Raw genomic sequence first — 58,391 nt, forward strand, 5'->3', positions numbered from 1 at the left:
GTGGGGGGAAGGTGTTTCTGACATCTGGCTTTGTTTCTTGTTATCCTCCCTGAATGAGTCGTTAATGAATTCAATTGATTTGTCCCCAAACTGGGTCTGTTTCGCCCGTGGCCGTGGTTGGTGGGCGATCTCTCCCTGTTTTTATCTCGACCCTCAGGCCTTTTGTTACATTTTTCTCCTCTCCACCACGCCTGCTGAGTGGTGGCTGAGCTGTCGGCTGGGCTGAACCACAGCAGTAAGGCAACAGGGAGAGACAGGATGGAGATTAACTGAGACTTATTTTGAGTTTACCCATGACAATTTTCCTTTTATTCCACCAGGCAGCCTAATGTTCAGTCTTTCCACGTTGCAGTGCTCAGTTACCTACCCAGATTTTCTACACTGGCTTATTAGTGGGTGCACCTCATTGTGTAGATGGTCTTCTTGACAGCCTGGGAAGTGATCTGTGGAACTCTGGGCTCATAGCTGGCCAAGGCTGCGCATGAAATGTTCTCATTTGCTGAAACCAAATCAAGTAACTCCAAATGAGACATTCAAAAGTAGTTAGTACCTCTTTGACTGGTGTAATCTCCCTGAGTGCTGGATTGCAATGTAGCCTGCTGATCTCACAGAGGTCTTATGAAGGGTAAGTATTTAATGTGTCTGAAGCTCACAGAGTCCATAATTGTCTTTCATCCAAAAGAAAGTGAAGAAGTCAATAATGCTGGGTTCAAGGAGTAATTTGCAACACAAATGGTCCAGTATCCCACATTAACCATAGGAGGTGAGACAAAATACTAAAGACTGGCCACTGTTTGCTTTGTGCCCTGAGAGAGGCAGGAGAAAATTACAAATGTTTGACACCATGATGACGTTGCTTCTGGGATGCAACCGATTGTGCTGGGGAGTGGCCTATTGTTTGTATTGTAACCAATCATAGATTGCCAAGTCTCGTTTAGAAAGCTATAAAGCACGCTGAGTGTAAGCAAATAAAGGTTCACTTGTTTGATCACATTGATCGTGTCAGGTGTCCTCACTCATCTCCCGCATTCCCCCAGTTCAGTTCCGGGGACTTCACTCTTGGCATTTGTATCTCTAGAGGTGACAGATGAGTCACAGTGTTCAGAGGTGCTCCCCATTCATCCAGTGTGATTAAAATTCCTGGACTTTTGAGACTCACAGGGGACATTTCCCAGGGCTCAAGGGAGAATCTACACAGAAAAAAGAATTGCCAATGGTGTACATGATCAGCCCTCTGCAATCTTCACTGGGTCCTGGGATGAGGAAAAGCAATTAGGGACATATTGATCACAGGGTCAATTTCAAAGTCTACCCTCAGGGACCTGACCTACTTTGGACTAAGCTTGTTCATTGGCAGTTCCCTGCCGGCTCCCAAAAGTAGCTGCATCCCCAAGGACACTGCTGCTCTCCTCCGGTGGAAGCAGAGTGATGTCTCTAGGTGTCCCCCAGGTTGGATGGAGTCCACAGCTGGTATCACCGAAGGGGATGCATCAGTGCTGGGCAGATACATCACAGCTGCCTCCACAACACGCGTTCTCAGCCCAATGCAGAGCTGGCCACCCTGCTAACAGAGTAACTGGGAAAAGCTGGGCAAACCAATTCTTACTTTTTTTTTTTTTTTTTTTTTCCTGGCAGGACAGATGTAGCCTGGAGCCTTTGGGAGACTGTAATGACAGGGTAATCTGCAAGGTCAGTTTTCCCATTGCTTTTTGGAGTGATTTAGCAAGGGAAACAGCTGAGGGCAGCAGCTTTTGCCTCCAGAGAGTTGGAACAAGGTATTGCAGCTGTTTCCAGGCACAGGACATGGGATGTAAGCCACTGGGCAGGAGGAGGCTTCTCAGTGCTTAGGAGCTGGCTCTTCTTCATCTCCACCTGCCCAATAGGACAGACAGAAGTCCGTCCAGATGGGCCAGCACAGGCTGTACAGATGAGAGAACAGGGCTGCACAAGTCCCCAGTCAACCTAGAGCTGTCCTGCAGACACTTCTCGTCCTTCTGCTCTTTCCTTCTGAAAGGCTGGAGAAAGAAGCTGCTGTGGTTCCACCGCAAGAATTGCATGCACAGTACGTGGCACGGATGAGATGATACTTTTTCCCACATAAAGCAAAACCCAAACTCAAATGCAACCAGTCTGATCACAATCCCTCTGATTTCCGTGCACTTATTTCAGATGGGGACAGGGAAGTAAGGTGTGCATTTCCCCACCAGAATTGGTTCTCAGGAACAACAATAATCACAACACCTACTGGATTATTATTTTATATGTATGCATATATTAATATGTATAAAAATGGGTATATGAGTGTGTGTATGTATGGGCTATTTGGGGGGCACAGAATTTAAGTGACAACCAAATACTTATCTCTCCCCTGTCTTCTCCCATTTCTCAGCATTAAAGCAGGCTGTCATATATCATTGGAATTTGAGATACTAGAGGGACCTTGTGATAAAAGCAAATGCTTGAGGGAGACCTAAGTTCTGCCTCTGCTATCCTGATAGCTGGGAAAGGCTCCAAGAAATCACTGTCTCCTCTGAACTGGAATGCAACAACAAGGAGAAAACAACTTAAATTCTGCCCTCTGCTAAAACTCACAAACTGTACAGGCTTTGTGTCTGAAGGTAACATGGGGGTCAAACTCAATGAGGCATCTTGGACCTCTAGCGACACTGCCGCAAATGAGCAGAGCACAGGACATAGCAACTGCAAAGCAAAACAGAAATCCTGCTTACTATTACAATGAACAGGGACTGGAGAAAAAAACAGGTGGGGAAAAAAATCAAACGTGCTCTGCCCACCCAACCTTGCCTAGATACACAGAGTTTTAACTCCGTATCAGTCACGGATCATGTATGAACTGAAACCCCTGTTTGAAGGGTTGCAAAGTGATGCTGGGCTGCCTGGCAGGCAGAGCACTGGAGCACGAGCCAGGCTGTGCAGTCTCTTTCTGCCAGTGGCCTCAGCTGACCTTGGGCTTTTCATCTTCCAGTGCCTCAGTTTCCCCATGTACACAGTGACCTCTGCTCTTTGTAAAGGGCCACTAGCAGGCAGGATGAGGGGAGCTGTCTGCACTTAGCTAAACCTATGTTCTTGCTGGTTCGTTTCCTACAGAAATACAATATGGGGAAAGGCATCCAAAGTTTGTGGAGGATGGCGCTGAGGCAGGCTGGGGCAGCCAGGCAAGAATTTTCCCATCAGACTTATGGAAAGTGGCTTATTTGGGAAACAGCTTGAGAGCCAGTCAGAGTCTCAGACCTGAGAGCAGGCAGTGGGCAAGCGCAGAGGTGGAGCTTACACTGTTTTTTTCAGATATAAAAGGCTTAGCTGGGTCAATGGGAACCACAGTGCCTGGGACGTGGATGAGGGGAGCTGCGCAGACAGCGGAGTGCCAGCCATGGGGTGGGCAGCCCCAACCCTCCTTGCACTGCTCAGCCTAACAGCGAATCCGTATGATGCCCAGGACACCTGTCCAGGTGAGTGTGGCACAAATCCTACTGCCATCCCGCTGAGACAGCCTCTTTCATCTCCCCCGGTAACACCAAGAGCTTGGGGCAGGGGCAATATGATTTTTGGTTTTCCTTCTATGCTTTTTTTAATTCGACTGCAAGTGGGAGGAGCGTAAGGGGAAGGCTGAAGTCTTAGCGGCCACTTTATAAACTGCTGTCTCCAACCAAAGATCCATCCTTCCCCACTCACCAGTGGGATCTCCAGGAACAGACTGTCCCAGTCAAGGTTTTCCATCCTGGTTAAGCGTTTTTGTTCATGGTGCCTGGGCCCAGTTGCTAAAGGATGCAGAGCAACACAAAGGATTGGTCAAGTGCTTGCTGGGTGCCAGGCACCCTGGCAGCTTGGCAATGCTGCGCCACACAGCTTTCTGCCTGTATTCCTCGGGAAGGCAACAGGGGAGATTTCAAACTGGTGTGCTGTCAAAGTTTGGTAGAACCTTTACTGCCCACAGCTCCACCAATGGGACTTACTCTGTTGTTACCTGCTCTGTTGCTGATACCCCCCAGGGCATCTCTCAGTTTTTGCTTTATTAAGCTACAGTATACTTGTCATGCATGTAGTGTCGTATACAGCAGCCACCTCTCCCGCTGAGCTCCTCTGAAGCCAGAGAGTTTCAGTGTCCAGTTCCTTTAACGTGTGAGATCCTCGATGCCATCGGTTAATCCATACAACACCTCTAAACTCCCATCCTCATTGCTTTTGCTTGCACTGTTCCTGAACTTTAGAGGGTTTGGTTTCTTGTCCCAGACATTTCAGAGCCCTAATAATCTCCACAAAGGCTGTCTTCATTTCTTCAGAGGTGAGAATAGTGGGACTGGGTGATGCTGACCGACTCACCATTCTCCAAGGATGCCCAGGGATCCCAGGTGCCTCTGGGCCAAAAGGAGAACCAGGTCTCCCAGGAACAAAAGGTGAGACCCCAAAAGCCAGCAATGAACACTGTGATATCAGATGGCTTTGTTGCTTTGGGCAGGGGAAGCAGGCTGAGGCTGGAGCAGTGGCTGGCCTGGCACTGGCTTCTGTGAGCAGCTGGAGAGTTGAATAGGAGTGGAAAACAGCCCGTCTGGAGATGTGTTGGTGTATGTGGAGTCTTTTTTTTTTTTTTCCCGAGTCCTCTCATGAGTCTGAAGTGGACCTGGGATGTGAAGTGTCATAACTCATTTGTTTCTTCTACGGCAAAAACATCTGTTTATTTTCTGAGTCTTTATTGAACAGTCTGGGTGGGAGGGAGGCTGCGATGCTCCTGCACGTCTACCAGGGAACAGTTTGGGAACTGTACTGGCACCCCTTACCCCAGGAAGCAAGGGAGATGGGGGTTCTTCAGGGTTTTCATAGCCAACTCATAGAGAAGGTGAATCACCTTAGCAAAGGGAGCAGATCCACCGCAGCAAAATACATGGACTGGCTCCAAGATGTGCAAAAGCTCATGGACATTCATATGTGTACTGCAAATTACGACTTACACCAGCAGTACCAGCGCAGTGTAGCTTCAACAGAAGAAAAGGAGCAAGACAGGTTGCACGACTGAATCTAATTAACAAAACCCAGCTCCCTTGTTTCCACGAAAGCCAAGGCCTCACTGCCTGGGCTTCTAGATCATCTCCACTCTGGCCAGTTTGCAATGTGCATATACAAACTGAGTCTTTCCTTGCAGGAGAAATGGGAGCCCAGGGACTCCCCGGGAAAGCAGGACCGCCTGGTGCAAAAGGTAACATACTCAGCTCTGATCCATAGATCTACCCAAGTTCAGGACAAGCACTGGGAGGCTGGGTCTACAGAGATGCGCTGTAGAGCTGGTCATAGTCCAGGAAACAGCCCTGAAGTAGCATCAGCAAAGCAGGATTTCGGGGTATGGATCTTGCATGGGGTGAGTACTAGAAACAGTGTCCTTGAGTGGGACCACATCACAGAGGAAGACACTACTTTTCTTCTCAAAGTTCCCCACAGATACTTACCAGCTCCCAAAAATCAGGCCTCTTCCCATTCCCCACTCCTGCCCTCACCTGCCTCCACCACAACAAACCTGCCCACACGGCCCCTGCCCTGAGGAGCTTCAGGGTGCTTTGGCCAGGAGGCCTGATGCAGAGACACGATGCTGAGTGCTTCCAGCAGCCTCCAGGTCTGGCCTCAGCTGAGTCTCAACTCGAGTGTGGGTGTCTATATTTCACTGGATCCAAATATTTCTGTCTGTCTGCATGCTTTCTGTTTTATACATACGTATAGATGGATATTTTGATTTAGGATACCTTGTGGTAAGTTAGTGCGAATCTTGTCATTTTCAAATCTGTAATTAAGTCACTGGTTTAGTTATAACATACCCTACTGGATCATCTTGTTAATCTTTAAATTGGTTAATCATCAAGTGCTGCTAAAATTTAACCTTTGATTTACCTCATACCATTAATAAATCTTGAACTGCTGCTAAATCGTAACCGTGTTAAAAACGTCATCCAGGACAATGCCACTGCAGCCCACTTGACCAGAAGGATGGGATTGAACCACCAGGAAACAGCTGGCACAGGCTGAACCAAGGAGGGAATGGGGGTTTCTTTGCAATGGGATGAGTCCCTGAAAAGAGGAAGATGTCAGCTGAGAAATCAGCTTTCACTCCATCCAGGCTGTGCTTAAGGTCTTCAGCGGGATCTGTGTGCTGCAGACATTGCAAAAGTGTCTCTTCCAAAGAAATCAGTTCCCAGCACAAGGTGGCACTCAGCAACTGAGCCCCGCTGCACTGACTAGCTGGGAAAACAGCCCCTTTGCATGCTGAATGTGTAGCTATTTCCCGGCCAAAAGCACCCAAGACTTCAGCTGAAATCCCAGCCGGAGATGGATGAACCCACTGAAAAAGCAGCAATTGCCCAAAATCTCACAGGTGCCTGACCGAAAACAGAAAGCCCCCACAAAACTCACTGAGACGGAGCTGTGAATCCCCCCCATGCTCCAGCAGATGCAGCAGCAGTTCTCTCTCCCATGTCCTGTTCTTCCTGCGGTTCCCGAGAGACGCTGCTGATCAAGAGGGCAGCCTGGCTGGGGTGGCAGCACCAGCTGGCACACTCAGCAGAGCGCTCTGGCTTTGCTGCGTGTCAGTCTCTCCATTACACTGAGGACTTTCAGAGGTGCTGGAGCAGGCCCTTGGGGAGCTACAGGGATTCGCTCGCATGGAGTCATCTGTGATGAGTATTTTCCTCTTGTCTCTTGCAGGAGCAGCTGGAGAGCCTGGCTTCCCAGGACAGAAAGGTAAACCATGCTGCGCTGAATTTATCGTGGGAGCTGGTTTAGTTAAACTCCCACCCTGTGCTGTTCTGGAACAACAGACCAGGTGGGAGCAACTATAGGGAAATAAAAGTACCCCACCAGGTACCGTGTGGGGCTGTTCGGTGACAGTTGTGCCCCATCGTAGGCTCAGCCCTGGCCCAGGGGGTATGAGCAACCCCTCTCCCAAACCAGCTCTTCAGCAACAGGGGCTGCCCAGCACCACCCGCTACATAAACCACAGGGCTTCACATGCCCAGCCTGAGGGACCAGCCAGGTCTGGGCAGGTTTTTGCACGTGAGGGTGACTGGGACCTGTCACTGAGCACTGTCTGCACTGTGGCTTCCCTCACTGGAGCTCGGCTGGTAACAGCTGGAGGCCAGGTGCTGCTGATCTGGTGGCCAGTCCACCAGTCCAGCTGTCACAGCTGCTCCCAAACCACTGACTAAAGCCCTCTGCCAGCAGCAACCATTCCCCTCTTGGGGCTTTTGACCCTGCCTTCCCACGCTGCATCTCCTCCTCCTTCTCACACCCAGCTCCTAGTCCCATGTGTCCCAGCCCCATGGGACTCACTGGCACAAAACATCGGTACTCAACTCCACGGGCTGGCCAGCAGCAGGCAGAGCAACCTGGACCAACAGAGACACATCTTGTGTCAGTCTTGCCATTGGGATCTTCCAGCCCCAAATCAGATGTCAGTGGAAAATATATCATGCTGGGTCCAACAGCCCAAGAGAGGCAAGGCTGCTGCTCCTTGTGCATCTATGATGTGTCCCAGCCCCCGGCAGTCACCTCACAGCCCTGCTAGGTGACCTGGAGAGCTGCTTCCAGTGACTGAGAGCGCTGAGTGTCACTGCTGTAATTACAGGAGTCTGTGACTTGGGTTCCCACCTTGCATTGTCCCTCTGTGCTCTCCTGGGTCTGTGCAGACGGGCCTTTGATGGGCTGGTGGGTTTCCTCTGGTGGGCACAGGGGCAGCTGAGGCAGAATATATACTGAGTTACTCCTCCTGCCCGGTTACTCTGTGCCTCTGTTGTGTGCGCGGATGAGCTAAACACTTCCCCTGACATCACAGCCCTCTACCGGCGCAGCAGGATCTGTCTTGAAAAGCAATGATGCCAAGAGCTGGAGGAAAGGAGGGCAGGGTGTAGAAGGTAAAGAGCAATTGATGGTGTTGTTTGTCCAACAGGAACGAAAGGAGAGCCTGGATTTCCAGAGACATGGGGTGAGTTTCATCCTAGGTCCTTCATGCCACCATTGGCTTTGCAGAGCAGAAAATGGTGGACTCCTTGCACCAGAAGTCAGGACAAAGCAGCAATAAAAACAAATTCAGAGTGATGCTGATGGATGAAGTAAGGAAATATCACTGTTAACCCATTTGCTTCTCACAGCCACATGCAGCTTCCGTGTGTCTACCCTGTAATCCAGCCAAGCCAGGAAAATCATGTCCTCTGAGCACTAACTGAGTCATCTCTGTGTGTCCTGGAGGAGGTCCCTCTTAGTTTTTGAGAGCCTCAGTGTCCTGATTTCCAAGATGAAACCACTAGAAACACCTCTATAGACATGCTGCTACCTCCAAGGCAGTTACACCACAACACTTGCAGTGGCAGGGTCAGTAAATGCAGAGCCCATGTGTGTGATAGTGCTCAGAGAGGAGAGGAGAGGAGAGGAGAGCAGAGCTACAACCTGCTCTGGCTACACTTGGACACTGTAGGGCCACAGTCACATGCAGAGGCTCGGGCAGATCAGAGCTGCTGTAACACCTGAAAGAGAGAGACTGGGATGCCACTGAACTGGCCCCTCACTGTCCCAGGTGCTCCTCTGCCCTTTTATGTTTCCTGGGCATTTAAAAACACTTCACAAATAAGGAACAGGCCAAGTCCAAGACCATCCCTCCGTTCAGAAGGAACCCATGCCCACAAGACAGCTTGGTACAGCTGTGCATCCATTCACCAAATACAGCACACTCAGACACCTGCACCATCAGCACCACCATCTCAGATCATCTCCCAGAGCTTTCCCTTATGAAAAATCCTTTGGCATCTGTGAATCTGAGCTTCTGTCATCAGGTGTGTTTTTTGGGAGGAAAAATAAATTTATACATAATATATATGTGTATATTCAAAAGCGCTGTCTCTCCAATCCACAGAGGATGATCTGAACACTGTTTTCTGTGTTACAGGTAGGTGTTTTTCTGTGTCACCACTCCTTTGCTTCCAACTACCCACACACTCTCTGTGCCCCCCGTACATCCCTGAGCCTAGACAAATTTCTGGATCACGAGTTTATCATCCTGCTCAGAGCAGTTCCATCACCCAGACCTCCCAAGAGAGTCATTGCAGATGAAAGTCTGAGCACCTTAGACCCTCTCTTAGAAGGTGCCCATCTCCCCTGTGACGTATGGACTCAGACACTGCAGCAGGGTTTGGCTTCCAGTGACTGTGCACCAGAGTGCTGCAGTGCAAAGCACCAGCTGGGAGGATGAAGGGCTCAAAGCCTCCAGGTCAGGGCACGAGGCTGACGTGCTCCCTGGATGCAGCAAGCATGTTATAACTCTTTCCACTCGATCTCTTTCCCTGATTTGCACAGAAGCCAGAAACTGCCAAGACCTGTTGGGTAAAGGGAAGATCCTGAGTGGCTGGTACACCATCTACCCCCAAGGCTGCAATGCCACCACCGTCTTCTGTGACATGGACACTGATGGTGGAGGATGGATTGTGAGTAGGATGAGAAGGAGGTTGCCATGTCCTTACAGTGATTTTTATGAAGGCTGCAAAGGTTCACGTCAGCAAGCCTGGGTGAATCCCTGTGGACGTAGGGGATTCTCCTGGGAGATGTCTCTGGCAGTAGGCTGAGCACCACAGACCCACTCCCTGCTTAAATCAGCAAATCATTCCCTCTTCGTTTCCAAGGGCAGATGGAGGAGATCTGTGAGCGCGCGACTCCCCTGGGGTTTGGTTCCCGGAGACCTGCAGGAGGTGCTGACGCAGGGAGAGCGTTTGCTGCGAGGGGCTGTGCCACCTGGGGCTGAGAGTGCTTTGGGGGGATGGCCTGGCGGGCCTGAGGCTCTCCTTTCCTGCAGGTTTTCCAGAGACGCTGGGATGGGTCAGTGAACTTCTTGCGAGACTGGGACTCATACAAACGCGGCTTTGGCAACCAGCTGACAGAGTTCTGGCTGGGGAACGACAACATCCACTTCCTCACCTTGCTGGGTAAGGTCTGCCTCCATCCCAGGCTGGGCCCTGAGAGTCCAACCCCTGCACCACACTTGGTCATTACAGGACTCTGAACTTCTCATATATATCTGAGGCACCAACACTTAATCCTAAAAAGCATGCAGGCTCTTGCAGCCCATTGCACGTAGGGACTCTAAAAACATTGCACTCTGAAAAACAGGAAAACTAGAAGCCAGGGAAGAGAACGAGCTGGCTGCATGACCTGTCCTGGACATAGGCCAACACATCTTCTTACTAGGACGAGTTGTGATGGCAGTCGTCTAGTTCACACACGGCTTTGCAGTCACAGTTCTGTGCAGGACTCTGTGTAGCTCTCCGTGCCCATGACGACCCAACATCAGATCGGAAAAGGTGCTTCACAAGAAAGTCATCAAAAGTACAGGTTCTGCAGGAATTTCAAATAAATCATTATCTCTAAAGTAGTGGAAGCTCCTCACAAGCTAGCGCAGGGCTCCTTAAACCCTCCACCCTGAAATCCAGGTGTGTACTCACCATCAGCCCTGCAACACTGCTGTCCACCTTCTCTTCTAGGACCGTGTGAACTCCGCATTGACCTGACAGACTTTGAAAACAACTACTATTTTGCCAAGTATGCTTTGTTCAGAGTTTTAGGAGAGTCTGAGAAATACAAACTGGTTCTAGGAGACTTCCTTGGTGGAAACGCTGGTAAGTTAGGAGCAGCTCACTGGGAAAGGCTGTTTTCTAGGGCATTTCAGAAGCATTCAGCATTTATAGTGCAGAGCTGTATCATGCAAACTCCTTGTACCATCTACATTTTGGGTCAATTTTTTAAAACTGGCCATGGTACCCCAGGTGCCGAGTGACCTCTGGGTGCAGAGAAGGACAGGGACACCCATCACCCACAGAGTGTGACCCAGACCATTACCAACAAGCCCAGCCACATGGTTTGGCAGTAAATGTGGAGCCTGGTCCTGAGCAGCACCTCATCCAATATAACCTTCCCAGCAGCTCTGCAGCATCCAGGCCAAGTTCTGCTTTCAGTTACATTGGAAGGAAATATTTGTCCATGAGCTTTGGCATTTGCAGGGCTGGGGTGCTGTTCAATACTTGCAGCATCAGCCCTGCATCCTCTTAATGCCTGATGTTTTGTTTTTCTTTAAAAAGAAAACAAATCCCCTGCAAAATTCAACACCCCTCTTGCAGGAATGAGTGAAACCAACGACAGATAGCAGCGCTCTGGGTTTATGTGGTTTTGCACACTGCAGCTCTGTCTGATAGTCCAGACCTCAGTGTTTCTGCACAGAATCTGAGAGGTGCAAGAGACGTGACATCCCTGTAACTGTGAGCAGAATCTGGCCCGTTTGATTCACAGGCATAGATAAGTTCTCCATGTGTTTTAGCAGTCCTGGCAGAGCTCAGGATACTACTTTTCTCCAGGATCAAGGAGGAAACCTGGGCAACGAAGAGAAAAGCAGGATTTATAAAATCTGCCCTGCATCCAGCAAGGCCCACTGGTGCCCTGCGCTGATGCACAGACGCATTAGGTTCCCTTTTGTGCTCTCTATCGCAGTAACTGTGAACGTGTACTCTCTGCAGGAGACTCCTTATCATACCACAAGGACATGCCATTTTCAACCACGGACCGGGACAATGACATGAGCTCCTTTAACTGTGCCACAGAATACAAGGGAGCGTGGTGGTACAATGACTGCCATTACTCCAACCTGAACGGGATGTACTGGCTGGGTGTTCACAGGAGCTACGCTGATGGCATAAACTGGAAGACGGGCAAAGAATACCATTACTCCCATAAGCGAACGGAAATGAAATTCAGGCTGGTTTAACATGGCAAGAGGGTGGCTGACTAGCACCAACAGGTGCCATTCAACAGCCAAGAGAAGACACAAAATATAATGTTGTTTGAGGGCAAAATTGGTCCAGGAAGGATATTACAGGCTGTGCCTTCAGCCTAGAGCAGACTTTTAGAGACCAGAAGAGATCAGTGCTAGTTTGAGCTCCTTTAAGCACCGGACTCTCACCCTGGACTATCTCCAGCAGCCCCACAGATGCTGGCTGAGCCCGAGCATCTTTTTCTGAAAAGTGCGTTACCTTGACTTAAAGATCAAGCGATGGTGAGGCTACTGCATCTCAGTAAAGCTCTCAGATATTATTACCCTTGTCATGGTTTGATGTGGAGGGGGGGGGGTGGTTCTGGTGGCAGGAGAGGGATTTTGCTCCCTGCGACCTCCCCGGTTTTGGATCCGGGTTAGGCTTAGTTCTGGCCACCAGATCAGACTGCCATCCCCCTCGGGGTTGAGCCAATAGGGCGCCTCTGCGAATTGCCCTATTTAAGTCAGGACAAGGGAACCGGAAAAGGTGCTTCGCCCAGGATCGACCAGAGAAGGGAGGAGGGCACTGCCCCCGCTCCCTGGCTCCCGGCCGGGTGGCTGCCTGCGTCGGGCCGGCGCTGCCCACGGAGGATGGCGGCGGCGGAGCCAGCTGGGGAACTCGGGGGCACCCCACTCCCAGGGTGCCCACTGGGCTGAGTTCACCTGGAGAGGACTGAGATCTGAGAGAAACAGCTGCATCGACAGCAGGTCAGTGAGGATGGAGCGGGAGGAGGTGCCGGAGCCGAGTTTCCCCTGCGGCTGATGGTGAGATAGCAGGCGGCCCCCCTGCAACCAGGACGGCCTCGGTGGAGCAGCGACCCACTCGCAGCCCGTGGGGAGAAGATGCCTGAGCCCGAGGATGGTCGTGTTGGGGGCACGGCAAGGCAGAAAGGCATCTGGAGTCTTCGTGACGACCCACGCCGGAGCGAGTGGCTACAGCTCCCTAAGTACCCGAGACTGTGGTATAGCCCACACCGGAGCAATCTGTGGGGAAGGATTGTTTCCAGTGGGCTGGACTCACGTTGGAGAAATTTGTGGATTTTTTCCTCGTGGGTAGGGGATCCATTGGAGCAGGGGAAAAGGGTGTAAGGACTCCTTCTCCTTTAAGAAAGAAGCAGCAGTAACAGCACGGAATGAACTGACCTGCACTCCCCCAGTCCCTGCCCCCTGTGCTGCTGGGGGGAGGAGGTAGAGCCGGGAGGAAAAGGAAGGTGGGGGGGGGGAAGGTGTCGGTTTTAAGATCTGGTTTTGTTTCTTTCTGTCCTCTCAAGTAATCGGTTTTTATTTCCCTTTGTCCTTCTAAGTAATCATTAATAAACTGTTTTGCTTTGAGAAAAGCGCTGCCTGTTTTGCCCAGGACCATGGTTGGTGGGTGCTCCCTCTGTTCTTGCCTCAACCCTCAGTCCTTTTGTGTTTTTTTTTTCTTCCCTCTCCTCTCTACTTTATTGGAGAAGGAGAGACTGTGTGAGTTTTAGTTGCTGGATCAGCCTAAAACCACGACAACCCTGAATGGTAATTTTCAGTCTAATCCACTTATATGAAGACTCCAACATCCCTGCAGCCTCTTTTTCTGTTGACCCAAAAGCCATCTGAAAGGCATTGAATTCCTGACCCTGCACCTCTCTCCCAGCACACTGTGATCGAGCCACGATGTAGACTAGCATGGAAAGGACTGAGCTGCCAGCACAGGGCTGTCAGCACTGCCTCCTCCGTCCTTCCCTCCTCACTGCCTCATACAACACGTGCTCCAGGACCTCACGTGAGACCTCAGCTCCTGGAACCACAGTAGCGTTGCCCAGCACTTCCCACCATGACACAACTGCAGCTGGGCCCAGAGCCAGCTTCAAGGAGCCAGCCACTCCTCCAAGGCACGTTTCTAGATCTCATCCTCTAGCCGCTGTGGACCAAGCGCTGGCTACAAAGCAGGCTGTCCAGCAATATGTGTGGTACCAATACACTACAGTAGTCCCAAGCCAAGCCTTGCACAAGTGGACATCATGTAAATCACCAGCAGGTGCCTGTATCTTCCATTTCACCTTGTTTCCAGTACCATCTGAAGATGGGCTATCTGCTGGTGGACAGAGGCAGTTCATCCAGTTCATGTGGTGTTTTATTTGACTACTAGCAGAACTGGTTAAAGTGTCTCTTCTTCCTGGACTCCTGCTCCTGGACTCCTCCCCATAGTGGATGCAAGGGAGGAGAGCCTAGTGCTAACTCCTCACTGCAGGGACAGACCGGAGCCAGTGGAAGTAGAGTATTTATTTGTGTTATGTTCCTAACAGTCCCAGGTTTATCACACTACTTACTGCACAGATGTGCAGCAAGGGCAGCTCCAGCCCTTCAGCACTGAATCCAAACCTCACAGATGAGGAAAGAGGCGACTCACCCAGCACAGCACAGCAGGGTGATGATGTGCTAAGAAATAAACTTGAGGTTTTGAGCCTCCCTATTCACTAAGTCCTGTCCCTGCTCACTTCTCCTTTTCAGGTACATGAGAAAGTGTGTGTCTGAGCAGAGAAGCACACACTGACAGTCCCACAGCCACTTCTCCATCTCCAGGAGCTCTGCTTTGTTTTTCTCCTACTCCCAGTCATATTAACATGCCCTCAGCAGGAGCAGCAGCAGGGTCCCACAGTGCCCAGGTGTGTCTCACCCAATCAGCCACTGATGCTGTTGTCCATGAGTAGCTCCTCAGAGAGGCTCAAGGTGCTGCCACAGACAGCTCTGCAGAACCACAGACTCCTCTGCAGAGATGTACGAGCTGGTGCCGACATCCTCATCTTTAACCTAGCCCTTTCTCTGCTCCTCTCTATCTTCTCCTCTTACTACACAGAAACCTTCAACATTTAAATTGCATCTGTGAAGGACACCGATTTTAGAGGGATTAAGAGCACACCAAGAACAATTTAGCCAAACCCATCTAGTTGATATTCCCAGACCACCGCTTGACTCCATAGAGGAAATATTCAGATATGACAAGCCATCACCAGTGCTAGGTAAGGTGGTTTGGACCTGGCTGCAGACTGAAATTCTCCTGCGCCCCCTAAGCTGGCGCAGTGAGCCATGGGCTGGCACCTTGTCCCCTCCAGCATGAGCCCCAACCACTGCAAGGCAGGAAAAAGCTCCCTGTGCTGATGGTCTGTGGTCCATGGTCCATCCCAGGCACCATGTCTGCAGCAGTCACAGAGAGGGCCAGGAATCCCCAGAAGAAAAGCAGAATAGCCCCAGTCAATCTGTGACTGATCGTGGCCACTGCTTATCTCAGGGGTTTTTCTCTGTGTCCTGGAAAGCTCATGGATCCGGTTTGCATTTGGTGTTTGAAAACCCTCTTCTACTCAGTAGCAGATCTGGAAAGGGCCAGCCCTGAAGCCTAGAAATGACAATGTCCCTGGAGTTTCTCCAGACGTTTCCCTTGCTGCAAACAATGACAAATGAGGCTGGGATGTCACCAGAGGAGCAGGGTGGACCAGGATATGGGGTGTGGGGGGAGAACCTGGTTTCTGCCATATCAGGGAGCCAGACACATGATGAGAGGCTGGAAGCATCTCTGATGGCTTGTTGATGCATAGCCATCTGACAGCAAAAGCGAGGCCAAAGCAGTCCTCTCAGGTCCCACCCAGCCCAGCCTCCTGATCAGATCAAGGCTGCCTCCAGCAATACCCTCCTGCATTGTCTGGGACATGGGAAGACCCATACCACCCATGGCATTACTACCAGCCTTCAAGGGCTGCATAGAGGCTCTTTCCAGGGAGGAACACAGCACTTCAGACACACGTAAGTGCCCAGAGATTTCACAGCTGTAAATCTGAAAGCTGATTGACTTAAAAAACCTGGACTTCAGAAGGAAAGTTCTTGTTCTTACCTAACACTGATGATTGTCATCTGAGGAGCGCAGACAACTGAGCTTCGGCAGTGCTCTACGATTTATGCTTGGATGCAGCAAACCTGGTGGTCCTGGCATAGTGAACACCTTCCTCCAATTTTCTGATGTGTCCTTCTGAGAGGGTTGCATCTAAAGAGTAACTAATGCCATGTCTGAGTCAACACAAAACAAGCTGCAGCTGGGGAAGGGAAATCATTTCACTCTGCTTTGATCCTGTTGGCTTATGGGCTGCTGGGGTGGAAAAGATGAATCCAACAGCCTTTGCACTGTGCTTGTGCTGCTGGGGTTACCTTGTGCCCACCCAGCTGAAGTGAAGGGGTGACTTAAGACTTGAGCTGACCCTGCCACAAACTGAGGGTATGGGAGGCATTGGACTCAAAATACCATTCTCTCATAGGTAATACTCTTCTGTAAATGACTTTCAACTAAAGGTTTATTATGCCAGCTACGCTGATGGAGCATGAAGCTGTTGGTTTAGTTGCGTTTGGTGCCTGTGTTTGAAAACACGGCATTTCAGCAGCACGACTCAGCCGACCCAAGATGATGAAACACAGCAGCCAGGGCTGATATCGTAAAGAACCACCAGACTTTATTCCTAAACGGCATTTATAAAACCAAAGACACAATGGAGGATGCGGGACCGCATGGTCTGTGGGGCACAGCATGGCCAGGTCTATGCTGTCAGCATCTGCGGAGCAAGCGGCCAACAGAGGGAGGAGGCAGAGGAGGCAGCTCCTGGTGAGGTCCAGCAAAGGTGAGCCTGCTGCACCACCCAGACCCTCCACCCACCATCAGTCACTTCAGTTCAGTGGCACGACTCTGAGGCACGAAATTCAACCGCTGATCTGGACTTTGTGTCACACTGGTGTGGGGGAGCCAGACCCTGCACTCCCAGCACAGGGGCTGGTACCTGGAGGACATCTGGGCAGGTGTCCCGTGCTTGCCTCTCCCTCCAGCTCTGGCCAGTGAAGAGACACTCTTAGTCCACGAGATGCACCAGACAAATTCCCAGATCACCTCTGTTTTCTGCAGACTCCCAACATTGGCTTTTCTAGTCCACATGATGCCTGCAGACAGTCTTGGTCCCACCTGCCCTTGCAGCAGGCATCAAAGGTCTTTCTAGCAAGGACCTGATATTCTTTGGTCACCTGAGAACCAGCACGTAGCCTCACCATGAGAGTAGGTGGGGCACACAGCAAGCCCAGAAACAGTTCTGATCCATCGCAGCTCAGATCATGCTGGCTAATGGTATCCTCTGTGCAGAAAACATCCCCCTGCTCTGTATCTGCTCAATCCTTGAGTAGGCTTCTTACCCCTGAGCAGATAAATAAACCCAAAAGGTCTTCCTTCATACCACAGCATCACCAAAGCATACACAACTCCACATGCCTTTTCTACTGTGTCCCAGTCCCACAGTTGCTCTGCAGGACCAGAGTCAGATGTACAGCTGGAGGAAGGATCAGCCCAGTCTGTGACAGGGCACCACCACCACCACCAGCCTTGCTGGTCCGGGGAAGGGGGTGGCCACTGGGGGAGCCGCCCTGCAGGGAAGCACCACTGGAACACGACACCTTCATCCTGTAATAGGCCATCTGAGGGATCGGTATGTTGAGGGATCTTCCTTTAGTCTACTCTTGTGCAGGGGGACAGCAGAAGAACAGACTCCAGCTTGGCAGACCAGGCAGCATGTGGAAGGCTGGGGAAAGGCTTTGTGAAAGCAATGCATCTAGCCAGGGGCTGAGCTGAAGCAGACAGCTATCCTTCATCCATAGTGGCCGCTGGCAGTATCCAGCTGGAATGAAGATATTTGCTCGGCAGTTTACTGTTGAGCAGGAGGTTTCTGCTGCAAATAAGTCAGTATCCCACAAAAGCACAACAGCACCTCTGGGGAATGAGTAGCTGCAGATGTTCCCTGGAGATGTGACTGAGCTGGTGACCCTGGTGCCATTCAGTGCATTTCATGACAGCTCCCGATTCCTTATGATCCCTGGTGAAAATGCACCATGTTCCTCCACTACGTCTCTGTCCCAGCACACCACTGATTCTCCCTTGTGCAGGCACTACAGCACACAGATGTTGGGCTACAGAAGATATCAAATCTGGCTCCAAGAGCTTTTGATGAGCCCCCCAGGTAGGTCTACCACTATGCTGGACAACAGCCTTCAAGCTGAAGTTGAAGGCCCATTGAGCTAAACACTGTACAAATACTTTTTGGTGGACAGATGAATGATCCTTGCTCCAAGAGTTACAGTCTACAAAAACAGAGCCACAGCTCCACCACTATACAGACATCACACCTATTTACACCCACAAACATTTTGGTCCCAGCAGAACATGTCTTTCAGACCAATGGCCCAGCAATCAGCTGATCTAGGGGCAGACTCAACTGCTCACCCATTTCTCTTAGTTTGCAATACTAGCAATTTCTAGCCATTCTTCCTTCCACCTCCGGTTCGGATCCACAGCCCCAGCACTCTCTCTGGCCCACAGAAGAAAATACAGCACCAAAACAAAGTGTTTTGCTGGCTGCTCGAGCGCTGGGGCCCGCGAGGGTGTCCCACATCGTCGAGGCGGCGATGGGTACTGGGCCAGGCAGAGAAATGGGTGAGATGCTGAATGATGCCGGACTCCGCTCTTCCCTGTTTCGACCTCACCAGCTGCTGGCACTGTGCTTGTCACCACGCAGCAGGACAAGCAGGGGAAAGGCAGACTCCTCCGTCTTTAAGCCCCAGCCGAGGTGGTGGGGAGGAACCTAGACATCAGACATATGTCTGAAAGCCTTTCTGATGGGAGAAATTGGTCGGTTAGTTCATGTCTCGATAAGGCACACCCTCCCCATCGCCTTGGCTCGTGCAGCTCGGCACCCCGTGGGTGGGCCCGGCTGACTCTCCCAAACCTTGCCGGATGCCTCCGTGCCTGGGTGCGCCCTGAGCGCGATGTCAGGACACCCAGCCAGGGACCTCACAGAGCACACCTGCTCCTGCAAGGCTGCCCGGCGGGTGCTTTAAGGCTTCGAAATATCAGGTGGCCCCAAGGCTCACTGAGCTGCCCAAAGCCCCTCTCCTTCACTCCACACAGCCTGCAGCCCCCGGAGAGGCGATTCCCCAAGGCCACGGCGACAGAGAAGCGGAAGGCCCTGGGTCCGGGGGAAGCAGGAGAGGACGATGTTTCTGTTGGGGATTTGGAAAGCATCCTCAAGGGAATTTCAGGTCCCTCCAGGATCATTTGCTTTTAACAAGTGGATGGACAAAGGCTGCTCAATGTCTTAATTACATCTGTAAAAAACCTTAGCTAGGAAAAACATACCCTTGGTAAGTCCCTTCTCCATTTTTAACCATGTTTTCCATCCAAGAAATTAGACGCTGAGACTATGATTAAACAAACACCAGTGCACCTCTTAGCTCCTCCCTTCCCCACCTTCCTTCTTCACTCCTGATCCCCCAGACAGTTAATTTACAGTTTGGGCGATTCTCTGACAAGCCTCACAGGAGGCAGGCAGCTCAGCTGGAAAGCTGATTGCTCTTCCCAGCCTCCAGGCTCTCTGCAACATCCTCCAACTCATCCAGGATTTCGGAGAAAGACGGCCTCTTAAATGCTTCTACCTGGAATGAGAAAGGAAAGCTGAAGAGGACACCCTGGACAGAAGGTGGGTGCTCTGCAGCAGCTCTGTTGGGTCCCCCAAAGCTGGGCAGCGGTATCCGTCCATCATTAGCACTGGTCTGAGTGACACACTTGCTGGTGGAGCCTTCTGGCATCACCACTTGGTGATCGAGGCCCAGGCTGCTGCAAATGAGCAGCTGCAGGACAGGTCTCACGGTGCAGTACAGCTCAAGCAAAAGCAACGAGATGCTGAAAACCAGCCTGACATGCCCCAACCTGGATAGGGTGTTGGAACTGCTCATTCCAAAGCCCACCCAGATGGTGCAGGGGCAGGTGTTGTGCAGGGAAAGGCTGCAGATAGGTATCAGGAGGGAGATGTATCATTCCCTGAGCTTTCTTATGACAGTGAGAGTCAGTGAGTCTTGTCTCCCTGATGCGGCTCATCCTCAGTGGACTGTGATCCTCCAGCCCTATCACTGCCATCAGGGTGCACCCAATGCAAAGGACATGGCCCGGGGCACCCCCATCCTGCACCCCCACTGTGCTATCCTGGGGCTGCCCTTTGTGCCTGACCCTGCAGAACCAGCCTGGGGAGAAACTCCCCAAACCTGCACATCGCAGAAAGGCAGAGAAGAACAGTCCCATGGGCCGTTTCTGGCAGAAGTCTGTTATTATATCAACTTCCATTAGGATGCTGCCCATCAGAGATGCAAGATCTGAACACACATAAATCTAAGCCTGTTGCTGATGTGAATCACTCCTCTAATTCAGGGCAAGTTATTCACATGTCCTCGGGACCCACGCAAATATTCACTTCCATTTGCTGCCATAAGCTCCTAGTAATTAGGTGCATTATGATCAACCAGCTTCTCCACCCTCTGCCTGAGTACTGCCTTTGTTTTTCTCTTCCTTTCAGAGATTATCTGGAATCCTCGCTTTCTCTCTGCTTTGCCTTCCAAGGTTTTGGACAGGATGGGCAGGCTCCCAGCTTCCACCACTGCCTTTTATGCTGAAGCAAGAAAGGTTGGAGAACTATGCTCTGAGGTAATGCTTGTAATGCCAGGGCTGGTAACAGCGAGGCAGTGACCTCCGGAGAGGATCAGCTGGGTGCTTCTGCCTGCAGCCTGGCTTAAGTAGGGACTGGAGATCATCACCAACCTGCTTCCCACTCTGGGGTCAATGTGCAAGGGAACAGGCAGGACCTTGAGGTGTTTCAGGCAGTAATACACAAACTAAACACTTCTAGGCGCAAAACTGGACGGTGGATGAAAGCATGCTACTGGCCCAGGAAGGTCTCACCACTTCACAGCTCAAGTCACAGAGCCCTGTATGCTAGCGCTGTGCAGAAGGTTCCAGCTCTGCAAGGTTCACAACAATTTTGGTCTCTGTCATACAAGTGTGATACCAATCCAATAAAACCAAAGGAAAAAAAACAACAAACTGGAAAGAATCTTACCCAACAGCAGCTGGCAGCGAGGTCCATCACCTGCTTCGGGCATTCGCTGATCATCCCTTGGAAGGCAGCAACATCCAAGCCATAATCCTGTGAAGAAGGGGTAAGAGTACGTAGAAAAGACTTCAGCTATAAAGTCCTTTAAAAGTTCTTCATCCTTCCCAAGCTGTTAAAGCACAAAATGTTCACGGTTTAAAGCTTTTAGGATCTCCATCACAGCTATTTTACTGATGGCTATGCAAGGTACTGGGGCAACACCAGCTCTGGCAGGACTGCACAGATGGTAAACCATTAGCAGAGCCGGCAGCATCCTCCTGCTTGCTCTGTGCCATCACTGCGGGCGGCATGCGTACTCCTGGAAAAGCTCAGACTAAGGCAACAAGAGCCACAAAGGCAGAAACCAGCAGAGGAACCAGCACCATGTGCTGAGCAGTGGCCGCCGAGGACAGGAACTGCAGATAACCTGGTCTTCCAACAGCGACTGAGAGTCAAAGGGGTCCAGCCAGCTTTTCCGTAACTACAGCTCTGCCCCTCTAGACTCCGGAGTCTCTGATACGTAATTCTCCTTCATCTTGTGAACACAGACGGAACATTAGTTCCTGTTCAGTCTCATAGAAACATGGAATAATTTATGGTCACCGCAGGTTCTTTGGAGTGCTCCTTGGAAAGCAGCAACTTGCTGTTTTTCATCTCTGTTCAGGATAAACCTTCCCTTCCCACTTTGTGGAAGGAAAATGTTGCAAATGTTGAAACAAAAAAGGCCATGTTTTTAGGGAAGCCCACTCTTTCCACATGAACTGTGTGTTAACTGCAACATATTTGAAAATAAGTATTTGTGATGAAAGTTGTGTTTAACTTGCCACTTCAATGGAGAAGCTGAAATGTCAAAGCAAAATTAAGTATTTGGAATTAAAGTCTTTAAATAGAAGTACTTCATCTCAAATTGTTGATCTAACAAAAGTTTTGAAACTGTAGATGCACTGAACTCTTGTGCACTGAAAATTCTGAGATCAGATTTTCTCATGGGAAAATTTCTAGAGAGAAACCTGAGTGGGAACACGTACACATGTGTACAGGTCCGTCTGGTCCAGAGAGATGCCACAATGTGGTACAATGGAGAAAACACCGTTAGATTTGGCTGCAGGAATCATTACCTGAGTCCTGGGAAGCACTTCAGGGTCAGCTGGGATCCTGCCCAGGATTTCACAGAGGACAATGCCAAAGGAAAACACGTCCACCTGCAGGAGGGGTGGAAGAGCGGGAGGTGGGACAGGGCATGCACAGAAGCAAAGCATGAGAAAGGGGAGTACCAATGACAAGGTCCTTCCACTAGTTATGCAAAAGTCAGTGAACCCCTAAACTTCTGAAACCACCCAGACACACCACAGCCCCACTTGGAGTCCAGCCTCATCTTTGGGAAGCCTGGCCCCATGCTCTTGTTCAACGTGTCTGGTGCTTCTACCGCAGCTCTGGCATCCCCCACAGCTCCTGCAACAGGCTCATCAGGCTGGAACTTATCAAGCATCTTCCTCAAAGAGGCTTCACTATGTTTGTCCATGGCAGCAATCCGTTTCCCTAAAAGTTTTACTTAACAAGGCCACATCAGGAACTGCCGAGGTGCTAAGCAGAGCATTACTGAGCAAGGTCCAGGTAAGCAGGGCAATGTTTCCCGCGGAAGAAGGGAAGGGCTTTTCTGCTGTTAAGACACGTCACCAGCAAGCAGAAGAGACATCCCCAACGCTCACTCAGGAGCTCCGAGGATGAACAAGGAGCTGGGAAGCAGTGCCATACCTTCCGGTCATAGGGCTCTCCCCGCAGCATCTCAGGAGCCATCCAGAAAGCAGAGCCCACCAGAGACAGCTTCCTCTCCACATCCTGCACAGGCAGCTCCACCACCTCCCTGGCCAGCCCGAAGTCGGTCACCAGTGCCTCGCGGCCCCGCGGTGTCACTCGGATGAGGCAGTTCTGAAAGAAGCCCATGGGGCACAGCATGAGACACCCAGACACCCCTCGGAGCGGCAGCTCGCTGGCCCTCAGCCCCACCTCACCGTCAGGGACCTGCATCCCGGCAGCACGCACGGAGCGCACGGGGCAGATTAGGGACGGACCCATCATGTTTGAAGCCAGGAAAAGTCCTTTGAAGAAGGTGTTCAACGGACATGGTGATCCACACCCTTTTATCTGAAAGAGACCTCGAAAGGCACATGTTGACCTTGTTCACCGTTCAGCCAAAGGCAGGCAGGATCACAGCCAGCCCTTCTCACTGCCTATGGCTACACATCCCTAGCATGGCTTTCTGGAGGAATTCCTATCAAGCTATCTTAAAGTTTCTCAAAATCCCAGCAGTTTCAGCCTGTTCAGTTTGCCAGGATTTCCTCCTTGGCATCTGCTCCCAGGGAAGTAGCAGAAACGACAGGCATCTTCTCCAGGTGGCTCTCACTAACAACTAGATTTCAAGCGAGCACGTACATGCTCCTCTCCTATATCTTCAGCTATCTTCACTGCAGGGTTCCTTGGGGAAGGATGAACATCCTTCAGGGTTGAACCATCTCAGTGAGACAGAAAGGACAAGCAAGGACCTCCAGCGCTCACTAATTTTCCACAAGCAGATCTGGAAAGCTCCTGAGCTCATTGGTCACCACCAAATAGGAAATTAAATCTGACCTGACTTCAGAGCACAATGGCCAAGAAACCTGTGGTCAGAGGGAACCGGGCTCTGGCCCTGGTGTTTGTGATTTCATGGGTAGTAACTGAGCCACGTAAACAGCCTGAGCTTCACTCAGGTGAGTTCCACTCCTGTGCTGATGTCTCTCGAGACTGTAACACTTGACTGCCCTCCCCAGTGCCAACCTTCATCAATATTTCAAGTTTCTCTTCAAAAGCTCATAGAGCAGCAACAAACCTGGCTTGTAAAAGGTGCATTGCTACCTATTCAGCATCAACTGCAAGGACTTGCAGGTTCCATGCCCATGAATCATCAAGCCAGCCTCTGGCATCAGTTGACACAGATGTGGTCCAGGCTGGTGGCCAGCCCCCCAGCTCACATTCCCTGCGATATGACAGATATGCCGCAGATCCGCCTGAGGTTTGGACAGTTTTGCCCAAGAGAGATCAACAAGGCACTGCCCCACCATGTTCCTACTGCCATAGCAGTGGCAGAGGAAGAGCCACATCAAAGCCTGTCCCCATGGACAAACCAAGAACGGCAAAGCCCCAGTACTGCTCCTGCCCCCACCGAGCAGCACGAGCCCACGCTGAGGAGAGCAGCCCCCCAGCCAGAGGGCCAATGCACCAGGGACACGGCGTGCCTTGGTGTCTGTGCTGGTTCACACAAAAGTTTTCTCACTTTTACTCTTCTGATTCTCTCCCCTGTCCCACCAGGGAAAGTGAGCGAGCGGCTGGCGGGGCTAAGGTGCCGCTGGGGTTAAACGACAACAGTGTAACACCCAAAGTCTGTCTCCGGATGCCAGTCTTCACAGCTGGCACACTGCCAGGGTGTGAAACCCACAGAGGTGACTATCCTAAAATTGGTCACTTAGACCCCCTGGATCAAGGAAGAACAATTTCCCTGCACTTGAGTCAGGAGACACACATGTCCTGAGCTGTGCTGGTGCTCTGCACACAGACAGGGACCATCTCACGTGGCACTTGCTCCCAGAGGCTGTGACCAGCTCCTGTTAGCAACAGCTTCCTCCTTGCTGTGAGCAGGAAAGGAAATTCCTACATCTGGAAGAGCTTCTCCTGCAACCGTAGGCAAAGAGAACCATGTGCAATCCTGCACACATTTCCATCTGGTTTCCTTTCTGACAGCAACAGCACTAGGAACGATATATTTTTATCTCTATCTGGGCCTCCTGCTTGGCAAGCAATGAATGCAACGCAACGACAGGTTTTATCAAGAAAGCTTCCTTGCCTGCAGAGGGATCAGCATGGAGCAGAGGACCAGCGTGAGGCCTCCTGGTTACAGCCCTAAAGGGTCCCTGTATGGACCCCAACACAGTCGCCTTCAGCAGTCTGGGAGCAACGTCCCATTTCCAGCTACGTACCTTGGAGTTGAGATCTCGGTGGTAGATGTTCTTGGAGTGCAGGTAGATCATGCCTCTGGTGATGTCAGAAGCTAAGTCCACTTTTTCTTTCCACGTCAAAGCAATATCTTTGCTGGCCAGGAGCTCTTCCAGGCAACCCCCATTCACGTACTGTGAACAGAGACAAAAAGCAGGTGGCTGTGCGGCCAGGCACAGGCTTCCCTGGAGCTTCCCGGGTGCTGAACCCTCCCTCACCAACCCAGGAGCCCCTCCTTTGGGACAGAGGTTGGGAATGCCACCGCACGCAGGGGCCCCTGTGTGTGATACATGCAAACATTCCTCCCGGCACAGTAAGTCACTGCTGGTCTCTTGGCTCTGCCCCACTGCAGGGACAGCTCTATAAGCCACTCGTGGTCCTCACTTACAGGCAAAAAGCCTGGCCGTGGCTCAGTGAACACCTTCTGCCACCAACAGCGTAGGAACAAGGTGAGACCTCTCCAGTACCAGCCCAGGCTTTTCCATTAGATCACACCACTACTCCAGAGCCACTCTGGAGGTCTTGCCACTCTCTGTCTGCTTTACTTTCTACTCCTGCCCTCCATCCCTGGCTCCTGTTCTCTCCACCATCTAGCCCTTTGGTTGCAACAAGCCAACAAGCCAACTTTTTGGCTATTCTGCCTGAATCTCATGGCTCTGCAGTGACTGTGCCCCACTCCAACTGTGACCAGCTGTGGGGCAGTAAGGACCAGAAGCCCGTCCGAGGCAGTCTTGCTAGTCCAAAGTCATTCACAGGCGGAGGAGTCAGAGAAGCATAGATGTGCGTTACAGGCTATCTGCTATCCTCCCTGCCGAAGAACTGCAGGGTCCTTGCTTGCCCATAGCACACTTACAAGCAAGAAAACTTTACCTCCAGAATGGGGTACAGCTTGTCATCCTTCACGCATATCCCAAGGTACCTAAACAGAAGAGCACACACAAAAAAAAAGAAAAGAAGCTATCAAGGTTCAGCTCAGTTCCTCAGGAGAGAGCTGCCCTAAAGACACCAAGCGAACTCCAGCCCCTGCTAGTGCCCACTGCTCATGGCCCGAGGATGCGCCCACCTGACAATGTTGGGATGGGACAGCTTCTGCAGCAGGCTGATCTCACGCACAATCACCTCTTGGTCCACGTCATTCTTGTAGATCTTCACCACCATCACTTTACAAGCAGCAGCCTGGGTCACCTGGAGCCAAGGTCGGAGCAGGACATCTCTTAGCTTCCAGAGGTCTGCCAGTCCTTCTGGACAACAGCATCCCTTCCCAACCAAAGGCCTGAACCTCTTTTCCCTTCTGCCCAGAGCTTTGTGCAGTCATTTGCACAAGTGCTGTCCCTTCCACATACGCAATATTCCAGCGATGCCTGCCTGGGGGGCCAGCGACAGCTAGGTCCCTCCTGTCCCAACACATCACAATACTATTTCTCTGCCAAAGTTTGTGTGTTCCTTAGGCTGGAGCAGTTTCTCAGCCCACACTGGGTTACTGCAGAGCTGACTCTCTCCCCTCCAATGTCTTGCATTCAATGTCCCTTCCCAACTGCGGCCTGCCCCACATCTCCATCCCTCCTTCCTATCCAAGTCTGATCACTGCACAAGGCTGCTGGCCACACTCCTCACCCCCAATTCCTCCTGCACCCCTGCCCATGGCCAGTACCCCCTTGCCCAGGCTCTGCCAGACAGACACAGCAAAGCAAGCACAGAGCCAGCTCATCTCTCCTCCACATCCCAAGATCTGCTTCTCAGCCACATGCCAATCTGAACCTCTGCTATGGATTACTACCAGACACTTCATGCCTAGGGCTGCCCCTGGACAGGGATACTGGAAGCTGAAGAACAGAAAACAAAACGCTCTTTCCTCATCTTACAACACTGACCAGACTGAGCAGGCATTTTTAGGAGGAAATTTGCTGTCCCCTGCAGGGGCACCGGGGCTGGGCAGTGCTGAGTGCCCAGGTTTCCCGCAGGCTGCAGGACATGCAGGGATGCCCCAGCTCCCAGCCCTGACGGGACCAGCCAGGGCCTCTTCACTGCAGCTCATGTTATCTGGGCTGACGATCCAAACAGCAGTTTCCAAACCACATCACAGAGCACTGCAGTACTTCAACATTTCCATCCTCAATTAACATCTGGTTTAAGGAGACTCAGGTATCAGGTGTGGCCCACACTGCTGTCCTGATAGCTCCCCAGGGCTAGCAGAGAAACCAGCCATGTGTTTATTTTTCTCTCATTTTGAGGTTTGTGGGGTTTTGCTTGTTTGTTTTAAGGGAAAAATAGTTTAATAGCCAGCATGAGCTGGCTAAAGAGCAGCACTCTGAGTCCCAAAGTGTCACTCATTGTTCTCAGTGATGGTCATTTTATGGATAAGGTTACTAGCCCAGGTGAAGAGAACAAAGAGCTGCATGTAAGACCTAGCTGGGCTGGAAGGAGAGAAAGGTTCATTATAATCAGGGTCACAAAACAGTCTGGGGAGCAACATGAACTGCTGCTTCCTTTCTGAAGGAACGCAACCTGATAGTCGATGTTATCGGTGGAATAACTCTGCCTCTCTACTCGAGCAGGTCGTACGGAAGCCAGGGCTCTGACACCCTCACCTGATGGGACTTCATAACCCCAGACTGTGGGTCACTAATTAGACATAACTGACCATTAACTGTAATTGCACAGATGTAGAGATGATATTGATCATCTTTGCCCAAAGACTGTGAGTGCCCTTTTGCCCAGGACAGAGCACAGGGAGCCGGTGAAACATGGAAGATATGAAAAATTTTCAGAAGACCTAATACTGGGTTTCAGTGAGACCTATTAGCTCTGCACAAACTTTGGTGGAGACACTGAGCTTCCAGGTTGCATGTTGCAGCTGGACACCAGCAGAGTTCACAAACAGTGCCTGGCCGGTGGAGTCGGTGAGTGCTGGAGGCGTTCCTGTCCACAGAGCAATGCAAAGTCCAGCCTGGTCTGGAGAAGAAACGACTGAAAAGCAAGGGTAGACCCACCCTTGTAGGACCCACCTAGTAGTGGGAGAGATGGGCAAAGGTAACGGGCTCAGAAGGCCTCTTCCAAGACCACAGGCCCTAAGACTTTACACTGTCCAACACAGAGCAGCCTTTGGTCTGCTCTGAAATACACCGAGTGTCCAGTATTGTCCTGGATTGGTATGAGAACCAGGAAAGTGCAGAGGGGCCTCCAAGGTATTCTCATTTCATGCTAACGAGCGATGAAGGGTTAAGATCTCGTGTCAGCCTTGAGTGGAGAAATAAAGGTGAAAATCTGGCACTGGAAAGTTGCAGAAAGACAGGGAGTGGGACTGTGCTGCTTAATGTGTATGAAGATTTTTGAGGGCCTACAGACAAAGAGGTTGCTCAGAGGCTCCCTTTGGTCAAAAAGAAGTCGTGTTACATTTCTCTCCTGCTTTTGAGCACCTCAGCCCCCTGTGCATGAGAGCACTGTATGAGAGAGCTGCCAATGAAAGAAGCTTTATGCTTTCTCAGAGAGAAACTCAGGCCTGAATAGCTCCTTATTGCACATCGGGAAAGTACGGCAGAGAAAGAGAGAAAGTACCTCGTGCCCAGGTCATGCGATACGTAACCCGCAGAGCAGAAGGCTGTGCCTGGACCTCTTGAGTCTGAGTCACCAAGTGAATCCTCCTTCCTCAGCCAACCCACACATGACAACTCCTGAGAATGGGGTTAACCAAAGGACAAAGGATGGCAAAAGCAACAAGCAGCCAGTACAGGCAGCGCTAGCACTTCGGGGAGTCCATGTCCTTGCTGCGGAGTGCTCTGGAACACAGCATCTGTTGGCAAAGAGCTTCAAAGGACCATCATCAGTGATGCCTGGCAGCAGGAGTGCTGCTGTTGAGGGCTACGAGTCCTGGGGGACTGGCTGACTGAAGAGGACCGAGTCATCAGAGCACTTGGTTACGGTTGTGCTTGAGTCCCCAGATAAATGTCCCCACAAAGGACTGTCCTTGTCCCAAGTCCTCCTCCGCTGTCTTCTGACTATTTGACACATAGTATTTCATTCAAACTTTACTTTTTTTACATTTCTTTTTCTGCTGCTACTTCAAGAAGTTATTTCATTTTCATTCAAGATCCGTGTCTCCAGCCTGCCTACTGCTGGAATTTCATTCATTGTCAGGGCAGGAGGAAAATGTCACACATGGAGGAAACAGCAACCGTTACTATGAAAATGTGCGAGATAAGGGAAAGAGAAAGCGATGGCAACAGCACGCTGTGTAGGTGGAGAAGGCAATTACTAGAGCGAGGCTGTGGCAGGGAGAGGTATTTGTCATGCATTGCTCCAGTCTCCAAAGAGCTGCCATAGACCTTTGACTGGAGATTCCCCTTGAACAGATTTAGTGAACTGTCCCTGCACCTGAAGTTCACCCAAGGGCTTTGTAACAGCACCAAGCCCAGATGCAGTAGAGGAAGAGACAGAGCCTTGACAAACCAGTGTGCACTTATCTGTCTGACTTGTGTACTTTCTGCAGTTCCATGGCCACATCCTGCCAGCCCAGCTCCATTAGCTTCAACTGGCCACATGTGCTTACACCAGCCAGAGATCTCACTCAGAACATGTCAGAGCACTGCTCGGGCAGAAGCATCTTCTGCTGGCCCAGGAGAAACGTGCAGTCATGACGTTTGTCACGGGGCCAGTCAAGTTAAGGAGCTGAAGGCAATGGCCAAGTTAGGCCCAATTTGTTTCCACTGGAGCTGCGTCACGTCCCAACAACCAAGTCCAGTGTCAGCATCCACATTCTGGAGAACTGCTGGGAGGACAGGTAAGGTGGGTTAACCTGGCCATGCTGCAAAGCAATGTGGCATCTGCTCTCTGAGATGAAGGCTGAGTCTCACTTCCTAACATGATGCACCTCCTTTGCTGTTCAGAGAGTGAGCAGTGATCACCGAGGGTTGCAGGGAAGGAGCCCAATCCCATGCACTCCCTCCAGGTTAGCAGTGGCACTCCTGGGCTGAAGAAGCAGCATAGGAGGGTGGCAACGCTAGCAGCACCTTGGATCCTGTGCTTGCTCAGAAAGGGTTAAATAAAGTCACACACCAGTGGAGCTTGGTGCAGGGAGTGACTCATAACAGCCCCAGGTTTTGCTTTGGTGACAGCACCACCTGCATGATGCGCTGGCTTGCAGGGAGCCACCACCCTCCTGACACCAGGGCAGCAGCGGCAGAAGTGGACAGAGCAGCAGCCCCTGCCCCAGGCCCTCTGCTTCTCCCCAGCATCACCACAGCGCAGGGCAGCAGCCGGAGAGCGCTGACAGTGCTGGTGTCTCCACAGGGCGTGGGTGGCAGGTATTCTGGGAGACACACACAGCTTAATTTTACCCTCTTTTTCTCTAGATATTTTGCTCCAGTTTTGACAACACAATCTGCAGAGAGCATAAATATCCCCTGATCTCATCCAATACCCATTGTAGCTCCCCAGGAAGCCTGTTGTATGGCTAGATGACAGTATCAATGAACATCGATTAAGCGCATCCCCCATTTCCTTTTTCACTATGGAAGGGGAGATGTGCACCAAAGGCGATGTGCTGGGTGCACTGAGGGGCGTCTCCTTTCCTCCCTCACCCCATCCAACCTGCCACACTGAGCTGGGAGGGATGAAGACAAGGAAATAAGCTCAAGGACAGGTTCCTCAGGTGAGGCACCATCTACACAGCCTCAGCAGCTGCTCACACAGGTCACGGGCTGCCTGCATGTCAGGTTACCTTGTAGACTTTGGAGAAGAAGCCGCTGCCTATGAGCTCAGCGTTGAAGTTTTCCCAGAACTCCAGCTTCCTGACAGCTGTTCGCAGCCTCTGCCAGCGGTCCACGTGGTAGTAGGCGTCTGACGACTCGCCATAGTAGTGCGTGTGGCCAGAGGGCTCCGGCGTGATCAGCCCTGCCTCACACATCATGGGGCAGCAGCTGGAACACAGCAGATTTCACAGTGAGCCAACAGCAGCACCCGGACATCAAACAAATACCTGCACTAGAGACCAGGACTGGATGAAGCCTCAGGAATAAATGGAGAGGAGCCGAGGCACCACGATGATGCACCGTGCAGCATGTGTTGCACCAGGAAGAACGCATGGGCTGGGTAAGTCACCATGGGCTTAGGCCTGCCTTATGCAGGGTGTATTCCCACTCCTTTACACTGGGACTTAAAGATGTCAGATCAGCATATATTCCTTCTACAGGTTTACAATAGATGGGATGCATCACCTTCAACACATGATAGTGCAGCCCAGGAAACCCCAGGGGACTCAGTCTTGCTCAGCCAGCTTACGTTGGGTTAAAAGCCACCGTGTCCAAATCAGGCTTTTAGCACAGGTCACATGCCACGTACTAATGCCACATCCATCTCCCTGGAGCTCTAGACATGGCTTAGCTGCTATTGCAGACAGAGGGTCATGGCTCGAGTGTGCTAGCAGGAAACACTCCATCTAAAAGGGTCCTCACTTGGCAGGTGCCTACAGTTCATTATAAGCCCTAAAGAATCACAGAACAAGGAAATGCCCCAGCAACCCTTCTCCTGTCTGCATGTTCTGAATTTGATTCCAAGCTCCACGTGCCTCTGCTAGATCGTCTTGCTCTTCCACTGCTCTGATTCTCACACTTGCCTCTCCGGTTCCCACCCTCCATTCCCCTTTCTGCCTTTTATAGCACCAGGCTCACACTCCTCCAAAGCCATGTGCCACTTGCCTCTAGCTACTTCCAAAAATGCAAGGGAGGCAAATACAGTGGAAAATGAGCTTCTGGCACCCTGAGTGAGGCAAGTAAGGCACCTATTTCCAAATAATTATAAAGCACTATTGGTACACTACGAAGCTGTCCGAGCACCTTCCACTCACAGCAGGTGATGTGGGGCCAGGCAAGCTGCTTTGCCAGACTGTAACCAAATGAGACAACAGTCAACAAAGGGTAATTCTTCAATGCTTCCAGCTGAAGCAAAGGTAAGCTCTGCCCTCTGCCAGTTTCTGTCCTAGGTCTTGCACCAAGCAAGGAGCTGTATCAGCATCCCTTGATCCCGTGGATTATTTTACGGCTACTTTGCTTCTATGGGGCGAGGCAAAATCTGCACTGAGATGTGCATAAAATATTTGCACCGACCACCTCAACACCCACAGTCCAGCCAAGATTCAAAGAGATCTGCCAAAAAAGGACAAACAGATGTGGTGACAGGGCTAAGCAGGGCAGGAATTCAGGAAGAGCTAAGGGTTGGGACATGGGGCAGGGAGGCAGACAGCACTAAGCAGGGCAGGGATCTCTGACGTGAACAGCAGGCAAGCTCCAGGCTGAGATTCAGGGAGCTGCAACACAGGGGAACAACAGCACAAACTTCTGAAAGCAGCCAGACCCCAAAGTTGCCACCACAGGACAGATCCACACAGGCTGCAGGAATCCAGTCCCAGCAAAACCAATATGACACATGGGCTCCTACCTGACTGCATGGCAAATACCTGCAGGAGCAAAGCTCCAGAACTGCTCACGAACAGCAGAGCCTGAAGCCACAATCGGTGGAGAGCACTCGGATCAGGCACAGCACACGAGAGGGGTGACAGGGCCACAGCTTTAGCCCTGCTCTTCTGACCCAAGGACAGGCAACTAAGGAGCATCCCATGGTGGGATGCAGCTGCAGGGACCTGCCTGGAGGGTTTTGCCTTGGGATGGTCACTGCTGCTGATAGCCAGCACTGTCTGAAACATGGCCCCCTCCCAGCCAGCCTGCACCCTGGTGCCATGCGCTGGCACATGGGAAGGGTCTTGTGCAGAAGCAGGGGACACGACTCACATCGGTCACACTCAGCACTGCCAAAGCCACCCCGCTCTGGCTGTGTCACCAGAGGCGTTGCCTTCCCACAGGGACGATTCATCCAGATTCTGCAAGGATCTCTCTCTCCAGTGTGCAAAACAGCCCAGCTTTGGCAGGGCTTGGACATGGGTGCCAGGGCAAGGCACCAGCACAGGCTGGTGGTGGGGTGCAGCACAGGGCTGAGGAGAAGGGGGCAGACACAGGAGGTGCAGCAGCTCCAGGTCAAGCAAGTGGTGCTTCACACCCAGTCAGCGAGACCCAGAGATGCTCCTCCCCAACCTGCACAACTGGCCAGGATACAGGGGAATGCTGACAGAGTCTGACAGATCCTGCTGACCCCAAGCCAGCAACGAAACATGGAGAAAGAATGGTAAAGAGTCACCCTGAGCATCGGACCCAGCTTTGAGGATGCACTCCCAGGGTTCACCCACTCCTGCCCCAACCCTGGCACACAGGTTTGCCCTCTCCTGTTGCATGGATGATGAGACAATAACACGATAAGCCACCAACTCACCTCGGAGTGCCCATCACTGGCACAGCTGTGGTGGGCACCCACAACTGCTGCTCTAGCTGCCAGAGAGACACTTACCAGTGGGCTCTGAAAGCCTCTCCCTCCGCTTCTGCACCCTTCGGTAACTAAAGAAACAGGAGCCCTTCCTCGGTGGAGCAGCACACCCGCAGACAGATCCCCAGCCACCTTGCAGCCCCTCCTGCCTGCGGAGCGACCCGGCCACAGGCACCACAGGTCCCCTCGGGCAAGGCAGGCTGCCCGGGGCTGCCTCTTCCATAGGGGATGGTTTCCTTTTCAGAGGCCTCTCTGTTCAGTGCTTTTCCCACGTACCATCACCTCCCGCCATGACCTAGTTCATCAATTGCCTCTTTGTCCAGTGAAGAATCCCTGCACCATCCCCAGCATGCTGGGAATGGCCCCTCCATTATGCTGCTGAGGGGGAGCTGAGTTATTTTCTTCTTATAAATGTGGCTGTTTGTCCCCAGATTAGTGCTGACACGTAGGCTGGGGGAGAAAATGGCCTTTCAAAATGTCGAGATTTAGTTGAAGGCTTCCTAGGAGCCGGAGAGGGAGGGGGAGAGGGTGGGAGAAGGACAGGGAGCAGGAAGGGTGGTCTCGGGGGACAGCCTGCAGCCCCCAGCAGTGGGGCAGGGCACAGCCTCCCGCCACCAGCAAGGTGCAGATCACCCAAAGCCATGCTTCTTTCCAAGCAGGTAAAGCACTGGGGAAGTTGCCCGTATCCCAGTTGCTCCCAGCTTGAATTCAACCCACGGTGGGGAGACCAGGCTCAGGCAGAGGAGGCGGCTCATCCCCTTCAAGGCTGCCCTGCCTGTAGGGAGAGGAGAGACGGAGGGCAGGACCGTGGTGCCACCGGATTCCACCACCCTCCGAGGAAACTGCCCACATCCCCAAGCTCTCAGCTGTGCCCGCAGAGAGCCAGGAGCTCCTTCTGTACACAGCAGCCCCCACACACCTCCCAGCTCTCCAGGGTGGCAAGAAGTACCGAGGAAGCAGCTCACGGGCAGCCAGGAAAAGTTTGGATGCTGTAAGCTGTCATTGCGGGGAATCCACTCCTTGCCAGATTAAAAACATGAAATTAGCAGTCATTTTGAAAAGCAGATCTGGGGCATCATCTTCCTCTGGGCTTTCCATGTCTGCAGACACCAGAGAAGCACCCAGGCTCTGCTGCAAGAATGCAAACCCCAAGCTTCTAACCCCTCTTCTAGACAGCAAATTTTCCTGTAAAAAGGGTAGACCCTGCCAGCCAGCCAACCTGCCTCCCCTGCCACTGTTTCCAGGACTTTCCTTCCCAACATCAGGAAAGCAGAGAGCTTCTCCCCAGCCTCTTCTGCCAGTAAGCGGGAGGCTGGACTGACCCCAGGGACCTCCCTGGCCCAGGAAGTCCAGTGCCTGATGGTCAGAGCCTGTCCCGGGGGAGCAGCCGGAGCCTTGTCCCGGGGGAGCAGCGTGAAAAAGCTTATCTGGTGCTTAGTGACACGCTATGCAAAAGCCTCCTGTGAGCAGGATCACTCTGCAAAAATATCTTTGCCAGGACAGGAGAGTGCCAGCACTGGGGTGCACAAACGGGGGAATCCACCCTCCTGGTGGAGAAGGGGGTATGCACTTACGCACTGACTGTGTACGTGTGTGTGTGCACAGCTGTGCAGGACTTGGCCTTGGAGGGGATCAGGTGCAAAAGGGATGTTCAGAAATCTGCAGGTGCTTATCAATATTTTGAAAGTGTCTGCCACTGGGGTTTACCTGTTTTGTTGCCAATACTGATCCTGATGCTTCACTGATGGCCAGTTGTTTACGTCTCATCAATAAACCAGTAAATCACTTCCGTCTCCAAACGGCTTAAGCCACCCGAGCCGAGCGATTTTCGCATGCACGGGGTGCACAGGCCACGCTCTGACAGCTCCCGCCCTCCTCAGCTCCCAGGTGAAAACACAGAGCAAACCCAGATAACGATGGCAACGTGAGATGAGATCATCTGTCTAAGCCAGATCAACAAAACATCTCAGGAGAATTACTCAGCATTTACCTCTGTCAACAGAAATGGACTTCCTTCCACTCTGGCTTTTTATAACAGACACCAGCAAACTTGCTTGGAGCGCAAGGAAAACGTAGCAGGTCAAGCAAAACCCAAACGGATTTGCTGACCAGTACTATATTGCTGATCTCTAAAAATATGTCATCAGTATTTTTGATGACATATTAAATTAATTTTGATTTAATTTGTCTTGACAAACAAAAAAAAAAGTATTTCCTGAATACTCCCAGCCTGGAGAGGAGGCTAAAGAATAACCACAGCTCCTGCTGCCCAGCGAGAGGATGATTTTCCAGATAAACCCGTGACATTCACCACTGCGAGGACGTTGGGAACAGCCCTGCAGCCAATAACTCCCAGCATCACTGGGGACCAGCTGGCTTTCCCTGGATGCCATCGTTACACAACTCAGCAACCAGCTTTTCGCAGACATCCTCACATACACGAGAACATCTAGTCTAAGTTCGGCTGTTTCACTCAAGCTAACCCCAATATATTTGATCTCTCCAGTCAAAAAGACAGTCTTCCATTGGAAAAAAAAATAAAATAGAATCAGGAAAGCAAATTCCTCTCTCCACAGGAAGGCAAATTAAAGTAAATACGCGGCAGGGATAAAGGGATAATTGCATTTCATTTGAACATGAACACATTTTTCACAAAACGAAGTAAATAAATACAGCCTGGAAAGTAAGATTTAAAAAGCTCAGGGTAAGTTACTGGCAGGATAAATCATTTTCACTTTGCAAATTCCAGTGCTTATTATGTTGCTGCCAACAAGGACATCTGTGAGCCACCCACCTGGATGAAATCCTGCCCTCCTGGGATGGCATCATGCTCAGGGGGCCAGGCTCACACCCTGGTTCACATCCCAACTTTGATTTAGCTGCTCCGATTTCAAACCTGTCCCTTGCCAGGTAAGAAACAAACCTTAGGAAAGATCTAAAATCCAGGAAATTTGCATCCCCAGGAGATTTAACAGGAGAACTGATGGCTAAAGTATCCTTTCGCTGAGGAGAAAAAGACAAGTAATAGGGACGAGGGCATTATAAGATCCAGCAAATGGGAACCCAGATGATCCAAGAGGACAGGTACCTTGGCACAGCTAAGTACAGATCTTCGTTATAACTGGCCACCGTGTGACATAAATCCGGCCACCGTGTGACATAAATCCCCTTCAAAATCTGAAATAGTTAAAAGACTCCACACACGTTATGCTGAGGGAGGACCGAGGTGTTGGAAAACATGATCAGGACACAGTCTTGATCCCACCTAACTTATACATGAGACGTGTTATTCAGAAAGCAACCCAACCAAAAAGCAAGAAGTTTCCAGGTGAAGATCTACAGCTGATGCTAACTACAAGACAGAGACAAGGTCTTAAGATCTTCTGTCCCTAACAATGAGTATTTCCCCAAGGCTTTTAACGAAGATATTAATTGTCTGTAACTTCAGCTTTAGCAACAAACATTTTTGAAGATAAGTGGACAGGGACTGGCTCCTCCAGCAACTGACTTGTCCTCTCCCCACAAGACAAGTCTACAGGGGAATGAAGACACAGCTGGTCCCCTCCTCATCCAAGGAGCCCTGATCTCCAGCTCCCTTGTGCCCACACCCAGTGAACTGAGTCCCACTGGAAATGCCTTTCACAAAACTGAGAAAGACTCATCGGGCCAGGATGCACAAAGACATTTAGGCAGCCAAGATGTGGTTTGGCCTCTAGCGAAGTCAAGGACAGTCAGTCTTCCAAGAAGAACTTGGTTGTTCTGCACTAAGTTTTGGGCAAGTTCAACCCAAGCATCTGTGAGGGCATCTGTGCAGAGTCCTCCCCAGTAACATCCCCTGTGCCCACCACTGCCTGCCTGATGGGAAATTAGTGGGTGTTTTGATTAGTGGGTGTTTTGAAGGAAGAGAAACGAGACAAGAACAAGTGGAAACACACTCCCCAGGGCAGTCAGCAGAGGCGGCTTCGAGCTGGCTCGCCTTGCAGAACGGATGATCGACAAGGCACACGGATTCCTTTGAGATGGAAAGGTGCAGAAAAAAATATAGTTGTAACAACTCAGCAGTCATAAGCCTAATCCCACACATTTACTGTCTCTCTCTCTGCTCCCTTTGCTACACTCGTCATGCATTTTCTGTGATTTTTATTTTAATTCTGAAGTCTTGTGCTACAAGACCCCTAATTGATGTCATATGGCACTTATTTCACCAGCATATATAAACCTCATTTTCCCCTGGTAATTAACTGACGCTGTACAAATGAAAAAGCAGAGCAGGGCATGTGGGTGTTTAAAAGGAAGCTCAGCATGTGGGAACTGTCAAGCATTTGAGCTGGCTAGAACATCCCCAGCCCACCCTCTCCATCAAGAAAAATGCATGATGACGAGAAAAGATACCGTGACCTTACTGCTGAAACGTTTGAGGCACCATCTGACAGCAATTACTGTAACTCGCTTCTTTTTCCAGCCCAGAGACGAGGGCTGGAGGCTGTGGAGGGTGTGGAGAGGGAGGTGTGGACCGTACCGTCGAACAGCCCACAAAGGGTGAGGCTCCTTGCAAGCCCACACGCACTCCGCAGCCGGTGAAAGCCGTGCCCCTTATCTTTGGGGCTTCCAACCAAAACCCCAAAGACAGATCTCAAATCTCCACCACTCTGTGTCATTCCCAGAAGCCAAGAGATTATTTTTAGCTCAAGGATTGTTCTTGGAGAAGATGGCCAGTGTCCCAAGCTAGAAGAAAGGCTCGGACTGTCTGCCATGCACTGCTGGTGGGTCACCCCACGGTGAACGCACCCCCAAACATCACAAGGCAGTAACAGCCCTTTGCTGGTTTCACAAGACATTCTGATACCTCAGCAAGGAAAACCCCATCTGCAACAACCAGCATCACTCCTCATCAGGGAGGACATGGTTTCCTGCCCCTCAGATCCTCTCCTGCATGTCTTGCTTGGTCTCCCAAAGTGTTTGCTACCTCCTGTCCATAAGAACACACCGGGCTGGAGACAGCCACGCACTGCGCCGTGGGCACACTGGCAGCTCACCACAGCAGTAACACTTGGCATCAACAGTGCTTGTGCATGTTCAATAAGCTGCTGGAGTCTTGGTCTTGGCCAGCTGTTTCCAAGCAGTGCAAAAGCTCCCCTGCTGAGCTCCACGCACAAACTCGCCACACCGGTGAGTAATTTTCCTCCTAAACCTGGTCTATCTCTTTCCAAACCACTGGACATAACTCAGTTCCTGCCAGCTCTTGTATTTAATGTATTAAACACCCACAAAAACACTGAATAGAAACAGCACCAAATCCCCTGAAAGCACCTCATTTTGAGGATGCTTAAAAGGCATTAAATGGGCTTTGTCCTTTGGGAGCCGGGTGGGGAGAAACTTGATTTTACACACGGAAAAACATCAGGAAATGGCCTGAAGTCACAGAACTGCCCCAGAACCATTTCGGAGAGGACCCAGCAGATCTGAGACTCATGCTCCAGTCATATCTCCATTGCTCAGACAAGGGATGAGTTGGGTGAAGAAGACAGCCAATGGGCACCCACCTCCTTTTGACTGCCGTACCTACAGACCCCCAGTGAACGACGGGAAGGACAGCCTGATGGGTCCTTCTGGCATCCTCCAACGCTGTGGTGCTGGCTGCTCTTGGGGACAGGGACAGCCTGCAGGGACCATGAAACCCTGGTCTTCTGAGGCTGTTCCTAGGAAAACACTAACCATGACAAACTGAATTAAACATTTTAAGGTCTTTGAAATCTGCAGGTGGGCAGACACCAGAGTCACCACTGTGACTGTACTGCTCCACGAGATTATTCATGTATGGCCCAGAAAAGTCCTGCAGAAGTGGCACAGCCCAGTGAGTAAGGAGCTGACTCAGGACACCTGGGCCTTGGCATGACCTTTTCTCCTCCTTCCTCTTCTTGGCTTTTCTCAGCCCTTCAGGACAGGGACTGGCTCTTAACCCATGCAGAGCTTGCAAAATGGGGCAAGTGTTGCTGGAGCTAGAGGCTCATGAGGAACAGCTGCCCCAGAGACAACCATTTCCTACAATTTCTCCGTCTCATTGTGACCCCAAGCACAGTGGAAAGTCTGGCCTGGGATGCCCTGAACACAAGGACCCCATACCTGGGCCAAGGATGAAGGTCACGGTACTGCTTCAGCTAAAAGCATCCTGCCCAGCTGCCCCCCTGCCCTGCGGCGCAGGAGCCGTGCCACCACCGCCACATGCCTGCTTTGGGACAGTCTGAATGCTTTAACTAGGCACCAATTCAGCCAAACACCATTTTTACAGGGTTTGTTCTCAGCAGGGTGATTCCCTGACATGTCTCACCACCAGCACCAGGACCTGCAGCGCCGGGTCCTGGGTGAGGGGGCAGGCAGGGTGGACCTGCCCTTCCCTTTGCAGCCTGGACTTGTGCTGAGCCAGAGCTCTCAATTCACCACAGCGTCAGTCCGGAGCAGAGGAGGCCACGGCTCTAAAGCTGGGGACCGGCATGTTTCGTGGCATGGCCCACGCTCTGGCAGGGCAGAGCGGCCCCTGGCAGTCCCGCAAAGGTTGGATCGTTGCAGAGCCAGCACAGCCCAGCTGCAAGCTCCTTCCAGAGGTTCATCTCCTCCTGATCAGTGCGAGAGCACCCCGAGCAGGGTGCTGCACCCTCCCCAGCACCTGGCAAACGGCTCTTTGCTGACATTCGCCAAAAGCCAGATTTACATTAGGTTGGGGAGGAAGGCAGGGACTCTCAGGTAAGCAAACTTTCTCGTTTTTAGTGCAGGGCTGCCCAAAGAGCACCACTATCACCATGGGCCCCCCTCTCACGCTGTAGCACCAAGCACCAACCAGCACAAGGCACTGTTCAACATTCAAATGGGGCACAAATGGGAACCAGAATAAGCCCTTTGAACTGCTCCAGGCTGCTCTTCGGCAGGCGCGGAGACAGTGCAGAGAGTTCAGCTGAAACTCGTGCACAAGGAACAACTGCAGCAGCTGTCCTGGAACAGGGCACCTGAAATAAGTCATGGTCCAGCTGGGATCCTGTGCACAGGGGCTGCAGGAAGGCTCGGAGCTGCCACCAGAAGAGCGGGGGCTGCGTGTGTGATCGTTACGCCCATTGCGGAGCGGGCACGCTGCTCGGGATGCAGGGCTCAGGGATGTTGGCAAGAGGCTCCTGGGGAGGGGCACAGTCACAGGTGCACCCATGTCTCCAGGGCAGAGGAAGCGAGCTGCAGGCTGTGCTCCAACACTCAGCCAAGGGGACAGTGCCCACCCGCCCCCAGCACCCACAAGGACCTGGGCAAGGTGGGCACACCCTGTGCCCTGCCAGCGGTGCTGAGGACAATGCAGAAGGATACCTTAGGAGGTAGGATCAGTCTTCCTTGGGAAGTGCTGGTCTTTCTCCAGCGACTGTTAAAACCACCAGCGAGGTCTGCGTGGACCAGGCACCCCACTTTCAGAGAACCAAACCTTGCGAGAGGCGGCGCTGAGCCCCAGGTACCCTCGAGGCTCTGCTGACAGCAGCTGCTTGGGTGGAGGTGAACAGCAGCCGAGAGACACCCAAGGGAAACAACTTGAGAATTAAAACAAAGCAAACCCAGCCTTTAATTTAAGGCCCCCCCCCCATCTTGGCAGGGGAAGACCCCTCAGCTGAGGGCGCACAGCCTGCCACTGCTGCCCGCAGGCTCGGCACCCACGCCAGCCACACGCAAGAAGCATCAGCATGCAGGGAGAGCCGGAGAGCAGTGGCAATGCTTTTTTAACTCAGGCTCACACCAAGGAACAACCCACTAGATCTGATCACGACAATGCTGTGCATCCCTCCCTCACCCCACCATCACGGCTTCCCACCCTTGCCCCGATGCCCTTCCCTGTTCAGCAATGCTTGGGCTCTGCTTCGTTTTCCAAGCTCTGTGAACAATAAGGCAAAAACAAAGCATCATCCTTCCGTTGAGCAGAAATCATTCACGCTGTTCCCTTTGTAAAGAGGCCATTTTCCCTCTCCGCATTTGCAGGTCATGGTTCAAGGAAAAAGATAAGTGAAAGAGCAGGCGAGAGGATGGAGAAAAGCTGCCCCCAGCCTCCTCGTCCAGGAGGCAGTGAGCAGCGGAGCAGCCGCAGCGGTGGGCACACAGGATGGGCACACACGCAAGCAGCCCCACAGCGATGGGCACACACGCAAGCAGCCCCACAGCGATGGGCACACACACAAGCAGCCCCGCAGCTGGCTGAATTTTAAAGCCTGCAGAATTCAGCAGTGAATTTGACTCATGCTTCCTAATCCTGCCTCAAGAACAAGATGCATGTGCCTCCCTGAGGGGATGGCTCCAGTGTAATTTTAACTCCTGACCCACCATGAGAGGAAGGGCAAAGCTTCGCCCAGGCTGAGCTGTGCCAAAATGCCCATACTCCCCAGTCCTTTCAGCTCAGCTGCCTCTGGAGTGAAGAGGCCATCACTCAGAACAGGGACTTTACATGCCCAGGTTGCCCTCTGGATGTATTTCCCTCCATCATCTCCCGGAGCCTCTGGGGCACTATCCAGATAATCCACAGCCTAATACTGCATTTCCCACAACCCCTCTGTGCCTCATTTCCCAGTCCGCACAAGGAGAGCCCAAGCCCTCACACTATCAAATTCACTCCAGCGCCTCTGCAGTTGTGCCACCTTGGACCGAGCCAGCCCTGTGCTGGGCAGGGCAGCACACGGACAAGGTGGTGGTGGGTCCCCAAGCAAGAGTCATCTCAGCAGCAGGTGTGAATGCAGCAGAGGACACAGGCTGGTAAACCTGGTGTGGGACCTTGCTGGTTCAGAGGGGTTATCCTGGGAGAAATTCTGCCCCTTGTAAGCTTAAGAAGCCCCCAGCATGTTTCCCCTCGCACATTTTCCACTCTCCAGCCACAGCAGTACTGTAGTAAATATCCAGCAAATAAATCCGGTTAGAGCATCTCAGACATTATTTTTCCCAGCAGTGGAAAATTAATCATGGAAGCTCCATTGACTCCAGCTGGCTCATCCCCAGTGCTGGAGCTACAGTCTTCAGCAACTAAACAATTGATCTTTCCAGACAGCTTAAAACAAGTTAATGAAAGATAAAGAATTTGGAGCAAATGTGCTCAACCAGTCATAGGTAAGGGGCAGAACCCCCCTTTTCTGCTTCTTAGCCATCTTCCTGCAAAAAGCTAGAGCAAAATTATTTCAACAGGTTTGGCAGAGACTGCTGTGCTTTGAAGCTTTCTCAACACTGCAAAAACACATCTACAGACCTGCTTTCACTGCGTTATGCAGCTCGTGCACTTGAACAAACCCCTCCCTCTCACACTCTACAGACAAAGTTGAGAGGTAATGAAGCCTTTTAGATTCACCAGTATTGAAGAGGGCTCGTTTCAGCCAGCCCATTTCTCAGTCTCTGCCACCCGAACCTCCCCAGGAACCGGTGCGACAGCCCACGCTGGCGTGATGGCCAACTGCACACCCCTGCTACCCTGCCCGCACCAACGGACGCACAAGGAAAACACACCAGCTTCAAGCTTCAAGACTCTGTGCTATAAGAAATGTGACTGAGGCTTCTGGTCTCAGCTATGTCAGAGGCTTTGAGTTGTAAACGCAGATATATTAATTCACCTTTTTTTTCTCCTGCAATAGATTAATTCATGCTCAGGAAAAAAGCTACATCAAGAAACAGCTGCTGATGGTGGGAGGCCAGTGGGGGAGCACCCCATGGGCACTGGGCCTCTCCATCCCATCTGTACACAGGGACTAAAACCCCAGTAATTTACCTGCCAGAGGCTTCACGAGGTAGGTAGGTAAGAAATCATTTAAAAGCCCATGCTTTGAGATGAGACCCATCTCAGCATGGCAGGCAAGTGCTTTCTCACAAGTTCAGCATCTCCGCAGCACTTCTGGGCACCACATCCCTGCCCTGCACTTGGCCCTTGCCCTGGACCCCGCAGCTGGGCTGCGCAGATGCCAGGGAGACAGCCCCTGCTCTGACAGCCTCCAGGATACGTTCTGCAAGGCACGACTCCTTCCCAGGGGAGTGAAGGAGGAGGAGCTCAAATCCTGCTATGTCAGGCTGGGTGGGAGGTTGTTCGCTTGGGGCCAGTACCCCAAGCTCGGTTTGCCTCAAGCATCCATGACTGCTCTCCTGTAACACCCTGCTCTCCCCTGTCTCTACTCCTGGCTTTCCCCTTGCCACTGCCTGCTGTATCAAATCCATCACTGGCTTATTAAAAAACATATGACCTGTGGGAAGTTGAACTTCAGCTGGCAGACAAGCTGCCCAGCTCTCCTGCACACCTCAAAGTCAGGTTGCCCCTGCTAGGGGAATCAATCAATCATTTACCCCCATTAAATCCATTTCTCCATGTGATGCCATATAAACAAGCAGCATTCGCACGACAACATGTTACAAGAAGCTTCTCAAGGCAAGTAAGCTGTTTCCAAGAGCTCCACACACAACATCACAGCCAGCTAATGCCAGTGACACTGAATGCAGTAAAGTGTCTCTCCAGGAAACAACGTATTGCTCAGCAGCTCCCAAAGGGCCAAGGAAAGAGAAACAGATTTGCACCTGAGATGAACATTTTCTTATTAATGTAACACAGTAGACTGAGCCCCTAAGGCAATCTCAGCTCTGTACAGATGTTATCTCATACCAGTCCACTATGGCAAAGCAGGAAGACTTGGCTATCACTAACAAATGGACAAACTAAAGCAAAAACATAAGAAAAGCAAGTTAAGTGACTTGCTCAAGGCCACGTGATGAGATAGTGTCAAGGTGGAATGTGAAGTCTGAGCTGCGAGTGGTGAGAAGGGCCCCGCTCACCCCGGGCTCCCAGACCCGGCTCTAGCCATTTGCCTTCCAGGCTCCCACTTGCAGCTCAGCGCAGAAGGGATACAGCAAGTTGTACTGAATAGCTCTCAGTGCATGTTCTTCTTCTATGAATCTGCCCAATAAAGCTTTTGAAACTACGTACGTTTTTAGCCCCAGAATATACTTTGGCCAGAAGTCACACAGCTCGATAGCATGGCCTGCTGCATGAGGAGCAAGAACCAGATGTGCTGAGACCGAAGAGCAGCCCAGGCTGCGCCTCTGACCATGCCACCTGCCGCAGCGGGCTCTTCGCATCCCCGAATGTCTCTGCAGAGCCCTTCGCCTGGCTCCGGCAGAGCAGCAGCGTGGCCACCAGACTCCTCAGCTGGCAGGCTTGTGCCCACCGTGGATTTGCACACTGCGATATGCTCGCTGCCCACTTCCACACTGAGGAGGGAGGGCAGCAGAGAGGAAACCCGGCAGCAACCGAGCAGTTGAGGAGTAAGAGGCTGGTGAAGATGCAGTTCGCGCAGCTTACCACTCCCAGGACATCAAGGCCCACTCCTACCCCACTGTAACTCCAGCGGCTTCAGTGTGGAGCTGACCCACAAACTGGCAGCAGTGTGGAGCTGACCCACGGTACCTGCACTTTATCTAATTACAGCTGTCACTGAGGGCACGGGAGGCACTCAGCACCAGCCAGCCACTTGCTAAACAGCAGCAACATGACACTTCATGTTCAGTGACAGGAGCACCTCCAGCCTTCAGCGCTCATGTTGAAGATCAGATGGGGCAGGAGCCAAAGCACTTGCCATCAATGCTCAAAGTTGAAAGTTGCCTCAGAAACTGTGCTTTAAGTCAAAACCCCATGGCCTTACTCTATGTAAAGCTAGGCTGCTGCTGTTTTCTTGCTGATTTTTTGCAAGTTTTCATTGCAAAATCTGCCCTTAGGGAAGAAGACTACGCAAGACTTAATGTGAACAGTAGGAATGAACTTGAAGCATTTTCTTTTAAGGCCCTGATATTTTAAACTCAGACTGCAGGAAGCCACCAGGTTTCCAGGCTTCCAGTCCCCAGCAGAAGAAAACCAGCTTCTGTGCTCAAAGGAAGATGAGCAGCAGCTTTCTCCATACAGCAAGAAGCAGGGAGGTGGTGGAAAAATCACAACTTCTGCCATAAGTGGGCTTCCCCGCTTACACCCCATGCTCTCCAAATAACTCCTCTGCCACTGCCCAAGTGCAGGTTCGCTTGGGTGCAGCCTGAAGATACCAAATATACTCCCGAACGCTTTGTCAACTGCAGAAAGGTGCTTTGGTTACAAGAGGACCTCCAGCATCAGCCCACGAGCTTACACATTGCTTTCGGATCCTCTGAAACGTCACTAGAAAGCGCCAAACCTGACGATCCTGGGGCTAACAACTTAAAAATAAAATAACAACAGTGTATCAACAGCAAACATCAGCAATCAGCACTGCTGAGGGATTTGCAGTGCGAGGAGGACCTTGCCTGGTGGACCAGCACAACAGAGATGCTGGAAACACAGCTGCATCTCACCCCACACAACCTCCCTGCCAGGTGCAGGTAGTGACCATTCCAGCGAGAGCACCCATTGCTGGCGGAGTAAGATTCAACTGGAAAAGGACAAAGAAATACGTACCACATACTCTGAGTGACTCAGCCCTGACTCCTGCCTGTCAAAGGACCGTGGGCCGGGCAAGAACCCTCCAGGGAGGTCCCTGCGGGGCTCTCAGTGCTGCCCAGTCTTCCCCACGCTGACGGGCCCATCCTGTGATGTGCTGATGTCCCAGCTTTGCAGCCTGGTGCATCCCAGTGCATCCCTCAGCCTTGCTGCTCAGGTCCAGCTTGGTTTTGTATTCTTTTTCTGCTCAGGGACAGGAGCACTGTAACTCTCACTGCGTGATTTATAACCGTCCACGTGCAGGTAGCTCCACTTTTAACACTTCAGCTCCAGCCGATGTGTGTTCGGCCCCTTGCAGGTTCGTGCCATGCTGTGACTGACCTTGCATGATAACAGCAATCCTTTCACTACTCAGTGCTGGCTTTTGACCATATGTTTACCCCACAGCTTTACCTACACTTTGCATGCAGGTTTTACATCGCCTCCAACTCAGTTTTCCCTGTTGTCTAAGTGGTGGGTTTTTAAAAAAAAAAAAAAAAAGAAAAACCAAGATACATCTGAGATAGAAGGTGACGGCAGGATTCTGCAGCTTAAGCGTGCTCTCTCCTAGGTACTGTTTCTGCACTGGAATTGCTGAACTTAGCAGGGAAATGGAAGAACAAGACCCTGGAGCTGCTGGGTCCTTGCTGCAGCATGGCTCTGCTCCTAGGGCTGCTCTGGGGCAGATTCATGTCTCCAAGCCAGGAGAACCAAGAAAGGGCACGGGAAGAAGGACCTTTTCTGCAAAGCAGAGACTGTGCTGAAAACACATCTCTCCTTCTGCAAACCAATCTAAGCCAGCATGTGCACAGTACGTGCAAGCAGCACCAGAGCATCAAAGGCAAACTACTTGCTTGGGCAGAGGGAACAGCGATACACAGCAACTGCCCACGAACTCCGCACCAGGCACAAACTCTATGTTTTTCCCCCTTGGGATCTACTTTTTTCTTGCAGTTTTCCAAAAAGCCCAGAGCCCTTCTCCAAGTTAGGGCTAGGGGCAGAGCTAGAGACATCGGTCTCCACGGACCACCGAGTGGCTGCCGGGGGCAGCAGCTGAGAAACCACCTCCAGCTCCGCTCGGGACCAGCCCAGGCCAGGAACCGCTCCGTCCCGAAGGTGCTTCTCGCCATCACCCTCAGGAACAGCTCTCCGCCAGCTCAGCCCCGGCCCCGCCTGCTCAGCCACGCTCGGACACAGCGCAAAGCTCTCGGGACTGCACCCTCCTCGGGCCCCGTCCCTCGGAGCAGGGAGCCGGGCGCCCAGCGGAGCTTCGCCCGTAAAGCGGCGGCCCCTCGCAGCTCGCTCGGGCGCTCTCCGAGCAGCAGGTCCCGGTGCCGGCGGTACCCGGCGCGCCGGGGCTCCCCGCAGCCTGCCCGGGAACGCGGGCACCGGCGGCTCAGGGCACGCAGCGGCTGCGGGCGGTGCCGCCGCCCCGGGCCCGCTCCCCGCGCCCCGGGCTCCGCTCCTGGAGAAGAGACACAGTCCGAGGGCGCCGGGGGCGCGGCCCGCCCGCTCCGGAGCTGCGCGGCGGCGGGCGCGGGGCAGCGCGGCGCCCCGCCCGGCCCGACTCACCTGTTCCGGCGCGGCCCGGCGGGCCCGGGCCCTGCAGGACGCGCTTCCCTCGGCCCGGCTCGGCCCGGCCCCGCCCGCCCCAGCGGCGATGCGCCACGCCCCGTGCCGCGCCCCGGCCCCCCCCCCAAAGGAAGGCATCATCTTCCCAGGACACCCCCTTCCCACCCCCGCAGGGCTCCCTCCGGCGCGGCTGCCCCTCCCGGGACAACGGGCCGCGGCTCCCGGGCCAGCTGCCCCCCGCCCGGCCCGCAGCACCGGCGTCGCTCGGGTCCAGTGCGCGGCCCCGCGGTGCCCCCCGCGCCGCGCAGCAAAGGCGACCCCGACTGTACGCCCGTAGCCCCTCCCGGGCGAGGAAGGGACCGCGGCTGGCCCGAGCAGGTCCCCCTGCCCCGCCGCGGGCAGCACGGCGGCTGCCGGACCCTGGCTGAGGGCTGCTCAGAGCAAGGGCAGTTCGAATTCCAGCCACGCTGCACGCGCCTGTCCCGAAAGGACACCACTGTGAGACCGGAGTATTAAACGGGCCCGATCCTGGCACCGGGACTTCCCGGTACTCACATAAAGCCAGAAGAGCTTGTGCAACCTCAGCCCGAGCAAAGAAAGCACCTTCCACTCCCGCCTCTCGGTGGGCCAAGTCTTCCCGCCTCTCCTCCAGCTCTGCCTCCTCTCCCAGCTGCTATCCCATCCCTTCACCCCCAGGATAAGGGTGCTCATAGAGGGCAGCACACAGCACCCATCACCACGCACTCCAGCTCTCCACGGACCATGGGGCAGGAGCAGGGCAACCCCCTCGCCCTCGTGACAGGCACCGCGACATTTCTCTCTTGATACAAACGCTGCTGTGACACGAGATGAGGGTGCCCCACGGGCTACAGCAACCCCACTATAAGAGCACCCAGGACTCATTTAGGTTATTTGATGACAAGATAAACAAAAATCTGGGTCATGCAGGAGAGGGAGGCAGCTGGGACTTGAGGAACACGGCTGGTGACAAGGGAGGCTGGGCAGCCACAGCCAGACATCTGTGTTGCACTAGTGACTCTGGTGTGCTCCAGCGCACGATGGGGCTCCCAGGACAGCAATGTGTGACTGAGGCACATGCTTGGCCCTCCATCCCCTCCACAGCACTCCTGTCCCCAGTGAACAGCAGGGGCCAGGGAGAGGCACAGGCAACAAGGGGCAGTTAGACCCTGCCCTCCTCTCCAGCCCTGCCAGCTCCCTGGGGATGCCCCATGGTGCTGTGGCTGAAGGCACATGGAGCCAGGAGCAGCAACACAGGCTGCAGGGGAGATGCTTGGAGCAGCCATGCAGGCTCTCCTGGGTGAGGGTCCTTAAATCCCCTCTGCAGAGCGATTAACCAGCCAGGGCAGTTTCCTCCAATAAGAATGAAACCAGGTGGAGCAAGGATGACTGATTAGATACGGCAGGAAACTTCAGTTCAGGGGTGTCACAGACCCTCTTCACCTGAAGCACCATAGACCCCCTCCATCAGAGCTGGCACAGGGCACCAATGTGTGGAGAGCAACATCTGGCTGCTACAGACCACAAGCAAGTTTTGCCCACGTCTCCCCAAGGCCCCAGACACGATGTCTTGGACCCCCTTGTGTTGCTCACCAGCCTGGGCTGTGGCACCAAGGACGCTGTTGCATCCTCCACAGCCAGGAGGAAATGGCCTGCCTCTTGTAGGCAGGATAGGTACCTTGAGTTGATTAGTAATTAAGTAGTTCATTATCTCAACTCAGTCCAGCTGGGTAAGAATGATTGGTGCCATAATTCCCCCTTTTTGTTTTACCATGTTTTGTTTTCACAAAGGCTTTATGGGTGAGCAGAGACCCGGCCCATTCATCCAACTCCAGCACGCTTCCCTCCCGCGAATACCACGTCGGGGCTTGCGGCTTTACCTTCTTCTCCGAAGGACTCTCGCTCGGGCTCCCGGCTCCGGCTCTTTTGGCTCGGGCTCTCGGCTTGGCGAGGGAGTCGGGGCTTCCCAGGGTCTCACGGATGTATCACGTCGGGGTCACCAGTTGTTGCTCACCAGCCTGGGCTGCGGCATCAGGGACGCTGTTGCATCCTCCACAGCCAGGAGGAAATGGCCTGCCTCTTGTAGGCAGGATAGGTACCTTGAGTTGATTAGTAATTAAGTAGTTCATTATCTCAACTCAGTCCAGCTGGGTAAGAATGATTGGTGCCATACCCTTGTACTTCTACATGACAACCACCAACAAGGGAAGCAACAGAAAGCCCCTCTCTCTGGCACGTCCAGGAGTCATGTTCACCACATGGTCCTGTGGATCACAACAAAAGCTGCAGTTTCAATGACATTTTCTACTACAGAAGTACAGCATTTAGACGTAACCAGCTGTTAAGTCTCTTAATGCCTTCTGGACACCTCACTTTAAGTATATTTACCACCCATTTACTGCTACCTTGTAAACACGGTTGCTAAGATGCAGCTGTACAAGAAGAAACCATCCTCAGAAGCATCCTGCTGCTGCAGCGCAGGATCTGGGAGCAGCTGGCTGGGCAGCTCCTGCACTGCGATTCCGGGCAGCAGCGACCTGCGGCACTGCCCAGCCCGGGCGTACGCACAAGTCAGGCTGCAACGTCGGGCTGCAAACTCCTGCCTTGAACCGGTGACCATTTCAGGCACATTTTCCATATGACCAACACCACTAATGCAGTGGGAGCAAGCAGGTTTGCACATGTGGCATCAGGAGCTCATCAGCAGACTGGTACCGCAGGGCTGTCGGTCACACTGTGCGCTGGGTACCCACAGCTCTGTGGCTCCATTTCCTTTAGGGAAAACTGGGAAATGGATTAACAGGGACTAAAATCAAGCCCATTCACAGGGCAGATGTCAGCGATCTCAGTAAATCCAACAGCTCAGCAAGGCAAGTTCCTTTGTAAGGTGAAGCTCCCATAACCAAAAGCTCACATTAGGATGTGGATGTATCCCCAGTTACTTTGGTGGTCACTCCCAGGCATGTCTCTCCTCACTGCAGTGCCGTTCAGGTACGGCTGGCCCAGCTTGCTGCCCAGCCAGCTATCCCATTTTCCCTGCCCTCCCTCCTGCCTGCTCCTTCTACAATGTCTATCAAGAGCAACATATTCAGAGCTAAGGTAGGAGAACCCCAGCTCCTTTCTCCTCTTTCCCTTTCCCAACACACAGACACCCCTTCACAGGCTGTGCACCCGTGGGATGCACTCCTGACCAGCCACACTCCACAGAGCAACCTGCTACATCGTCCTGCCTCACCTGCGGGCACGGATCATCCTCCCTGCAACAAGCAGGACACAGAGCAGCCCCAGCAGCAGCTGTCTGCTCTTACACCTGGCAGGGAAGCTGCGAGCTATCGAGTGACCATCAGCAGGCACCAAGGCCTGCTGTCCCTGGGCTAGGGCCCCATCCAGCTGAACACCACACAAGCAGCCCCATCCAACACCAGTCAGACAGCTCCGTGACCCAGCATCCACATCACTAAGGAAAACGAGCACCAGGCAAGCAACTCACTGGGAACAGCGCTTCCAAGTGGATGCAGTGCCAGCAACAAACTTTGCAGCACTGATGGCTGAGAAGCACTTGCATTACTCTGCAGAAAACCACAAGACGACCCAGGTGTGCCACTTACATTTCCTCTTGCAAGAATTTCCATCTCTTGTCCAGGTGCCTTCCTCCTCTGACAGGACCTTAAATGACATCACCATCTCTCCCAGCCTCCTTGGTGCCCCGAGCTCCTCCCAGGCCAGGCCAGCATGTCCATGGCCCCCAGGCACAGCTGGCAGCAGAAGGGGCTCCTGCATGTTGATGGCAGCGGGATCAGGCAGCAACTCTGCTCTGATGGAGGCTTGTGACACTTTCCTCCACTCCTGCTTTCAATCACTTTGGGATTATCAAGGAGCCTGGGAGGTTGTCAAGGATGTCCTTTTCTGTGCACTTGCTGTCACTGAAGTAATTAAACAAAGGTCAAAGGGTGTCACCCCCTGGAGGAGCTGAGCAGCCAGTTAAGCCTCTCAAGTGGTTCTGGGCATTTCCGAGCCAGCCGGCAGCCCTACCACCCCATCAGGAACTTGTGGGGTGACAGCTGCCTGTCCCAAATGCTGGAGGTCTCTGCAGATGGATGTTGAAAGATCACTGACAGAACCACAGGTGTGATAGCCACAGACCAGGATTTGATCCCAAAGCATCAGCCTGAAGAGGAACCTCTGGCAGGTGCAAAAGAGCTTAGCAGAAAAGGTCCAGCATATAGAAAATCCCTCTGCGGAGGAGGGATGTGGGCGCAGGTGCATTTCAGTGAATGCCCTGATCTTATGAGAGCCACTTTGCCCCTGGGACCCCCAGCTGAGCCCGCAGACCCAGGCAACAGAGAGAGGGAGAAAGAGACTTGAGAGACACCTGCCTCTTTCAGACCCAAACTCACAGAAGGGCTGTGTCCTCCAAAGCATAGTCTGATGTCTGTGATGTCTGTAGTGACATGTGCAAGATATTTGTTCCCTTTGAGCTCCTTGGGATGTCTCTTCAAGAAAACACTTGTACAATCACACTGCCTCCACCCGTTTGTCCTGCCTTGAACAATTTTGGGGCTCACTTGTCATTTCAGACACATTTGATAGAAGAGTCAAGACCTCAGAGGTGCTTGGTTTTGTGAAAACAGGCAGCACATGGGGAAGTGAGATGCTGTTTGTGGTCCCGGTGATGGAGGTGCTGCAGCCTTTAGCAGGCATTTGAGAATCCACACCCCAGAGTAACTGCCTTAAGGTCCAGCAGTGGGAGAGGCTTTGGTAGGAGCTTGCACCTTCTCAGACACCAAGAACAGCATAGCAGCACACCCAACTGGAAGAAACCCTTGAAGAGAGCCCCTAGTCAGCACAAGGGACTGCCCATGTCTGCCAAAATATTTGCTGCAGCTCCTCTTGCCAACGTAGGACAACCAGGAGATTGCTGACGCTGAACAGAGCACCACAGAATTGGGTCCTGCCAGAAGGGGGAAGTTTATAGCTTGAGAAATTGTGTGCACAAACCCTTCTCATATCCCAGAGGAAGAAAAATCTGGTTGATGTGTCACCCCACAGGCACTGCCGCTTACTTTCGTCCTTTAAACAAGCCTGAGGCTGCTGCTGAGCCCTGTCCCACACCGATGCCTACCCCTCCCACCAGCTTACTGCACAGCTGTGCTGGCCACGCACACCCTTTAGCAGCTGCCTCCAGCACCTTGTCTTTGAACATCCTTGAGGACTGATAACATCTCTGCCTGCTAGCCTGTGCAGGGGCTGACGTGTTGTCCCTCTGCACACTCCCAAGCCGTGGGAACTGCCACACCTGCAGAGGCCTGGACTCCCAGTAGGAGCAGCACGTGCAGGGAGACCCCCAGCCTCACCTTGCAAAACCTGATGCTCTCGACTGCTCTGCAAGATGAGGATGGCAGGGATGGCCCCTCAGTCAGCACCAGCCCACCCACTCCTGCCCACAGGAAAGTTGCCATTTTCTGGCACTTTTGGCATTGCTCAACCTTGCTCAAGGATGGACTCTGCCCTTCTGCAAAACGCAACAGCCAAGCAGCACTGAATCTGTCACACACGGCCCAACCATGCCCCACTCCCAACTGGATGTGGAGGGATCACTTGCAGAGTAAATTCGGAGCAATGAACACCTGCCAGAAGTGCATGGACTGCTCAAGTTAAGAAAAGCCAACAGTGAAAGTACAATTTCTGGGGGCAGAGCCCCTCACCAACGCTCTCACTGACACCTTTTCCAGGCTGCACAGCAGCCGAGTGGACCCTCTACTTCATGCTCCCTCCTGCCTGCAGTGTGGAACTGCAGGTCCTGGCAGCAGCCTGCCACCGAGTGCCACTGGCAGTGCCAGCAGTGCAGCCTCGAGCCCTGATCATGGCACCTCCTGAGACTGTGATGTCCAGAGCCATGGCCAGCCACCTCACGTGGTGCTGGCCCAGATGGCAGAGGTGGCTGACAGAGCCAGCCTCATGCCCAGCCAGCCTCACGCCCAGCCAGCCTCATGCCCAGCCCGCAGCTCTCCCATGGCACCTCGCCCTGCTGCAGCGGCGCAGCCACATTGCTCCTCAGCTAACCACCTGGTGAAGGGCACGCTGCCACCAAACCTGACCTCCACAAGAATCTTATCAGGAGGCCGGTGTTGTAACACCACTTTACACAGCGCGCACACACTCTGCTTTGGCAAGCCTGCACATGGATTGACATTAGCACTTGGTCACCCAGCTGGCACAAACCACACGCTACTGCCTGCATCCGAGGCTCCGTGCTGCTCCATGCCACTCTCAGCTCGCTGTGCTCCTCGGGGACACGGTTTCTTTGTACCTTCAGTGTCGCCGTGCTGAGCTCTGTCCCAAAGCAGCAGCTAGCACGGCCCTGGGTACATTCACCCAGTGCTTACAGGACAGGAGCAGCAGAAGACAAGGTCAAACCTTTCCTCTGATGACCACCAGGCCAAAAAAAGACTAGAGTAAGCACAGCCTCTACAGGGAGGCATTCTCCCAGTGGACACTGCAGCCTTCCACATCAAATCCTCTGCTGCAGGGCTAACCCATCGCTCCCCAGCTGCCCCTCAGAAGCGTACTGTGAGCTGAGACCTGTCCTAGAGCATTGCCCTGGGCTACACCATTTCTGCAATCTAGAAAAAATCCAGCTGCCACTCAAGGCACGGCAGCACCCTCCCCGCTGCGCTGGCACTAGCCTCTGCAGTGCCTGTCTTGTGAGCCAGACCTGAAGACTGATCTGTCAAAAAATTAATTCGACAGGAAGAAAGGGAAACTATTTTTCAGCTAGCTCAGCTCCCTGGTCCTGCTTTTTACCCAACAGCACAAACCCATGCCTGGGAAGGACTACGATGAGCACATGATCGAGGAGGGGGTGCCCCCTTCTTCTAGCTCTCACCTGGGCACATACAACACTGAGTCCAGTAACCTTGGCCGGCTGCAATTGCAGGGCCAGCTTCCCACCTCCACTATATTTTGGCCTCTGCAGTACCCAGGCCAATGTCCAATGCTCCCCTTTATGAATCCTCGCCCACCTTCTCATGTATTTTTCTATACTTGCTCCACACGCTGAAGTATAGAGACCTCTTCCAAAATAAAGCTGCATATTTTATTTTTTTTTTGTGTCCCAGGGGATGCTCCCAGGCTGTCAGGTGAAAGCAAAGGGGAGGACGCAGTGTTCAAACACACCACATCCTCACTCTCAGCAAGGCTGCTCCAAGTCTTGAGGCTGTTCCATGCTGTCACAGCAAGCAGCCCGAGGAGCACAGGGAAAGGGGAGCCAGGTAGCTCTGCCGGGAACCACGGCAGCAGGCAGAGGAGCCAGGGAGGTTGCACTCTCATTTGGCCACCCCTCAGGAGTTGCATGGGTGAACCCTGACAGCCCTGTCTCACCCACGGCTCAGCAGGGAGCTGAGTTTCCACCCACGGAGCCAAACCCCACCGCTGCCCCAACATCTCCATTGCTGCCTCACAGAGCCCGGGAGCATGTAATAGGGATTGCTTCATCCCAAAGGCACTCTGGGAATTTTCGTAAACGAAGATACATGGATCCTACTTCCTCCAAAGAGGGAAAGTGAAGTCACACAACTACTAAGCACAAGACTGTTCCTAACTGACTAGCGATTAATGTCTCTTCCTATATTCAACACGTTTGAACGTCCCACCTCCATCCTGCCAGGTAGGACCAAGGGACCTTTACACTGGCCATTCTTTGGCTGACACAGACAACAGAAACTGAGCCACAGCAAGGCAGCAGTGCCACAGGTTATGAGAGTGTGATAGCTTGATGGGGGGGATGTTCTGGTGGCAGGAGAGGGGATTTGCTCCCTGTGCCACCAGATCAGAGTCCCATCCCCCTCGGGGGGTTGAGACAAATCGGCGCCTCTGGGAATGGCCCTATTTAAGTTGGGACAAAGGGACGGGAAAAGGTGCTTTGCTTTGCCCAGAAGTGAGGAGAGGGGAGGAGGGCTCTGCCCTCGCTCCCTGGCCCCCGGCTGGGCGGCTGCCCGCGCCGGGCCATGCCACGCACTCAAGATGGTGGCAGTGGAGCCGCTTGGGGAACTTGGGGAGCGCCCCGCTCCCGGGGTGCCTGCTGGGCCAAGTTCACCCAGAGAGGACTGAGATCTGAGAGAAACGGCCAAGCAGACACCAGGTCAGTGAAGATGGAGCAAGACAAGGTGCTGGAGCTGAGATTTCCCCTGCAACCAGTGGTGAGATGGCAGATGGCCCCCTGCAGCCAGAACAGACTTGGTGGAGCAGAGACCCACTCGCTGCCTGTGGAGGAGCCCACATTGGGGAAAAGATGCCTGGACTTGGTGACAGTTGTGAAGCACGGGCACAACAAGGTAGAGACATTTTTAGATGCATCTAGAGTCCGTGGGACGACCCACGCCGGAGCGACTGGCAACAACTCCCTAAGAATCCAAGACTGTGGTGAAGCCCACACTGGAGCGATCCAATAGGGAAGGATTGCGTCCTGCGGGTAGGACTCATGCTGGGGAAGTTTGTGGATTTTCCTCATGAGTAGGGGATCCACTGGAGCAAGGGAAAATGGTGTAAGGACTCCTCCTCCTTTAAGAAAGGAGCGGCAGTAACAACATGGATGAACTGACCTGCACTGCCCCATTCCCTGTCCCCCTGCGCCGCCGGGGGGGAGCTAGAGCCGGGAACAAAAGGAAAGGGGGGTGGGAGGTGTTGTTTTTAAGATCTGGCCTTGTTTTCTCTCTATCCTCTCAAGTAACCGGTTTTGTTTGTTTCCCTTTGTCCTTTTTAAGCAACTGTCAATAAATTGTTTTAAGAAAAAGTCAAGTCTGTTTTGCCCGGGACCACGGTTGGTGAGTGCTCCCTCTCTGTTCTTGTCTCGACCCTCAGTCCCTTTACTAGCGGTCGTGTGGAGTTTAGTTGCCAGATCGGCCTAAACCACGACAGAGCGAGACACGCTGCTCCGTTCGGACAAGACAAGAGTCCGATCTCTCCGCTTTCCCAGGACAGGAACTTAGTTAACCTGGGGCAGACAGAAGGATTTACATAATTTTAAATAAACAAAATACAAATGCAGCTGCTTAGAAAAACAGGACTGCACTGTTTGGCTCCAGAGGTCACTCCAAGCACCCCCTGCTCTGTTATCTCACCGAGGCCAACAGTCTGACTGAGGGAGATTGGAAGGACCTTGTCCAGCTGGAGCTGCCCAAGACTGACAGTCTGAAAGTACCACCAGAGGCACTTGCCTTCTCAGTTTAGTGCCTTTGGACGAGTTTAGTATTATTGACAGGGGAGGGACAAAGCAAGGCTAGTTTTATGGCATTTCAGATCTTGGAAAGCCTTTGGCTCTTTGCCCCGTCCACCAGCAAGTTATTTTCATTTCTGAAGACACTAAGAGTCTTTTTAAAGGCATTATTTTATTAGGATTGGTTTACACAAAGGCTTCAGTGAAAAACCTTTACCTCAGCCAGGACAAATGCCTTTGCCCATGTCATCCCATGGATTTCCCTAACCTCTTAATAAAGCTTGGCAATGAGCACAAACCCTTTCTTCTTCCCTTAAAGCCCTGGATTACACACCTTACAGCCTAACTCTGCAAAGCTCTTTTGGACAGAATTTAGATAAGCAGTAGTCTAAAAATAAGATCTTAATCCTGCTACATGCAGCACAGCCTTCGCTCTAAGCCCACATAGGACCCGTTCCAAGGACCAGTTCCAGCCTTGCCTCTCCACTGCAAAAGCAAATAATTTACTGGTAATGTGTTTAGTTTGCTTTGTACCAGTTCACATTTTAAACTAACACCTCTGAGCACCATCCAGCGGTTTGTGAAGTATAAGGGCCTCCAACGTCACGCTCTTCTCTGTGGGGAGGTGGGAAGAAAGCTGCTTGAGCCTCATTCTTTGTGGAAACAAACCTACTCAGGAGCACCAAGCCAAAACGGTTTTAAACACAACAGCCTCCAAAAAATCAGGAATTTCAAAGTCTTCATTATAATGACACTATACTAAAAGCACAAATGTGGGAGTGCAAGAAATTAATTAAAAATACAGTAATTGAAACACTGCTTAGAACTCCTCTGAGTATAGTATTTTCCTTCTATTAAATCCATAAGAAAGCATAATACTGTTTAAGTCCTAGCACACTGAAAACCATTTTTTCAATCAAGTGACCAGTCTGTCGGGAATCAATGTTATGCCAGTTTCAGACAAGAAGGCAGCAGGATCTCTGCACCTCCTCAGGTGGGAACCCAAGTACAAAATCAGCCATAGAGAAGCCCTGGCCAGAGCCACTCCATTGCTGGAGCCTGGTGCTGTTGTTTCATCCCAGGCTAGATCTGACTTCCACCTGGTTTTGTTATCTGTGACCACCTGAACCAGACCAGTCTCCCATGCTGTGCTTGCAGATGGTAACGGCAGACGTGAAAACGCTGCTCCTGCGGCATCCCACCCATGGCCATATCCTCTAAGTCTGCTTCCTGTAACAGCTCTGTTGGTCTTCAGTAAGCTAAACCCCTTGCTTTATAAACTTCTACAAAATCCACAGACATCTTGTAAAGTGTCTGCAACACTTTAAATAAGCTGGCAATGTACCGACCCTTTGGAGTCAAACCAGGCCTGTTTTTTTGCGTGTTTATGTTGTTGGCATCACGCTCGATCACAGGTACTGCTGGGTTTACTTGCAGCCATACTGGCAGGTCCAGCCCTGCCCAGTTTGCAATATGACTTTCTCCGTTGCCCTTTTCCCTCAGGGCCCCATGCCCTTTGGGGTGTGCTGGGGCCTCCCTGTGGAACCACGAACCTGGGGAAATCACCCACGAACCATTTCATGCTGCTGGCGCTCTCAGAGCAGCACGAGCTCCCCCTATCCCCAGTACACCCAGTACACCCAACAGCGGGGCCACCTACCACCTCCGCGAGAACGCGCTCTGCTCTCGTAACACGCTTCTACCCCCTGCCCGGAGCGAGGGGCGGCCCCCGGCCCCCTCCTCCGCGGCCCCCTCCTCCGCTGCTCCCTCCCCCGCCACCCCTCGCTGGAGGAGCGGGCACGGGCCAGCCGGCTCCGCGGGACCCTCACCGTTACCGCCTCCCGTGCCGCGTTCCCGCTCCCCTCACCGCCACCGCGGCCCGAGACGAGCTGCCGCGGC

The 58,391-nt window shown here is 52.5% G+C and overlaps 2 protein-coding genes across 2 annotated transcripts; one reads left to right on the plus strand and one right to left on the minus strand.

Annotated features, from left to right (window-relative positions):
• The first annotated feature begins 3,391 nt into the window (after positions 1–3,391).
• Positions 3,392–11,797, plus strand: LOC104378441 (ficolin-2). Its single transcript, XM_086624973.1, has 9 exons — positions 3,392–3,470; positions 4,302–4,415; positions 5,159–5,212; positions 6,706–6,741; positions 7,946–7,981; positions 9,346–9,473; positions 9,839–9,968; positions 10,524–10,658; positions 11,550–11,797. The coding sequence occupies exons 1-9, from the start codon at positions 3,392–3,394 to the stop codon at positions 11,795–11,797; spliced, it is 960 nt and encodes a 319-aa protein (XP_086481099.1).
• A 7,428-nt stretch (positions 11,798–19,225) lies between these two features.
• Positions 19,226–30,745, minus strand: LOC104378442 (dual specificity testis-specific protein kinase 2-like). The gene is made up of 8 exons (XM_009985460.1): positions 30,557–30,745; positions 25,904–26,025; positions 25,711–25,759; positions 24,825–24,974; positions 22,570–22,743; positions 21,933–22,016; positions 20,782–20,868; positions 19,226–19,327 (listed from the first exon to the last, which is right to left on the minus strand). Exons 1-8 carry the CDS (start codon positions 30,743–30,745, stop codon positions 19,226–19,228), a joined length of 957 nt encoding a protein of 318 aa, XP_009983762.1.
• Between the last annotated feature and the right edge of the window lie 27,646 nt (positions 30,746–58,391).

The sequence above is a fragment of the Tauraco erythrolophus genome, chromosome 22 (genome assembly GCF_009769465.1).
Source record: "Tauraco erythrolophus isolate bTauEry1 chromosome 22, bTauEry1.pri, whole genome shotgun sequence".
NCBI lineage: Eukaryota > Metazoa > Chordata > Aves > Musophagiformes > Musophagidae > Tauraco > Tauraco erythrolophus.

Excerpts from the sequence above, each read along its gene's own strand:
- LOC104378441 (XM_086624973.1), top strand. The coding sequence starts at position 3,392 with ATGGGGTGGGCAGCCCCAACCCTCCTTGCACTGCTCAGCCTAACAGCG. Across the intron at positions 3,471-4,301 it reads TGCCCAGGACACCTGTCCAG|AGGTGAGAATAGTGGGACTG; the intron begins GTGAGTGTGGCA and ends TCATTTCTTCAG. Across the intron at positions 4,416-5,158 it reads AGGTCTCCCAGGAACAAAAG|GAGAAATGGGAGCCCAGGGA; the intron begins GTGAGACCCCAA and ends CTTTCCTTGCAG.
- LOC104378442 (XM_009985460.1), bottom strand. The coding sequence starts at position 30,745 with ATGATGTGTGAGGCAGGGCTGATCACGCCGGAGCCCTCTGGCCACACG. Across the intron at positions 25,760-25,903 it reads TCCCATCCCAACATTGTCAG|GTACCTTGGGATATGCGTGA; the intron begins GTGGGCGCATCC and ends TCTTCTGTTTAG. Across the intron at positions 20,869-21,932 it reads AAGTGCTTCCCAGGACTCAG|GATTATGGCTTGGATGTTGC; the intron begins GTAATGATTCCT and ends CCTTCTTCACAG.